Here is a 72,089-nt window from a genome sequence, read left to right as displayed (position 1 = left end):
CCTCCAAAACGAAGTTGACCAAGAGTGGGAAGAGAGGACATTTTTTTGCCTTTTCATAGCCCTTAGTAGTAAACAATTCAGTTTCTCAGAATTAAGCATGCTGAAAGATGTAGAATTTTTTGTTGCCTCTGTTTTATAGAAGCCCTGAATTAAGGTAGTTTCATTCTATTCCTAGTTTGCCAAAGGATTTATTTTATTAATTTTTTAACTGAATATATAAAATATATTTTCCTACTTTGTCCATTTGGTAAGTTATAACATTTACTTTTCTAATATTGAATCAACTTTGAACTCTTGAAATTAAATCCAGTTTGTCATGATGTTTAATCCTTTTTTATACATTGTTGGATTCAGTTTGCTCAGGATTTCTGTGTATATGTTCATTATAATGGATCTGTAATTTTCTTATAAAGTCTTTGTTCAGTTTTAGTGTTAGAGTACTGCTGACCTCAGAAGTGTGTTTGGAAGTGTTCCCTTTTCTGTTTTTTCTGGAAGGATTTTGTATAATTGCTGTTGCTTCTTCCCTAAATATGTGGTAGAATTCATCGGTCAAATCATGTAGGCCCGAAGTTTTGTGGTAAGATTTTTTTTTAAGATTTTATTTATTTATCTTTAGAGGGGAAGGGAAGGAGAGAGGGAGAGAAACATCAATGTATGGTTGCCTTTCATGCGTCCCCTGCTGGGAACCGGCCTGCAAGGAACCAGCCTGCAACCCAGGCATGTGCCCTGACTGGGAATTGAACCGCGATGGTCTGGTTCGCAGGCCCACCCTCAGTCCACTGAGCTACACCAGCCAGGGCTGTGGTAAGATTTTTAACAATGAATTCAACTCCCTAATAGATACAGAACTATTGAGGTTATCTATTTTTGTGCAAATTTTGTTAGTCTGTGTCTTTTAAGAAATGTTTCACTCATCTAAGTGGTTGTGATTACGAGCTTAAACTTGTAAGATTTCGTTATTTTCCTTCAAATGTCTGTGGTGTCCCTCATAATGCCTAATACCCTCTCTTTCCTTCCTAATATTAGCAAATCCTGTTTTCTTTCTTTTTTCTTTGCCAGTCTTCAGATTTACCAATGTTATTAATCTTTCCAACAACTTTGGATAACCTTTGCATTCACTGCCTTCTACTGTTTTGCTGTTTTTGACTATATTGCTTTTTGCTCTAAGCTTTATTACTAGTTTCCTTCTGTCTGGTTTGAGTCATATTTGCAGTTCATGTTCTACTTTCTTAAGTTGGAAAATTAGATTACTGAAGTGAGGTCATTAACATTCCAAATTACATTATACCTCTTTAAGTTTAATCTAGAGACCTGGCAATTACATATCTCTCCAATTGTATGTGATAATGTTGCCATGTGAATGTATTTTGCATATGCTCTTAAGACAAAATACATTATTATTATATTTGTTGTATGGTACCACATAGTTATATTTTAGAACACTTTTAGAGGAAATCCGTTAATTTCTTCCTCCCTCATTTATTCCATGTCTAACCCTTGGCACTCCTTAGGTAGATGCAAGTTTCTTAGTATGTTTCTTCTGCCTGGAAACCTTCAATTACAATAGATTTTCAGATTAGATGTAAAGCAATGCGGGTCTTCAGGTGTTTTTGTTAGTTTCAGAAAGTCTTTATCCTTTTTTGAAGGATATTTTCACTGGGTATATTATTCTGGCTTTTTTTTCAGCACTTCATATGTTACTTTATTATGTTCTTGCTTGCCTTTGTCATGCTTGCTCCTATATAGTAATATGTGTTTTTTTCTCTGACTCCTTTCAAGATTTTTAAATGTGAGTTTATTTTCAACAGTTTGAATATAACTTGATATGCTTGTGTGTGTGTGTTTTAACTGGTCCTCCTTCATATTCCCTGGGATTCAAAGGTCTGTGGTTTGAGTTAATTAATTTTGGAGAGTCTGTGGGTATTACTTCTCTAAAATGTTTCATTTGCCTTGTTTTATCTTCTTCTTGAATTCCAATTATGCATATAAAAAACTCACACCTTCTCACAGTTTCTAGGTACTCTCCTCTGACTCACTTTGCTATTCTGTTTCTTTCCCTTTACGCTCTGCTTTTTCATTGTGTTTTATTTTGGGTGATTTTAGTGACTCTTTCCTTAGCTATGTCAAGTCTATCAATGAACCTACTAAATGTATTATTTCCTCCATTATTTTTTATGTCACTGTGCTTTACATTTCTAGTATTTCCATTTGAATCTTTTATTATGATGTCCATCTTTTGGATGAAATTATCTGTCTAATATTACATATTGTCTCTCATTTTCATTGGACTTTTAAAAATCATCAATTTAAAAATGAATTTCCTAGTTTAAAAAAAAGAGTGTCATAAAAATTTGATTTTTTGTCATTTTTTTCCAGAAGTATTTTTTGGTGGCTTAATTATTGTTTTTTTAAAAACTAACTAATAATATTAAAGTACATGTAAGGAATATTAAACTCTGCTGAAAACTTGAAACTGATGCTTGCAATTATTTGGTTTTAACTACATAAATTTTCTTTTAATTCTTTATAATATGTTTTAATGTACTTATGGGATATACCAACTCTAAATCTCACAGTCATGTGTGATAATTGAACTTGTGCTATCACTAATAATCTACATTTTAATAGTAAACACAATCTATTAATTATAAAACCTTTCTGTATTAGCTATGAAGCAGTTTCTCTACAGTGTAGTGACAGATTTCTTTTATGAAATAAATATAATATAAGACAAGTTTTCATCTCCCAAAAAGCTTCCAAATTACAGTGTGCTACTTCCAAGTAATGGTGGTTTTGAAACAGAAACACAGAAAGCCATAGACTTAGTTTGAATCATGACTTCCAATTTTGATGACAGAGAAGGTAAACACTGTGCTCACCTCCTCCCACCTTCTAATCCAAATTACAACTAAGCTGCAGAAGACACATTATTGAGGACCCCCTGAAGACCAGCTGAACAGAAGTTCTGTAGCTAAGACTATGAAGAAGAAGCCAGGACAAGACTGACAGGAAGGGTGGTGACGTGACACTGGAAGGTTCCATACCAGCTTGAATGAAGAGTCAGGAAGATCTCTCAGACATGAAGGTCCTTCTTAGAGAGTGAAATACCTAGCTAAACACCATGGTCCTAGCCTGGGGCACTTGTGCTGGGAAGAGGAGCTGTCCTAATATCTTGCTGTGAAAAACAGAGGGATTGCAGCTGAGTAAAACAGCATTGCTGGGAGCCCAAGGAGTTTGTCTTGAGGGGCCTGTATGTAGGGGCTCGATGGCTCATGGACTACTCTCTCTGAGTTCTAGCACTGTGGTCTTTCCTAAAAGCAAAGCTCCACAACTCTCAGAGAAGGAGTGGCTGGCCTTGGCATGAACTGAACCTCTTGCTAAGCACCCCCAAGCCTGGCACAAGTAATGACCAGTATGAACTTGCATTTTGACTCTCGTCACGTGACCCTGAGCCTGGCATAAGCTACAGCCAGTGTTTGCTTGAAACATAACTCCAAGTACACAGCCACAAACCCAGCTCAAATAGCAGCTGGCCTTATCTCAAATAGTGGTGTCCACCAAGCCTGGCACTGGTGATCTCAATAAATTTAAGAAGATTAAAGTCATATCAAGCATCTTTTCAACCACAATTGCATGAACCCAGAAATCAGTTACAAAAAGGAAAATTGAAAAACACCCAAACTCATGGAGACTAAATAACATTCTACTAAAGAACAGATGTGCTAACAGTAAGATCGAGGAAGAAATCAAAAGATATCTTGAGATAGCAACCCTGAAAATCTTTGGGACACAGCCAAAGCAGTTCTTTTTTGTTTAAATCAACAATTACCTTTAAAAATGTTTTACCTGGACTAATTCCTTCACCTTCTTTTAAACAGCATCACCTCCATCATCCCCAAAGTAGTTCTAAGAGAGAAATTTGTATCAATAGAGGCCTACCATAACAAACAACAAAAATTAGAAAAAATCTTATATAAACAATCTAAGCTTACACCTACCATAACTAGGAAAATAAGAACTAACAAAGCCCAAAGTAGAGGAAGAAATAACAAAGATCAAAGTGGAAATAAATAAAATTGAATCTAAGTCCAAGAAAAAATAGAAAACTTCAATGAAACCAATAGCTGGCACTTAGAAAAGATAAAATGCATAAATCTTTAGTGAGACTCATAAGAAAAAAAGAAAGCAGACCAAAATAAATAAAATCAGAAATGAAAGAGGAAAAGTGACCACTGACACTATAGATGCACAAGGCAGTATAAGGAAACACTATGTGTATATGTGCCAATACTTTGGATAATCTAGAAGGAATGCATACATTTCTAGAAACATACAATTTTCCAAACTGAATCAAGAAGAAACAGGAATTTTGAATAGAATGATAAATGCTGATGAAATAAAGTTGCTAATCAAAATGTCTACAACAAACAAAAGCCTTGGACCAGATGCCTTCACATGTGAATTTTACAAAACATTGAAAGAATTAGTAGCTATCTTTCTCAAACTATTCTAAAAAATTGAAGAGGAGAGAAGGCTCCAAAGTCACTTACAGTGCAGCATTTCTCTGATGTGAAAACCAATCACTACAAAAAAATTATAGGCCAATATTCCTTATGAACATAGAGGTAATAATCCTAAACAAAATATTAGCACACTAAATTCAGTGATACATTAAAAAATATCAAAGACCATGATCAAGTAGGATTTATTACCAGTGTGCAAGGATGATTCTATATCCACAATTAATTAGTTGATACAACACATAAAATGAAGCATAAAAATCATATGATCATACCAATAGTTGCAGAAAAAGATTGTGACAAAATCCAACGTCCCTTTATGGTAAAACCTCTCAGCAAAGTGGGGATAGAGGGAATATACCTTACCATCTCAACATAATAAAGTTCATATATGACAATGTTGACAAGCTAGAACATTTTCTTTAAAGATCAAGAAAAAAATAAGGATGTCCACTTTCACCACTTTATTCAACATAATATCAAAAGTCCTAGCCACAGCAATCAGACAAGAAAAATAAATATGTAAAATACATCCGCATTAGGAATGTGGTGCATGGAAAATTCTGTTTTGTCATTGATATAATGAAGCTAAAGTGTACTCACCAGTATTTTATAAAGTTAGTGCTAACTTAATATTAGGTAGAATATTTAAGGAAGTTACTACTGTGGTTAGCACTTATTATATTTCCAATCTGTGTTAGTTACCTTTATTTATTTATCTACAATAATATTGTAGAACTGTAAACTGCTTGTTACTTGTAAAAAGCAATTTTGAGTACACTGCTTTAACCATATACTTTCATGAGATACAAATAAAACTTGTTTTATCCATATGTTATGTGGAAGGAAAAAGAAAAAGCTAAACTCCATTATCTGGCTAATTATATGAGTGAAGGCTGATGTAACTCTGGACTAAACCTACTTGGTTCTTTCAACATTGCCTTCACAATATTGCCTTAATAGTCTGCTGAACTTGTATCTTTTATTCATCTTCTGAATCTCATGAATTTCAAAAAACCAAATACCATGAGTGTTTTGTAGCAGTTTTTAAGTGGTAAATTTTCCTCAGCGTTAATTATGTATGATGATTTCCTGCCCTTAGCTCACTCATACCCTCAACCCCAATCCCAAGATAAACTTTTCTGTGGATGCTATGATTTCTGGTGTTCTATGTGAAATTCTAGATAATTAATTCTTGGGAAACATTTTTAAAAACAACTTTTCACTTATGATGATATACAGGTATCAGAATTTAATTTTGTTCTACTCACTTTCATTTCTAGAAGTTGGACATAAAGAGGAAGGGGAAATGAGCTGTTTACATATTTCATTAAGTTAAAAATATATGCAAATATCATACACATACATGTATACATATATATGTACAACAGATTCACATTAGACAGCAGATGTCAGTTCAAATGTTCACACAGTCATCAATGGTTTATACTGTACTATGTATTAGTATGTCTTCTAATCACAGTAGGTAGAAAGCTACCTGGAAATAAAAATGGTGAATATGGGTAACATGGGTAATGACTAATATACATGCTTTTTCTTCTTTGTTTATTTGTTGTTGTTGTTGTTGTTACATTTTGGGGTATCTATGAGGAATTTTATTTTTAATACAGAGATGTTAACTGCCCAACTATTAAAAAAACAGCCATACAAAAAGTATAAGAAAATGCTTTTGTTGATCTGCATGAAATCCACATAAATGTTGCCAAATGAATGCAATACAATTTTTAATACTGCTCAATATTTTACTTTTTAAGATTTTATTTATTTATTATGTATTTATTTATTTTCAACTTAAAAATTTTTTTGTACAGTTGTCTCCATTTACCCACCTTCACTTCCTCCTCCCCACCCACCTGTACTTCCCACCCTCAATTCTTCCCCTATTTGGCTTTGTCCATGGGTCCTTCATGCATGTTCCTTGAAAACCCTTCCCTCTCTTTCCCCTGGTATCACCCGCCCTGCTCCCCTCTGGTTACAGTCAGTTGGTTCTTTATTTCAATGTCTCTGGTTCTATTTTGCTTGCTTGTTTGTTTTGTTGTTTAGGTTCCACTTATAAGTGAGATCATATGGTATTTGTCATTCAATGCCTGGCTTATTTCACTTAGCATCATGCTCTCTGGTTCTATCCATGCTGTTGGGAAGAGTAGGAGCTCCTTCTTTCCCTCTGCTGTGTAATATTCCATTGTTTAAATCTACCATGTTTTTTATCTACTCATTTACTGATAGGTGCTTATGTTGCTTCCAGCACTTGGCTATTGTAAATTGTGCTGCTATGAACATTGGGGTGCATAGATTCTTTTGAATTGGCATTTTAAGATTCTTAGGGTATAATCCCAGAAGTAAAAATGGAGTGCAATACAAGTTTTTAATTAGCTTTTTATTCAAAATAGCTACTTGAAAAGTGGTCTAGATATATATTCTCAAAATTAATCAAACTTCCACACTTCAGGAAATGAAGAACTACATGGCAGGTAAAGAAAAAATAAACCATGGAGCTACCCTCCTTTATATAAAAAAGATATTAGCATTGTAAGTACTTATCAAATCAGAATACTTTAAGTTGGAATATTCTTAAGTGATAATCTACTTTATAATTCAGAGCAGTGAATTCCAGAAAAATTTTGGATTTATACAATGTTACAAACCAGAAATGAAATCGATTTTTTTGAAAACCCTATTTTGCTGATAACTATGATTTGTGTCTGGACTTACAGGACATAAGAAAGACTTTTTCCCTTCTTTTTCCTTCAAGTTACCAAAAGAAATAATGTGGACACTTAATGCATTTTGTTTAAACTGTTACTACATCCCTGGTTGGTGTGGCTCAGTGGATTGAGTGCCAGTTTGCAAACCAAAGGGTCACTGGGTTCCATTCCCAGTCAGGGCACATGCCTGGGTTGTGGGCCCCCAGGTCCCCAGTTGGGGGCAAGAGAGAGGCAACTAGGTGTTGATGTTTCTCTCTCTCTCTTTCTCCCTCCCATTCTCCCTCCCTTTCCCTTTCTCTAAAAATAAATAAGATCTTTAAAAAAATAAACTGTCACCCCAATATGTTCATTTGACTGTTTATATAAAGTTAATCAGGAAGTTAATTTAACTGAACAACTACCTTCACTGCTTCCTATAAGGGCCAGCAAAACTATGCAAAACTTGATGCAAACTTTTGTAAAATTACATAGTCTGTTTTCTTTGGAAAGTGCTTTCTCCACTTCCTACTTTCTATTTTTAATGAATTTAACTTAGAATTTTACATTACTTAACAATATCCTCAAAACTGAATAAAATCAGAGAAAAAGTAAAAGCTTGCAAATGAAAGGAAAATATTTGTAACGTAGCGAGATAGTCTCAAACACAAATCATTACGGACTGTTCATCAGACAAGTCCTTAAAATCCCTCTTTAAACAACACTGATTATAGCCACACCCATGGGCTCAATTTTCAAAAGGAAAATATCATGCTGAGCACTTCTGGAAGGAGCTTCCTAAATTGATTCGTCTACCTAACCTCAAAACAGATCTTGGGAAACAAAATTAGAGGGTGTGAAAAACATTTTTAAACTTTATTCCTTGTACCAAAAATTCCAAAATTTGGTGCTATGCTTGAAAAAAGCACACCAGCTACATTTGATGCCCTGCATATTAAATGAAAAAAAAAGACATATATTGATGATATCTCATTTGTTTATTCTTTTCTTTATGTCCCTTGCTCTAGGGGACATATCAGTAAAAATGTTGCTGCATGAAGTATCTGAGATTTTCCTGCCAATGTTCTCCTCTAGGACTTTAATGGTGTCATGGCTTATATTTAAGTTTTTTATCCACCTTGAATTTATTTTGGTGTATGGTGTAAGTTAGTGCTCAAGTTTCATTTCTTTTTTTGCACGTAGCTGTTCAGTTCTTCCCAACACCATTTGTTGAAGAGGCTATTTTTACTCAAAATAAAAAGCTTCTGCAAGGCTAAAGAAAATGGTATTAAAGTAAAAAAAGAACCAACTCTATGGGAAAACATATTTGCCAATGATACCTCAGACAAGGGTTTGATCTCCAAAATGTACAAAGAATTTACACAACTCCACTCTAAGAAGACAAGGAACCCAATTAAAAAGTGGGCAAAGGACTTGAACAGATGCTTCTCTAAGGAGGATATACAGAGGATCCAGAGACACCAGAAAAAAGCTCAATATTGCTAGCTATCAGAGAGATGCAAATTAAAACCACAGTGAGATACCACTTTACACCAGTCAGAATGGCCATCATAAACAAATCAGCAAACAACAAGTGTTGGAGAGATTGTGGGGAAAAGGGGACCCTAGTTCATTGTTGGTGGGATTGCAGACTGGTGCAACCACTATGGAAAACAGTATGGAATTTTCTAAGAAAACTAAAAATGAATCTGTCTTTTGACCCAGCAATTCCACTGCTGGGATTATATCTTAAGAATCCTAAAACACCAATCCAAAAGAACCTATGCACCCCAATGTTCATAGCAGCACAATTTATAGTAGCCAAGTGTTGGAAGCAACCTAGGGTGCCCATCAGTAAATGAATGGACCCAAAAACTGTGGCACATTTACACAATGGAATACTACACAGCAGAAAGAAAGAAGGAGCTCCTACCCTTTGCAACAGCTTGGATGAAACTGGAAAGCATTATGCTGAGTGAAATAAGCCAGGCAGTGAAAGACAAATACCATATGATCTCACTTTTAACAGGAACCTAAATAACAAAACAAATAAGCAAGCAAAATATAACCAAAGACACTCAAGTGGAGAACAGACTGACAGTGACCAGAGGGGAAAGGGGAGGGAATTTCAGGGGAAAAGGGGAAGGATTTACAGAAACTAATACAAAGGACACATGGACAGAAACTAAGGGGGGTGGAATTGGGAGGGAGGTGGGGAGCACTGCAGGGGGAGGGCTGGGATGGGAGTAAAAGACAGAAAACTGTACTTGAACAACAAATAAATAAATGTTTAAAAATTGGCATAGAAATAAAAACAATTACAGATACTTATAACTTTCCAAACTCCACAGTTTGACCCAATTTTTCTCTTCCTAGTCTAGACTTTCAGAAAATGGCTTAGAAGCTAAGGGATATTATTCAACTAATCCTCACAGAGCAACAAATATTATCATTACCCAATATTTTTCCTAAATAGAGAAAAATTCATCTTTTTCCCTTGTATGAATTGTACAATAACAATTTTTTGCTTCAGTGTGTGATTCTCTAAATAGATATTCATCTTAAGCCATCACTTCCAGTTTGCAAGTCATTAGATAATTTATTTTTATTAATCTATAAATGTTAGGTTACAAATGTTAGACTTTATTTTAGTAAAGGAAGCATTAGAAGGATATCAGATGACAAAGTCTTTCAAATTTTAACTTAAAAATCGTTGTGCCAATGTGATGCATGGCTGGTAGCAAAATGAGATTTAAACAGATAAGTCCAAGATTGAATACACACTTGAACTAAGAGAGTTGCAAAAAAATACAGAGAGACAAAAAGTGGTCTAAAGCTGGGGTTTCTCAAACTTAGTGGGCCTCAAATTCAGAGTCTTTGATGTTGGAATAGGACCTGAGAATTTGGATTTCAAATGTGGTGATATTCATGCTGCAGGTCCAGGGTCACACTCTGAAATAAAGCCTTTCTACTCAATGTGTGGTGTTTGCAGCTGTAGCTGTCAGCCTCTGGAACTTATTAGAAAGCAAGACCTTCTCCTACAAGTTCCTCAGGTGGTTCCTATCAAGGTTAAGGTTTGAGATGCGATACACTGGTTTAACTAAAGAACAAACAGGATGGATAAAATTTGGGAAAAATATGAGAGGGCTTCATATGACTGAAGCTACTGCCTGGAGATTTAGGTAGATAGTGGTGATGGTCTTGTTAAGCTCCTCCTACTCATGGTGAAGAGGGCACTTGCTAGTAATCAATGAAATTTTCAGAAACCCCAAATTCAATATTAATATGTGTATGATGTATGTGTGTATGCATGCTATACACACACACACATACATATCCAAGCTGATATAATACGACCTGTTACATAAGGGTAGCACAAGGATTATATGTAAGTAATGAGGCAGCTGTTCTGAAAAGTAAAAATGAGAACCACTTTTTCTCTACCAAGTCCTTGCTTTGCAACATGGTAAAGTTTTTCAATTCCTTGCTCTGACTCTGGATTTGCATCTAAATATGCTGCTGCTTCCATCAGTTCTGGTAGAGGATCAAGTTTGAAGCTGGAAAGCTAAACTGTTTTCTTTTTTCTTCCAGGTAAGCCAGTTTCTTGTTTGTGTTCACAAAAATGAAAAGTAATTGGACCCATTCTTTTAATGAGAAAATGGTTTATTAAATGAAGCAAAAATGATAAAACAATATAAAGAAGGGCTGCTCCTCTGGTCTATAAATATGTTGTTTTTTCTCTCTTGAAAAAAGATGACATTTCTGCCAACTTACCTGTCTCTGTGGACAGGGCTCAATAAATGATGCCAAGAACCAAGAATTACTGTCAGAAATATTTTAAAAAGATGAGTGGCTATACATATGCTCCACTTACAGGTGCATTATGACTGGTTCTGCGCGAACAGCTGCAGAACCGGTCCAGGTCCCCTGCAAAGTGGCTGTGAGACCTCTGGGAACTCAACTTCACCCCTCTTCTAATCTAAGACTCTTCATATTAATGTTAACAAATGGTTTACTTTACGTGAGAGTTAAATGAGAGAATGGGTAAGAAAACACAAAACCTGAAAGTTAGTAATTTCTCATTATTTTAACATATTTCTTGTCTTATCTTACCTTTCCACCACAATAATGGATAAATATACCATCTTACCTTGGCTAATGCACAAAAGCTAGACTGGATCAGCAGAAGGTCAGTTTGTAAGCATTATGGAAAGACAAGGGTTTTTAACCACTGAGCTGTGTATTGAAATTGTAGGAGCTTTTATTTTAGTGATGCAAAACTGCATTGCAATAAAAAAATATCGAGTTTAAGGCATGTTTATTACAAATGAATCTGCCTGCCTTTAGTAGTGGTGATCACACAACCAAACACTAAAATGAACAGACCATGCAATGTAATAACTGCTATTTATCAGTACAGGACAATTTTGTGGAACAACTACCATAAAATGTATATCAAATGCTTTTTTGCAGTATCAAAACTTGGCTCCATTAATATTCAAGAAAGTCCTGTTAGGAAAGAAAATATTCTCCCCAAACTGTGGCATAGCACAGAACTGTACCCAACAATTATGTTGATATTCACTGTATTCAAACACACTATCAAACAGCTATACCATAATTGTCGTGGACCACTCTGCCTGGTTTCAGGAACTGTAACTCTACCCCCCATGGCTAAGGATGAGTGAGTGACCTTCAGAATGTGAGCTACAAGAGACAAGGCTTGTCTCTGGTAGCGAATGTTGCCTCAGTTTTCTTCCTGCCCCCAAAGCATGGTTGGAAGCCCTTGATGGGTAAGACCCATCAGAGGGGGGCAACCTAGGCCAGACACGATCACTTGGGAGGCCATCATGGAAGAACTCCGGGGGCTGCAACAAAGAGTGAGCAATAGACTCATGCCCCCTGGCTATGTGACATAGCCTGAGTCCCTACATCCTCTGGGAGAAGCACTTCCTGGCTCTAATCCACTTAAGCCTGAAAACCTGAAGGGGAGGGGTGCAGCTCCTTGCCTTGCCAGAGTGAATCTCAGGGGGGAAAATCTGACATCACAAAGAATTCCTCTAAAACCTGTAAAACCTGCTCTGCTAAGAGTGTTTTCATTCATGTTAAGGGTCTGAGCAGGAAACCCTAAAGTTTCTGCAAAACTCCCTTCCTGACAGACACTGACTGAGACTAAGCCCTCAGATTTCTTTGAAGTGTTATCTACTGTTTGATCCTTGCTGCCCTGTAGTCCTGTGTATTACAACCCAATAAAAAGCCCCTGGAGGAAGGGGCTGGAGGCCCTTCCCTTCTGAGGGATTGGCCACCTCTCCTCCCCAGGCAGGTCATGTCTTGGTAGTGTTTACTTTCATCCATGGTGGATGGGGGGGACTTCCAGAGTCACTCCCACACATAATAAATTTTAATTTTTGAATATTTTTGTTGTTATGAATATTTAAATTCTTTCACTGAAAAATCAAGTATCGGAATGTTTTTTAAGTGGAAAAGTAGAAAAAGAGAGAGAAACTGAGGTTTTTATTAAAGTACCTCTTTGTTAAAGAAGAAACAGTGGAAGTGCAAGGAGCAGTTAGAACTGCAGTGAGGCCTGTTACAGACTAATTGACTTGTGGGTGCAGAGACCTCAGCTCTCCTTGTCCCCACCCAGAATGCTGTCTTCCCCTGACTAACTTTGATAAGAGGTTTAATTTTTACATGGTCCCCTAATATTGAGGGGCCTCCTTTCTCAACAAGGTTAGGGAAGGTGGAGAAAATTGGAGAGGCAAGGTTACACCAACATAAATATCAACAAAGAGGACATGTTCTCTGACCCACACAGGGAGTTAAATGAAGTAGCTAAGAAATGCACCATGAAATGATATGGTGGCAAAGGAATATAGTATTCTTCTTTTGCCATTACATTTCTGGGAATGATTTACCTTGATATATTCCCTCAGGTGTGGTTCTCTTACTATGTCAGAGGAAAATGTAGGTACAGGGAGTATACACCAGAATATACGTGCCTATTAGAGACAAGAGATGCAACATTACCTCAGGTTTCTATTTGCCCCATAAGGTACTTACATTTTCTGCATCCCAATTATAATAAATTTCCTCTGTAGACTGTTGAGCCAGACTTTACAATTCTCTCTTGACCCATCAAATTAAAACTTCAGTTAAAAAGCAGAGAAGTACAAGGACTGAAAGTGTAATGAATTCTCTTGTGTGTCTGAATTCTCTCTGGAGCCCATTCATGTGCTCACAAACCTTAATGTCTGTCTCCATGACTAAGGATAGAAAATCCCCTCATCTTGTCTTGGGCTTTTATATTAGTAAAGTCAGTCAGGGTAGCAGGAGTTCAGTAAATTCCACTATATGAAAACTAAAATATGGGTTTAGCAAAAAATTAACTTTAAAAATATCAACTTATGAAGGATAAGAAAGGAACCTGTAGATTTTCATTTCTCTTTCATGGAGATGCAATACTCAAGCAAGTTAGAAAATAAAAGCAGAAAGTTTTAGGAGATTGTCCTTAGAATGCCTAAGCAGAAAAAAAAAATTCAAACCATTTAGGTTATAGGAGGACTTTTCTTTTTTCATTCTAATTTCTGTGCATCACATTTTTTTCCACACTATAATAAGAAAGAGGGACATGTATAATTTTAGATAAAACATGTGTGAAGTCCACTCGTGAACCACAAAATAGATATATCTTTTAAAGGAGTCTTTAATTTCTCAAAATCTTTCATTTTCCTTGTGCCACTATGGTAAGGGAAAAGCCAAATAAATTCTTTTTCGTCCCCTCTGAAGTGAATTTCCACCAGTCAACCACAAGCTGGAAAGTATTACATGTATCTGTAGCTCTTTAAAACCACACAGATTCTTGCCCTTTAAGCGTCAGAGCAGAATGGATGTTTATTGGTTTGCGAGTGTGATTCCCGGGGATTTAGTGTGTACCGTCAACACTCCATCCCTTTGTAGACTGGGAAGATTTCATGTTAGGTAAAGGAAAGTTGCTTAGGTGCATTTCACTTTATTGCTTAAGCAAATGTCTTCTATGTACACTCTTTTAAAAGTTGGCACCATTTTTGTCAAGAAAATATAATTTTAATTTGCACTCTAATTTTTTTAATTCCCTTTAAGCACCTTTCTGCAAATATTTGGTTTCTATGGATGCTTGTCTTCAGTGTTTGCAAGATTTTGCTGCCAAAGATGAATGAATTGGAAATTTGCTGAGTATATTGGCCAAACGGAATGGAGCATTTCGTCCTAATTTTGGCCTGCCAGGACACGTTTATTGCACAAGGCCAAAGCATGGAAGCTTGCCTCACAACAAACTGGGCTCCAGAAAATTCAAGACTGTCTGGTAATATGGAAAAAAATACTTCAATACCAAATTTTGTTTTAAATATGGTTGTATGGAAAATAGGTTCATAAAACCATCACAGGATGTGAATGAGTCTGTTGAAGTGATTGGAAAGCAGAAGATGAATCCTTGGCAATTAGAAAACTATAAAGTGTCTCTGCTTGGATAGAACAGAGGGTGAAAATAAAGACTGGGAGAAATAGCAAAACTACAGAGAGACTTTCAAGAAAAATTCTGTCAATTACAGAAGTTGTTTAATATTTAATTAAAAACTGAAAAGAAATATGTGAACTAGTATAGGAAGTTTAGGGGATAGCTAAAAAATCGTTTTAAAACTTATACACTCTAAATATATGATAAAGAATTAAGAAAATTTTAAATAATTTTTAGGTTAATAAGTGAATTGAGGTGGCCAATATGGGAAGAAAGGTTATAGATATAATGGCTCTCTACCAAGTTTCAGGGTCCCAAGAAAGAAAAATATAATTATAGCACAGAAGAAGGAAATATAAGTTAGAGAATAAAAGTAAAAGAAGTTTTGTATGTAAAACATCAGTAATGCTGTCTTTTCTTATGAGAAGTATCAGATCCTTAATACCAGTCAGTATGCAAAAAAACATACTGCTAACTATATTTAAGTCAGGACTTGTTTTTATAAATGTTTGGAATTCAAGGTAAAAGAATGTACAAACAAAATTGATTCATCAAAAATATTTAATTTTTATAAAAATAAAGTATATCGGTTATAAAAGTGACTAATGCTGAGCGATTATTATTGCTAGGCATTTATTTAAGCTTTAAAGCAACTACATATGGTAGGCACAATTGTAGCCACTCCTTACCATTTGCAAAAAGAACTGAGGCCTGAATTGATTAAGTTACTGATTGAATGATGTCAAAGCCGATTGTCTATTCTTTTAAACCAGTGAGTAGTATCCCCTCTGTCTTAACTACTTGCTGAACTCTGTAGGATTAAGTCATCATTCTCTTAGAAAAAATCTCACCTTTTTTTTCATAAGTCTATAGATATAGATTTAAAAATGAGTATCACAGATATAGACCAAAAGGAAAATCATTGTTTTACTTTGAACAACCTGAAAAAATGTTTTCTTTTTCTTGGCATCATTTATGCATTAAAAAGAATTTGATTATTATTGTTTTTATAGTACTTAATAATATATGTTCAGTTTGGTCTTTTAATATCAGATCTATGAATTTTGTTCTAGAATTGCCTCTATATAAGAATGTTCTTTCTCAACTTGATATAAAATGACAACAGAACTTTGTGCATTTTTCATTAATTATGCCTATGCAGCTAAAGTAATTGAGAGGTAATAAGAAAACAATTTAAGAGGAAAGAAAGGAAATAAAAAATAAATTAATTTCAGGGTCAATTGAAAAGAAAAGCCAATAGTCCCTTAGGCAAATTGGCTATAGAAATATGAGGGTCAATAAGAAGTGATGATGAGAAAAGATGGCATTAACAAACATAGGAGCACATCAGTCATCCAAATCGTGATTTAATTTTACTCCTAAATAACCTACACAACAATCTCATGTTCATGACTACTCTAGAGTACACGGTGCTATTGACAATTTCACCTTTCTAAGTCTTTTTCCCTCAGCTTTTATGGAACCAGCCTTCCTGATTTTTCTCCTTCTCTCTGGCCTGTCTCAGTGTTTTGTTTTCCTTCTTCTGCCATGCTCCATAAATGTCAGTTTCCCCTAGAATTGCAGGCACACACACACACACACACACACACACACACACGGTCCTTCTTAAACTGCCTTTACAATGCCATCCAAGATCTTGGTCTGCCTCTGGTTTATTAATCCAACCTCATCCATTAAAATTTCCCTCTTTCTTTCTTGAACAACCCCTATAATGTGGGCTTCATTCTGTTTTTGTTTTGTTTTGTTTTCAATTATTTGATGTGGTACTCTTCCTTTTTCTACGTATTGACGTATATTGTTGTTTCTACTCTCCTTTCTTTTGAATTAATTGAAATAATAATTCAAGTCCAACCAGGCATTGACACTGCCTCCTTGGTGATGTCTATCTTGAGATTAGTGTTAGTGCCTGTCCCGTGCATGGCTAATACTCCCCTACTTACAATGCCTGTGTAATTTATTTTCCAAATGTGAACATAATCGAGAGTGAAAAGAGGTGCATTATAATTATGTCAGAAAAACAGGTGTAAACTGGGACTATTCTACCTCTAGCAAACTCTGTTTTCTTAATCATAACATTTTAATTTGCTATCCAATTCTTTGTTTCTAACACTAACCACTCCATGAGAATGAATACAGTGACTATTCTTTCGCTTTGATCTTCTAATATTTATCCTAATGAATTACAAACAACACATGAAGAATGTGTGGATTTTGTCATATTACTTACAAGATAAAATATTTTAAATATAATTTTAATAATATTAGATTTTTGTGGTTAACAGACTTGATTTTTTTCAGTTTTTTATTTTTAAAGATTTTATTTATTTATTTTTAGAGAGAGGGGAAGGGAAGGAGAAAGACAGGGAGAGAAACATCAATGTGTGGTTGCCTTCTCAGAGGCCTCCCACTGGGGACCAGGCATGTGCCCTAGACTGGGAATGAAACCAGCAACCCTTTGGTTTGCAGTCCCATGCTCAATCCACTGAGCTACACCAGCCAGGGAAAGACTTGATTTTTAAAAATGAACTACCAAGTGCACCAAAAGTGTTCAAGTTAAACTATAATAATTTGGTGGTAGTTCTTCAAAATTTCTACAAAAAAATCATATCCATGAAAAATAACACTTTTTTCATTTTCTTCAACAATCCTGATGCCTTTTATTTTCTTGATTTGTTGAATGACCTAGGACTTCTAGTGCACTAATTCAAAGCAGTGGTATTTGTAGTTTTGAGCTTAGCAATCATATATGTGTATGTATATTAGCAATCATATGTATGCAAATGTTATCATAAATAATAATTTAATAAATATATACTTAATGTTCTAAAAAAATTCCTGTCAGTTTTTGCTATTTATATATCATTTATAATTTATAAATATTTATATTCTTATTGTTCTTCTTTTATTGTGAGTAGAAAATATAGATAATATGTGAATCACATATGCATGATTATAGAGATAAATGCACAATTCAATAGATAATTAAAATGTAAAATGTATATAACCACTAACATTCTCAATAAATAACACATTAACCATATCCAAAAATTACCTGCAATACTTTGTGTAAATTGTATCCCTGAGTAGGTTTATAGGCTTATCATCATATATGTACACCCAAAATAAGGTATGTGTGTCTTCAAAATGTATAGTTTTATTTTGTGTGTTTTTGAACCACTTAAGTATAAATAAAAGCTTTATTCACTCCTGTATTTTATTTCTTTTTGTGGACATTATGTTCTTGAGTTCAGCTGAGGTTTGTTTACACTGATGGTTGCTAAATAATTTGGATGTTTCCAGTGAAGTTACAAGCATTATTGCTTTGACACTTACTCAGATACACTCTTACAAATGGGTTAAATATTTTCTTTTCTTTATTTTTTAAGATTCTATTTATTTATCTTTAGAGGGGAAGGGAAGGAGAGAGGGAGAGAAATATCAATGTATGGTTGCCTCTTGTGTGTCCCTTGCTGGGAACTAGCCTGCAACCCGGGCATGTGCCCTGAGTGAGAATCGTACCTCAATCCTTTGCTTCGCAGGCCTGTGCTCAATCCACTGAGCTACACCAGCCAGGGAGAATTAAATATTTTCTACTTTAATACTATGACTGGCAATGCTGAGTCATAAAGTATTGATATTCTTGACTTTAATAAATTATGTCAAAGTATTTTCCAAACAGCTTTTCCACCATGGTTATTTTGATTTACATCCCTATCAGCGCTGTGTCAGTTTCTGTTGTTCCACATTAGTTTTTCTTTTAATTTTAATAGCTTTATTGAGGTTTAGTTTACATATCATAAAATTTACTTGTTTCAAGTGTAATAAAAAACAATGGTTTTTAGTAAATTTGTGGAACTGTGCCGTCATCACCACAATACAATAGGAGCATAGTATTTAGAGCACTCCCATCACTAAAGGATATTCCTACGGCCACTGCAATCACTTCCCCTTCTCACTTCCACTCCCAGACAACCACTGATTTACTGTCTGTCTCTACGGATTTACCTTCTCTGGACATTTCACATAAATGGGCTCATACAGATTCGCATTAATAACAGTATTGTCAGACATTAAAATTTTGACGACTGAATAGATGTCTAATTTATTCTATAGTTCTTATGTGCATTCCTCTGATTATTTATGTAGTTACGCATATTTTCTTATATTTATTATACCCTTGGTGTTTCTTGTCCATGAATTGTTTATTCAAAATATTTTTCTTATTGGATTTTCTATTGGTGAGTGCATATATTGGGGTGTAGGCTGTGAGACAGATTTATAGAAATTCTAAAATCTCTTTTGGGTGGAGGTGAGCAAATGCAGGGAAAATAGAGACATCTGTCAAAGTATCAACATTAAAAATAAATAAATAAATAAATAAATAAATAAATAAATAAACAAATATTCTCTTCCTTTGTCCATTACTTATATTCCACATGTCTTATCTCATTCCAAAACTCATATGTTTATTCATATGGCCTTCTTTGTGAATAAACAAGTTTTTAATTTAATATAACCAAAACTATCTATTTTTATAGTGTCTAAGGTTAGCTATCTTTTCTATTATTTTTGCTCAAGAAAACAACTCCCTATATTGACATTGTAAAGATATTTTCACATAATATTTTGTTGGAGCTTTATAGTTTTGCTTTCCATATTGTGTTCTGGAATCCATCTGTAACTGATTTTTTTCTATATTGTTAGAAAAGGGTTATATCATATTTTTTCATAAGTACTTCAATTTTTTCAGCACATCTTTTGAAAAGATCATCTTATTTTCCTAATCATCCATGACATCTCTATCACATATCACTTGCCCATGGAGCATTAATGGCTTTTTTCACTGTAACTACTGTTATAAATGCATCACACGAATGTTAAAATATATTGTTTCATTATTATTTATTCAAAACTCTTTCTATAAGCTATGGTAATTAATGGGTTCCTCAATGTCCAATAATATGAAGGTTTTTCTAAAATGTAGACTATTACTTGCTAGTTTAATTGTACTGCTATGAGAGAATTTGCTCTGCCTGACATAAGTCCATTGGAATTTATACCAATTGAAAATCGTTATATGGTTGGTGGATTGAACTTTTATTTTCAATGATATTACATTCTTTATCTCAAGAAATGCTTTTTGCCTTACCATCTGCTTTAAGTTAATAAAACTACACCGTATTTCTTCTGGTGGGTGTTTGCTTGGTCTATCCTTCCAAGTTTTACTATCAACCTTTCTGTTTCTTAACGTGTAACGCGTGACTGCACTGCACATTGCATATTTTACATTTTTAATCTAAACTTGTATCCTTTTGGTTTTAACTGAAGTATTTAATCTATATTTACTACTGTAATATTTTGACATAATTAGGTTTAAATTTTTATTTTATTTTGTGTTTATTATTGCTCTTGCCTGTTATATTTTCAACTTTTTCTCTTTTGTGTTGAGTATCTAATTCTTTTCTTATTCAACAGTTTGAAAGCATATAGTTATGCACTATTTAACAAGGGGGATATGTTCTGAGAGATGAATTCTTAGGCAAGTTCATCATTATATGAACAATATAGAGTGCATTTAAATCTAGATGGGGTAGCCTACTCCATACCTAGCCTGTGTCGTATAGTCCGTTGCTCTAAGGCTGCCTACCTGTACAGCATGTCACTGTGCTAAACAGTGTAGGCAATTGTAACACACAGTATTTGGTACCTAAACATAACTAAACAAAGAAAAAGAACAGTAAAAATACCACAAACAGTATTTTTATATGACTGACAGCACAGTTTTGCTTCCACCATCATAACCACAAATACATGATTAATGCATTCTGCTATGATTTTATGCCAGCTACATTACTAGGTAATAGAAATTTAATCTTATAATTTCAGCTCCATTATAATATTGTGGGATTACCATAATATATGTGGTCCGTCGTTGACCAAAATCTTATTAAGCAGGGCATCACTGTATTTGTATTATATCCTTTTCTTCATGTAATAAAATATACAACACAGATCATTATCAATCTAAAATTAATTAGTACTTCTATTATACCTTCTCAGAACAAAGACTTTAGAACTTCATTTGACCATTTTCTAAATGATTTGTTTTTATGTTTCATATTTTCAATTCATTCATTTTTCTATAACCTCTCCTAGGTATTATTGCTATTGTTTTGTGTAGTCACTGTTTGTTTATATCTACTTATATAATTATCTCCTTTTTTTGCTCTCTATCACCTCCTGCCTCAAGTATATCCTTTGGAACTTCCTCTAGTCAGCATCTACCAGTCCCAGACTCTCTCATTTTTATGTTCCCCAAATTTTTGTTTCATCTTCATTTGTGGAAGATGTTTTTTTTTCAGCACATTGAAGATATCATACCTCTACTTTCTAATCCCCAAATTTTCTGGTGAGAAGTTAAGTAGTAAGCTTAATTGTACTTCTTATAAGGTAAATATCTCCCTAGATTCTCTAAAAGAATTACTATTTGTTTTGGTTATGGGCAGTTTCACTATTTTCTATCTATGAACAATAAACATATATGCTTAGTATTTAGATTTTTTTTAGATCTGCATTGTCAGTTCAGAGTTTCTGATTCTCTGTGGGGATTTTATCACTTTTATTACATTAAAAGTATTATATACATAGATGTTAGTTACTGGTCTAATTTCAGTATTTGATATTTTTGGCATTAACGTTTTATCTTTTGCTTGGGTTTGGTTATGGTAGTTTTTTGCTTGTGTGCATGTTTTTCTTTGTCTTGTGGTCCACAATGACCTACTCAATGGCTTCTAGGGGACAACTAAGGCCTAAAATGAGGGTACTTCTTTCAGGAAGCGTTACCTGAATTTTGCCAACAGCTTGAGGTACTACCAAATAGAAAACCTTTAAATAAATCCATGCTTGAAGATTCTTTAATCACTCAATCAAGCAAATTCAAACTGAAATTCACGTTATATCTGGCCAGTGCTTTACAATTTCTTGGGGGAAAGATATAGTTCTTTTTTGTTTTTCAAAAATTTTTCCATGCTCAAAGCAGGTAAACAATTTTCCCTGAAAAGACAACTGAAATTCACTCCTGTCCTGAGAAGCACAGCCCAAATTCTCCTGTCTTAGATTATGTGTGGAGATCTAGCAGCCTCTTCACTTTGTCATCAGAGGTTATTGTATTGTATTTACAGACCATTGGCTCTTTGAGCTGTCACAATTACAGCTCAGTTTTTCAATGTATTTAATCATGATTGATGAATATGTTCAGAGCAAAAGCAACCTCTTCAGATTGACTGTTTGTTCTTTAAGTTTTACAATTTTAATATTTTTAGCTTTTAAAAAAATGTTTTGCTTTTCCTGTGTTTATTCAACATGTAAGCTATTTTTGGTGTCAGCATTTGTCTGAAAATGTAGCCTGCTATCAGTATTAGCAGAAATAATGATCCTGTACACCACATTGAAAGTAAGGTCAGAAAGGTCCTGACTGATGTGACTCAGTGGGTTGGGCTTTCCCTGGCAAACTGACTGGTCAGTGGTTCAGTTTCCATCAGGGCACATGTCTGGGTTGCAGGGCAGGTCCCCTGTCGGGGGTGTGCAAGAGGCAACTGATCAATTCTTCTCTTGCACATCAATGCTTCCTTCTCTTTCTTCCTCCCTACCCCTTTCTCTAAAATTAAATAAATAAATATTTAAAAACAAAACAAGACCATTAAGAATGGTGGTATAATTTTAAATATGTTTAGATATATTAGGACACTATAAAGTAAATAGTGAAATGAATTCAACTGGAGTCATGTTTATCCCAAGGATGTACAACTAGGCTAGATTGCTTAAGAGAACTGATGTCATATATTAATGACCATAAAACCCAAGATAGGTAGAAAAGTAACTTGATGATTTAAGAAAAGTGAGGCATTATAAAATGTAATTGGATCAATAAATTCTAGATTTAATTTGGATTGAGAAAATTGGGAGACTAAAAATGTACTTTTAGTGAAAGCAATATTTATTAATAATACCAAAGTCTAAGTTTTGAACATGGAAGTTGTTGGTTGAGGTAGAGCAGAGAATAAGACCATTGGAGAATTAGGACCAGAAAGACAAAATATACATGCAGAATGTAGAGTTGTTTTTATACTGGCAAACTATTAAACTAGATGTAATGCCTATTGCTAAGAAGTAGTGGAGCTGGCCTCTCTGAAGGCTGTTTATGTTATATATTCTACTTCCATTCTTGCTTGAGATCAGTGTCTTTTTTTGCCACAGAAACCCTAACAAGAAAGCTCCTCTTGTTGAGGTGCTAGGAGTGAACCGATAGTCCCCCAATACAATATGGTATGAATTATAAACAGCATTTGACTGAATACCCAAGTTTAACTTTTGACAAATTGATAACAGAATTGGTGATAGAATATATGTCTTAATTAATGACCTACTGAATAAATGGACTCATATTATATAGTATGGCCTTATGTATAACATAACAAATATATCATTATTAATGTAAACATAAAAAAAATTTTAATTTTTCCCTCAAACGTTTCTCCACTTTTAGATTTTGTCTTTCTTTTTTCAAATTAAAAAAAATTTTAATTGTTGTAATTCCAAAACAAGGTAAAGACACAAGAAAGAAAACTATAGGCCAATATTGCTCATGAACATAGATGCTAAAATCCTCAACAAAATATTGGCAAACCATATCCAGCAATACATTAAAAAGATCGTACACCATGATCAAGTGGGGTTCATTCCAAGGATGCAAGGATGAAACAATATTCACAAATCAGTTTTTTCAAATTACTTTATTATTCAATTACAGTTGTCTGCATTTACCCCCACCATTCCCCCCAACCCCAGCCAAGCCTAAAAGTCAGTTTTTGATTTTAACATTTTCTGTCTCTTTTTCTATCATATGCTTGCTACATTTTAAAACATATTAGATTACTTTAAAAATAATTTTTACTCATTTTACTATGGTTTCTATCTTTAGTATTATTGCTTTTTTGGTAATTAACAATTTCACAAGAAGCTAGAACATGTAGATTGTTTACTAAGCTTTATTATAAATATATTACATGGTATTAGTATACATAAACCTTTTACATTGACTTATGAATTACAATTCCTTCCCACTTCTTAATATTTTAATATTTTTTTCAATTACTTATGCAGTTTCTTTCATTTAAAATTATAAATACTTGTAGTTTATATTATTTCATTTTATTTTTTAATTTTCCCTGTGGTGTTCTTATTAAATTTATTAGATAATAAGATTATACAGGTTTTAAGTGTACATTTCTATGATACCTGACATGTATATTACATTGTGTGTTTATTTTAAATAGATATATCAAGGTAACTATAATTCTTAATTAAAATATATTGCTTCTCTTGGAAATAATCACATCTGATCTATTTCAGAAAAGTCTAATGGTCTAGAAAATAACTTCCTTTTTAAAATTATGGGTAATTAAGAGTTTTTCTTGAACTATATATAGGCAAAGCATAAATACAACAATGTTTAACTGCGATAAGATTAAGAATCCTAGAATTTGATATCAAGCTCATCTCTGAAGAAAGAAGAACCACGGCAAATCTCTCAAGCTTTCCAAATACTCCTTTTCTCATTTATAAAGCAGAGAACATATTCTTTTATTGTGTCTCCCAAAGGGCAAGGAAGGAAATAAAACAAGTGCATATGTCAGAACTGTGTAAACTAAAACAGTTACGGACATGAAATGTACTCTTTATATATTGTCAGACATTCACAACTCTATTTATTGGGCTCTATGAAAAGCAGTTTCACAATGACACTGAGGATGATTTTTAAATGAGCACAGCTCTCATGAGTATAAGATATTAGAGTTTACCACATACAGTATGCTCCACTGTTTGAGAGACATGAAAGGTGAACATCTGAGCTCTGTTAATAACCATTGCAAAGCTAAAAATAAAATTATTAAAGATTTAAATTTTTATGGGAGTTTAATAACAAATTTGCTTAAATCAATTTCCATTCTCAATAGCAACTCCTGAAAGAGTATTCAAATATTTTCCTTGCTTGGAAGGAAGAGGTACCATGCTACCACTAAAAGCAATGTGTCAATGGTGGCAAGAGTTATATTTATAATTATGTATACAGACATTGTTATTTTTAATAATCACGTTCCTGTTCTGCACTTTTCAACTTTTCATTTAGATACAACACTGATAACTGAGGTTGGGTTTTACTCAAACTCTCCGAGGAAGAAGTTGGGAGACCCAGTGTGCTGCTCCTTCTTTAGCCAAAGCATTCTGATCTTTTTTTTTTAAAGCAATTTTACATGGATCTTAGAATAGATGTCACATGGAGGCTGCTTCATATCACTGCTAATGATTTTTTGAAATTCTGTCTTTTCTTATTCACTAGTGGCTTATAAAATGGCATGCCTGTATGTATGTAAAAAGAGTGATTTTATGGTTATGGATTATTTTAAATCTAATTGGCATTAGTCCTGTTTCATTTAGAAAATTATTCTACTAAAATATTGAATAATTATACAAACTCTCAGGGAATAAAAGGGATGTCCAGGTTTTATTTCCTTGGTTGCTGTACTTCCCACAAAAAGTATACAGAAAACATGCATCTGAAGGTACCAGTAACTTTGAGAATTTTCCTTTGGATGGTACTTCTATGGCCTACGAAGCACTTTCCTCAACTGCACTCAGTTCATGCCAATGCTAAAACTGTGGATAATTAACTTGGGAGGATAAATTAATGCAGTGTATATGGAGGTAAAAAAAAATCTACTGTCTTGCATTAAGATTACTTACTAAAAGTTTATTTCTATATTTGATTTTGATATATGTATAGACACTTAAAATTTATCATTTGTGCTCTCAAAACTCCACATCTATTTTCCCTTATCCATGAAATTGCCTAATGGTCTATTCTAAACAAAAAATTTACCCTTGACTGTTAATTTAGAGGATATTTGAATATGTGTGATTACTGAGAGGTCCTCAGTAATAGGACCTCATATATTTAGCACCCAAGGATCAGGGAACTTTAATGCTCAACTCTATGATGTGTAGAATAGTGATACCAGGAGGAGTTAGTCATCTTCCCTAAAAGTCCAAAAATAACTTGTAAGAAATAACAATAGAATGTTAGCTGATTTGATTGAGGTCATCATTTTTCCCAGGGATATGTGTATACTATTTTTATAGGTACATACTCATTTAAAAACAAAATGAATAAACTTTTAATGAGAAACTCTAGGTATATTTATTATGTCTTCACTTATATAGTTAACTGGTTAGGCCACTTAAAAGGAAACTCTGTGATACAGGTGAGAACTGATGCTGCTTCCCCTTCACATTTTGCTTTCCAGCTTTCAGTGACATGTAATGAGTAATGCATAGTTCACTCCCTGTAATTTTTCCAGTATTAGCTATTGGTTTGGTTTGGTTTACAATGGAAATTCTTTGTGATATTTGTTTTTCCTTTATCTGTCTACTTTTATGAAAGTATCACACTATTCTAATTTTTGTTATGCTATAATGTTTAGTAGTAAGAGACATACTAATTATTGTTTCTTGAAATAATTTTAGCTACTCTTTCAAATAAGTTTCAGAAAATGCATACTTTTCTCAATTTTTTTCAAATAACTACATATGTAGTAGTAAAGTTTTATAATTTTATTTATATTAAAATAATACATATCTATTTAAGACTGCTAATTTGTATTTTTATACCCATGTAAAATGACTTCTTTTATCATGGTGGATATATATTTTATGTTTGTTTTATTAAAAACTAGTTATCAGGCCTGGCTGATGTGGCTCAGTAGATTAAGCGCCAGCCTGCAAATTGAAAAACTAGTCATTTTGTGAATATAAATCAATTAGCCATTGATTTGTATACATTTCAATTATATGTAGCTACATTTTATACCATTATATAAAATGTAAGAATTATTTTATTTATTTATTTATTGTTCAAGTACAGTCATCTACATAACTCCCTACCACTCCCCCAACCCTAGCCATCCCCACCTCCCACCCTTGATCCTGCCCCCCTTTGGCTTTGTCTATGTGTCCTTTATACATGTTCCTTGACAAGCCTTCCCCCTTTTACCCAGGTATCCCCTCCCACCTCCTCTCTGGTTACTGTCAGTTTGTCCTTTATTTCAATGTCTCTGGTTCTATTTTGCTAACTTGTTTGTTTTGTTGATTAGATCCTACTTATAGGTGAGATCATATGGTATTTGTCTTTCACTGCCTGGTTTATTTCACTTAGCACAATGCCCTCCAGTTCCGTTAATGCTGTTGTGAAGGGTAGGAGCTTCTTTCTTTCTATTGCATAGAATTCTATTGTGTAATGTACTGCAGTTTTTTGATCCACTCATTTACTGATGAGCACTTAGGTTGCTTCCGGGACTTGGCTATTAAAAATTGTGGTGTTATGAACATTGGAGTGAATATGTTCTTTTGAATTGGTGTTTCAGGATTCTTAGGGTGTAATCCCAGCAGTGGAATTGCTGGGTTGAAAGGCAGTTCCATTTTTAATTTTTTGAGGAAATTTCAAACTGTTTTCCACATTGGCTGCACCAGTCTGCATTCCCACCAACAGTGCAAAAAGGGTTCCCCTTTCTCCACACCCTCTCCAACATTTGTTGTTTGTTGCTTTGTTTATGATGACCATTCTGACTGATGTGAGATGGTATCTCATTGTGGTTTTAATTTGCATCTCCCTGATGGCTAGTGATGCTGAGCATTCTTTTGTATGTCTCTGAGCCATCTGTATGTCCTCCCTGGAGAAGGGTCTGTTCAGGTCCTTTGTGCATTTTTAATTGGGGTGTTTGTCTTTCTGGTATATCTTCCATTATTAATGTAACATGCAATGAACTAAAAAACATTGATATTACCTACCCATTTTTCTCTTAGGGCATTTACATCTGCATTTATATCTTATATGCTAGTAAAAATATTTCAGAACCATAATATATAAGGGATAAGTAAAATTTTTTCTAGCTGATTCTAATTTAGTGAAAATGCCTAGAAATGTACTTCTTATATTAAAAAAATAAAAACGCATGTTAGTGTGGCAGAAGAGAAAGTTCTCCTTTTCAGGGGAATGCTAACCAAAATGTAGAAACAATGATAGAGTTGGCAAGTCACTATTTCATAACCATGACAGCAATTACTGATTCAGGCAACAGTCATCAGTAGATTATATGACAAGTGATCTTATGTTTGATGAGGAAAAAGTATATTTTTAATATCCAAGTATCTCATCATAAACCTTTTAATTTTAAAAGAAAAATAGTAAATTTACTTTAAAATAACATGATGGATTCCATTTTAATCATGTAATTAAAATTAATCTAACCAACAATAGTACAAATTTATAATATATAATATTATAAATATAATGTACTAGGAAGGATACAAAAATCACTATTATTGTTTTACTGAAAATATACAACATGAACCTGATCATAAAATATCATAAGCCTTAACTAAGGGAACATTTTACAGATGTAATGTCCTGTGTTTACTCACATTCATGAGATGAAAGAAATCTAATGAACTCTTCTAGATTAAAAAAGAGGAAAGAGACATTCCTACTAAAGGCAGTGCACAATCATTGACTCATTTCATACTGAGGGGAAAATAGCCATGCCATGTAAACTTTAGACAATGAGTTAAACTTGAATATGGAGTATAAAGAAGATAGATTATGTATCAAAATTAAGTTACCTGATTATGGTAATTTACTATTTATAAAAGGAGGATATCCTTGTTCCTTGGAAATAGATGCTAAAGTATTTAAAGGTAGGAAATATGATTCCTATTGCTTTCAAATGGTTTAAAAAACTATAGATTACTAGATTGAAAACATATTGCAAAATGGTAACATATTACAGAATAGGTAAAGAGTATACTAAAGTTCTTTATGCTATATTTGAAACTTTCTTGAAGGTTTGGGATTATATATATGCAACTTAAAAAATTAAATACAATTTTTTTCTTTATTGGATATCTTAGGCCATGTGATAAAGTTTTCCTTTTAATATGTTTGTAATATTTTAAATTAGCTCTATCAGCCTAACCCAGGATTTAAATTACCATTTTAAAACTTAAAATATGTTAATGCACAATATTATTTTAGTTAGCTCTAGTGTTCCCTACAGTCACCCTGTAAGTGCATACAGCCCGGAGAAGAAATCGAGTGGTGTCAGGATTCCATGCTTCTTCAAACCTCAGTTCAGTGACTCACTGAGCTCTGTTATTGCATCAGTGTAACTAAGACCTTTGTCAGTCTGAATATGTCTCTAAGGAGATGATAGTTCAGGCACGAAGTCTGTTTGGTTATGCTTTTCCTGATATTTGCCTTTTTTCTTCTCTCTGTCTCTATCTTGTCAATTGGGGAGAGATAGGAGGCAGGCAACCCATCAAGGTTATGATGATGGATATTCATTGTATATCATCCTATGTCTTAGCTATAGAGAAATAACAGCAGGGCGTGATTTAGATACACAGGCACCTGAGATTCGGATTTAAATATCTAATCAAAGGTCTGTGCTGGTCTTCATAGCAACATAGTTGTTGATATGATATATGGGTATCTTTTCATTAATGTCAGCTTTTAAAAAAATATTTTATTTATTTTTAGAGAGAGGGGAAGGGAAGGAGAGAGAAACATGATTGTGTGGTTGTCTCTCCCACACTCCCTACTGGGGACCTGGCCTGCAACCCAGGCATATGCCGAGACTGGGAATCGAACCAGTGACCCTTTGGTTCATAGGCCATTGCTCAATCCACTGAGCTACACCAGACAGGGCTAATGTCAGCTTTTTGATAAAATAATTATTTGTACTCTTAGAAATAACATTACAAAGGCTGGTTAGTTTAACCTCTCATTTAAATTATAGGCAGATCATTTTAGGTAGATTCAGAGCCTTTCAAAAATGATGATTATACAGTCCAGAACACAGCATAAAATGTAGTTTTAAGTATATAAAACCCTGGAAGTATATTGATTTCATCCAGTTTATAATCTCCCATGGGAGTTCCCAAGAGTCAAAAGCTTTGGCAAAACTTGAATGCTTTAATGAAATGTGAATAATCCAGAAAGCTCAAGTATTTGAATATTATAATGCATTTAAAAAATGAGGACTGAAATTATGTATGTATGTAATTACTTCATCTATACTTGTAGGTGATAGTAATGAAATTTTGGCACAATAAGAATAGCTTTATAATTGATTTTTACTTTTCTTGGGTTGTTAGTGGAAAAGACCTGTTCTGTGTGTATAGTTTTGGAGTGAGTAGAATAGGGATTTGGCATATGATATTCATAAGGAACAGGAAATGATACATGTCTTCGGGTGAACTCATATGTGTCAACACACTTTATTATGTAGTTTTATCCAATATAGCTTGAGGAAAAGACATATGCATATAAAGTTCAATGAATTAGAAAAAAATCCTTAAGAAATTTTAAATTCCTTTGTTTTAGGGAAAACACACATTATAACTCTTAATGTATTTTTAAATGCAATCTAAACCACAGAAATTAGGCACTTTGGGGTAAAAGAAATCAAATAGTACACAAGTGTGACTTTTCTTTTAGTGGCTATTCCTCCTGTTAAAATTAAAATTTTGATAGGAAGTTTTTATTTTTTAAAAAAGGCAAGACTTGTCAGTTACTAAGACAATTTGTATATTCATTTAAGAATTCACCTACATTATCATAGCCAATAACTTAATCTCAAAATCAAGGTTTTCCCATATTGACCTTAATTTGTTATTTATATTTTAAAACAAATACAAAAATTACACATTAATAACCAGAATTTATGAGCTTCCAGCCAAGATGGCTGAGTAGGTAAACACTTTGTTTTTTTCCCATGACCACATTAAAATTACAACTAAATTACAGAACAAAGCTCATTAGGAACCACCTGAAATCTAGCTGAACAGAAGTCTTATAACTAAGGATATACAGAAGAAGCTACTTTAAGACTAGTAGGATGAGAGGTAAAATGATTAGTGGTTAAAAATTAAAAGAGATATCTTTTCGGTGGCGGGCCCCCTTGAGGAGTGAGTAGGCCCAGGCCCACATCAGACACCCCTAGTCCAGGGTTCCAGTGCTGAGAAGAGAAGCCCCCATAGCTTCTGGCTGAGGAAATCAGTGGGGATTATAGTTGAGTGAGATGGAGGGCTGCTGGAGTCCCAGGCTTTCCTCCTAAATGACTTACTCACTGACAGACTCACTCACTCTGAGCTCCAGAGCTGGGGTAGTAACTCAAAAAGCAACAGGACCACATGGGGATGAGCTGAATTTTCTGGCTTCAGGAAAAGAGTTTGAGAGGCACATATGAGCCCTACCTAACACATTGGAAACACACACAAGAAAGTAGCCCAAATGAGGAGATAAGAAAATATGTCCTAAATGAAAAAAAAAAAAAAAAGAAAGATAGAATGGAACACTAAAAAAAGAACTAAACAAAATGAAAATAAGAAATCTATAAGATGAAGAGTTCAAAACACCAGTTATAAGAATGCTTGATGATCTCAGTAAGAACTTTAATAAAGAGACAGGATATACAAAGATGAAGATAGAAAACATAAAAAAGAATTAGTCTGAAGTTAATTACATAATAACTGAAGTGAGGAATACATTAAAAGGAATTGACAGACTAGATAAATCAGAGGATCAAATCAGTGATCTAGAAGATAAGAAAGCAGAAATATGGGTCAACTCAAGGAACAAGTATAAAGGACCCATGGACAAGGACAATGTAGGGGAAGGATTGAATGTGGGAGGGGTGGGCAGGGCAGGGAAGAGCAATGGAGAAGAAATGAGGACAACTGTAACCGAACAACAACAAAAAAAGAAAGATCCAAAACAATAAGGATAGTTTAAGGGACCTCTGGGACAACTTCAAGCATACCAACATTAACATCATATGGGTATCAGAAGAGAGGGAGCAAGAAATTGAAAACATATTTGAAGAAATAATAACAGAAAACTTCCATGACCTGGAAAAGGAAATACACATACAAGTCCAGAAAGCATGGAGACTCCCGAACAAGATGAACCCAAGGAGGCCCACACTAAGACATATCATAATTAAAATGCAAAAACTTAAAGACAAAGAAAGAATCTAAAAAGAAGAAAGAAAAAGCAGTTAGTTACCTACAAAGAAGCTTCCATAAGACTGTCAGCTGCTTTCTCAACAAAAATATTCCAGACCAGAAATGACCGGCATGAAATATTCAAGCTAATAAAGAGCAACCACCTACAACCAAGATTACTCTATGCAACAAGTCTATCATTTAGAATTGAAGGATGAATAAAGGGCTTCCCAGACAAGAAAAACCTAATAACAAACATCACCACCAAACCAGTATTACAAGAACTAATAGACTTATTTAAAAAGAATAAGAAAAAAATAAAAATATGAATAAAGTGGCAGTAACTATATATCTATTAATAATTACTTTAAATGTAAATACATTAAATGCTCCAATCAAAAGACATAGAATGGCTGAGTGGATAAGAAAACAAAACATTTATATATAATGCCTACCAAAAAAATGCACTTTAGATAAAAAGACATACAGACTGAAAGTAAAGGTATGAAAAAAAGTTTCATAAAAATAAAAAATGAAATAAAACAAAAGCTGGGGTAACAATACTTCTACTACACAAAATAGAGTTTAAAAAAAGACTATAACAAGAGACAAAGCATTTCCACTTCTGGGTATATTTCCAAAGAGACTCAAAACAGTAATTTTAAAAGACATAAACACCCATATGCACATTGTAGCATTATTTACAATAGCCAAAATATAGAAGTGACATGTGTCCATCAATAGATAAATTGGGTAAAAAAAATCAGCAGCACATAATGCAATGGAATCAGCCATAAAAAAAATTGAAATTGAAATATTGCCATGTGCAACAGCATCAATGGACTTAGTATTATACTGAGTGAAACAAGTCAGACAGAGAGAGACATATGCCATATTATTTCACTTACATGTGGAATCTAAAAAATAAATAACAAAACAAACTTATAGCTACAGAAAATATTTTGATGGTTGCCAGATGGGAGTGGGGTTGGGGAGATTGGTGAAAGGGGTAAAGGATTAAGAAATACAAATTGGGATGATGTCAGCACATGCAGACACACTGGAAGGAAGGAATGTGGCAGGTGCAAAATCTGGAAAGAAAAGGGCTGTGATCCCTTCCACCAAGAACATACTTTCTTTTGAGGAACCATGGTTGTGTGGATGCAGGTAGACTTTTTACACTGGGACAAGTTATTCCAGAATTTTTACCTACACATTCTGAGACAGTCGGACACATCGATCCTTTCAGCAGAACCTGCCTTAGGCACTTAACCTTTTGTGGCTCAGGTGTGCTAAGACAAAAAAAAAAAATGGCCCAAATGAAAGAACAGATCAAAGCTCCAGAAAAAAATACAACTGAGTGACGAATAGATAGCCATCCTATCAGATGCACAGTTCAAAGCGCTGGTGATCAGAATGCTCATAAATTGGTTGAACTTGGAAGAAAAAATGAAGGCTGCACTAAGTGAAATAAAGGAAAATGTACAGGAATCCAACAGTGATGGGAAAAAAACTTGGACTTAAGTCAATGGTATGGACCAGAAGGAAGAAATATCCAACCAGAAAAGAATGAAGAAACAATTAAAAAAAATGAGGAGAGGCTTAGGAACCTCCAGGACATCTTTAAATTTTCCAGCATCTGAATTATAGGGCTACCAGAAGGAGAATAGGAAGAGCAACAAGTGGAAATGTTATTTGAACAAATAATAAAGGAGAACTTACCCAATCTGGCAAAGGAAATAGACTTCTAAGAAGTCCAAGAAGCTCAGAGTCCCAAAGAAGTTGGACCCAAAGAGGAACACACCAAGAGACATCATAATTGCATTACCCAAGATTAAAATGAAGGAGAGAATCCTAGAAGCAGCAAGAGATAAGGGGACAGTCACCTACAAAGGAGTCCCCATCAGACTGTTAGTGGATTTCTCAAAAGAGACCTTACAGGCAAGAAGGGGCTGGAAAGAAGTATTCCAAGTCATGAAAGGCCAGAACCTACATCCAATATTGCTCTATCTATCAAAGCTTTCACCTAGAATGAAAGGGCAGATAAAGTGCTTCCCGGATAAGGTCAAATTCAAGGAGTTCATCATCACTAAGCCCTTATTATAAGAAATCTTGAAGAGACTTATCTAAGAAAAAGAAGATAACAAACATGTATAGTAAAATGACAGCAAACTCACAATCATTAAAAATCACACCTAAAACAAAAACAAATGAAGCAAACAACTAAAACAGAAACAGAATGACAGAAATGAAAATTACATGCAGAGTTATCAGCAAGGGAGTGGGAGGGAGAGAGAGGGGGAAAAGGTATAGAGAATAAATAGCATAAATGGTAGGTAGAAAATAGACAGGGGGAGGTTAAGAATAGTATAGGAAATATAGAAGCCAAAGAATTTATATGTATGACCCATGGACATGAACTAAAGGGGGTGGATGTGGGTGGGACGGGGTGTGCAGGGAGGAGGGAAATAAAGAGGGGAAAATGGGACAACTGTAATAGCATAACCAATAAAATATATTATTAAAAAAGGAGTACAAATTGGTAGTAACAAAATAATCATGGGGATGTAAAGTATATAACATAGGGAATATAGTTGATAATATTGTAATAACTATGTATGGTATCAGATGGGTATTAGATTTATTGGGACAATCACTTTACATGAATGTTTAATCAATTCTAATCAATATGCTATATATCTGAAACTAATATACTATTATATGTCAACTCTAGTTAAGACAAATTTAAAAACTATTTAAAAATGAATTTTATATTTCTTACCAAAATTTTTTATCTCTCTTAAAAACAAAAACAAAGACATTTGTTCTGGCCTCACACTCTTCAATATTTTCTCCTGTTTTCTCTTGATCTATCTCTAGAGATAGAGATCTATCTCTATCTTGTTTTTACAAGAACACCAACCCTTTTCCTAGTAAATTCAATGGTTAGTTTTCAGTTCTCAACTACCTTGACTTTACCTCATGTACTTGCAAAGGTTTTCACCTTCTGTCCCTTGAAGTAGCTCTTTGCTTCCAGGCAAGCATATCTCCTGGGTCTCCCCCATTTCACTTATTACTCTACCCAGTCTCTGGTTGTTTCCTCCTCCTCTCCCTAACTTCTGAATATTATTACAGTTACCCAGGGTCAGCCCTCTAAGCCCTCACTTTTCTACTTACCCTCTCTTCCTTTGTGATGACTTAACTATCATGAGTGAGACTCAAGAAATATAGGCACGCTTCTCTCCCCATAAGGCACATGGCAGAAACAAGCAAATTCCAAGGCTCTTGCTGCTGCGAAAATATCTCTTTAGCTTAGCTCTTTCATCAGTTACACCAGGGGCCTTTATACATTTCTTTTTATTAAAAGTACAACTCCTCAGAGTTTAAAACTATTATTTTAATTTAAATTCGTTTTATTTTTTTGTGGTTCAAGTATAGTTGTCTCCATTTCTCCTCACCACTCCCCCATCCCATCTATCCCTATCTCCTACTCTCTGTCCTACCCCCTTTGGCTTTGTCCCAGTGTCCTTTATACAGGTTCCTTGATAACTATTCTCCTTCCCCCCTCCCCCATTATCCCCCCCCACCTATCCTCTGGTTACTTTCAGTTTGTCCTTTATTTCAATGTCTCTGGTTGTATTTTGCTTGCTTGTTTGTTTTGTTGATTAGGTCCTACTTATAGGTGAGATCATATGATATTTGTCTTTCACCACTTGGCTTATTTTACTTAGCATAATGCTCTCCAGATCCATCCATGCTGTTGAGAAGCATGGGAGCTCCTTCTTTTTTTCTGCTGTGTAGTATTCCATTGGGTAAATGTATCATAATTTTTTGATCCACTCATTTAGTGAAGAGCACTGAAGTCTCTTCCAACACTTGGCTATTGTAAATTGCCACATTTACAATGTCCCTGCTAGGTGCATATGTTCTTTTGAATTGGTGTTTGGGGATTTGTAGGATATTATCCTAGCAGTGGAATTGCCAAGTCAAACCACAGTTTCATTTCTAGTTTTTTTGAGGAAATTTTATAATGTTTTCCACACTGGCTACACCAGTCTGCATTACCACCAACAGTGCACTAGGGTTCCCTTTTATCCACAGTCTCACCAGCATTTGTTGTTTGTTGATTTATGATGGTCATTCTGACTGGTGTGAAGTGATATCTCATTGTGGTTTTAATTTGCATCTCTCTGATTGCTAGTAATGCTGAGGATCCTTTCATATGTCTCTGGGCCCTCTGTATGCCCTCCTTGGAGAAGTGCCTGTTCAGGTCCTTTGCCCATTTTTTAATTGGGTTCTTTGTCTTCCTGTAGTGGAGTTGTTTGAGTTCCTTACATATTTTGGAGATCAAACCCTTGTCCAAGGTATCATTGTCAAATATATTTTCCCATATAGTTGGCTGCATTTTCTTTTTGCTGATTTTTTTTAGCTGTGCAGAAGCTTTTTATTTTAATGAAGTCTCATTTGTTTATTCTTTTTATTATATCCTTTGCTCTAGTGGACATATTGGTGAAAATATTGCTGTGTGAAATATGTGAGATTTTCCTGCTTATGTTCTCATCTAGGATTTTTATGGTTTCATGACTTATATTTAAGTCTTTTATTTACCTTGAGTTTATTTTTGTATATGGTGTGAGTTGGTGGTTGAGGTTTATTTATTTGCATGTAGCTGTCCAGATCTCCCAACATCATTTGTTGAAGAGGTTACTTTTACTCCATTTTATGTTTCTGACCCCTTTGTCAAATATTAATTGACCACAGAGACAGGGGTTAATTTGTGGACTCCCTACTCTGTTCCATTGATCTGCACAAATCTTTTCTTATGCTAGTAGCAGACTATTTTGATTACCATGGCCTCGTAATATAATTTTATATCAAGTATTATGATCCCTCCTGCTTTATTCTTCTTTCTCAAAATTGCTGCAGCTATTCAGGCTCATTTATGGTTCCATATATATTTTTGAAATGTTTGTTCTATATCTGTGAAATATGTCAGTGGTACTTTAACAGGGATTGCATTGAATCTATAAATTGCTTTGGGTAGTATGAATGTTTTGATGATGTTAATTCTTGCAATCCATGAACACAGTATATGCTTCCATTGCTTTGTGTCTTCCTTAATTTCTTCAGTATGTGTAGCTTTCTGAGTATAGGTCTTTTACCTCCTTGGTTAGGTTTATTCCTAGATACTTTATTATTCTTGTTGCTGTATCAAATGAAATTTTTTTAGTAATTTCTGTTTCTGATGTTTCATTGTTGGTATACAAATATGCCTTTGATTTCTGAGCATTTACTTTGTAAGGGGCTGTTTTACCAAGTTCATTTATTAAGTCAAGTAGTTTTTTTGGTGTACACTATCATGTCATCTGCAAACAGTGACAGTTTTGTTTCTTCATTTCCAATTTGGATGCCTTTTATTTCTTTTTCTTGTCTGATTACTGTGGCTAGGACTTTCAATACCATGTTGAATAGAAGTGAAAGTGGACCTCAGAAAAAAAGGCCTACATAGACTGAAAATGAAGAATTAGAAAAAAATATTCCAAACAAATGGGCAGGGGAAAAAGCTGGTGTAGCAATACTTATCTCAAGCAAAATGGACTTCAAAACAAAGGCTATAAGACGAAACACAGAGGGACACTTCATAATAGTCAAGTGGAGAATTTATCAAGAAGACAGAAACATCAGCCCTGGCTGGTGTAGCTCAGTGGATTGAGCACAGGCCTGCAAGCCAAAGGATTGGGATTTGATTCCCAGTCAGGGCATATGCCTGGGTTGCAAGCCAGTTCTCAGCAGAGGCCAGTTCCCAGCAGGGGACACATGAGAAGCAACCATACATTGATATTTCTCTCCCTCTCTCTTTCTCTTTCCCTTCCTTTCTAAAGATGAATAAAATCTAAAAAATAAATAAATAAAATTATTTTTTAAAAAATAAGAAGACAGAAACATTACAAACACATATATACCCAACATAGGAGTACCCAAATATATGAAGATAGAGACAGCAACACACTTATACTAGAGGTTTTTAACACTCCACTGTCAAAAATAAATATATCTTCCAAACAAAATATCAACAGGGATACTTCAATATTGAAAAATGCATTAGATCAAATGGACTTAACTGATTTATTTAAAATCTTTCAGTCCAAAGAAGCAAAATACACATTTTTTTCAAATGAGCATAGAACATTTTCAAAGATAGACCACATAATAGGATACAAAACAAGCTTCAACAAATTCAAGAAAATTGAAATCATATCAAGCATTTTCTTGGATCACAAGGGCCTGAAACTAGAAACCAACCTCAAGGATAAAAACTCAAAAACACTCAAATTCATGGAGATTGAATAGCATGCTATTAAATGATGAATGGATTAATAATGAAATCAAGGAAGAAATCAAAAAGTTCCTATGAACAAATGAAAATGAACACACAGCATTCCTTTAAACATCTTTAAAACTCTTTGCTTTGCCATAGCAGTACTTTTTGTGTTTGTTTGTGCTCAACTTTATAGATTACTTTTGTAACTAAAGTATACACATTTTCATGTTCAGTAAATTATTCAGGGTTAATTTATTGAGGTAAGCTTGTTTTTATTACTTTGCTCTTCTAGTATTATTTTACTCAATTTACATTGCAATGTAAATCATTAATAGTTCTTAGTTCAAAACAATAGGCATATGACTACTAGTCACATATGGCTATCCACATGTATTCTTAGGAACACATGAAATTAGCTGATCAAATCTCTAAGTATTTGAATTGTTACAAATGGAATTTATATTGAAAATCCCTTTTTGTTTTTATTATTTTTTTTATTTTAATTATTGTTTAAGTACAGTTTTCTGCTTTTTACCCCCATCCCAGTCTACCCCCCCAGCCCTCCTCACCTCCCTCCTGTTTCCACCCGCCCTTGTTTTTGTCCATGTGTCCTTTATACTTGTTCCTGTAAACCCTTCCCCTTTTCCCTAAAATTCCCTCCCCTCTCCCCTCTGGTCACTGTCAGCCAGATCAACAAAACAAACAAGCAAAAATATAACCAAAGACACTGAAATGGAGAACAGGCTAACAATGTTTGTTTTTTTAAAATGATTTTTTTCTTTGTGGTATATAAGATACAAGACAAAGGATAGGAAGCTAAAGGAAACCTGAATCTTTTGCTCAAATAATTTATTTCCTATGAATACATATGAAATATGCACATAAAATACTATAATATGAAATCATCATATGAGAAATATAGACAATGCTATAACATTTTGGAAGAGGAAAGATCAACTCTTATTGCAGAATATTAGGAACATCTCCATAAAGATGGCATTTAAAAGTTATTACCATGAAAAAGTTATTACCATTTGGGGAGTCTCATGGCAATTCTGTAGTCATTCTAGTCTCTCTTTCTACTTACCAATACTACTAACATTCACATTTAGGAACACAGAGGTTTTTACATATTGTCTTCAATATTTTATTTATGTCTCTTTTCTTTAACACTGAGAATCCAAGTCCTCTGGGGACATATGAAATACTAAAATTTGTACATTCTATAAACATTGTTTAATTTATTCCACATTATGCATACAACATTCCCAGGAAAATTATAATACTTTTATCACATATATAATTAAAGAGAACAGTTTAACTTTCTGCACAGGCATCCCCAATTTCCCCCACTTTTAATAGTTGCATTATATCTATGATGTCTGGGCATGTATTAATTGCATACTTTTCTCCTTCATACTTAAGCCTTCTTTAATTTTAATTCTGTGAGTAACTACATATTTAGTGCTCACGACCCTCCTACAGTCAGTGCCCTCAGCCATTTGGTTGTCTCAGGACTGTCCCCTAGTTCATTACTCTGGAAGGCTCAAGGGAACAAAGTTCCCTGAGTTCTTCCATGTCGATAGAATTCTGTTCATGCCTTTATACTAGAAAGTCAGTTTAGCCAGGTTTTATGTTGACTCACATTTATTTTTTCAACAAAAACAATTCTTGTTGAAAGTTTAATGATAATATCATTTTCTAATTCATGTACATTGTTTTGAAATCCAAGTAAACTTGTTTTTCTAAAAAAAAACACCTTTTCTCTTTATTATAATAATTTTCATAAAACATGTCTTGCAGTTGGTCATTCTGGAATAAAGTTCTTAGATAACCAATGCGCTTTCACAGTATGAATTTTCATAATTTTAAGACCATGAATATTTCTTGTTACAGATTCTTTGTTGTTGTATTTGTTATTTTCCCCTGATTTGGTTTCTTCTTGAAAGTTGTATCATGTACATTTTAATTTATTTATTTAGTTTTTAGTGTTGGCACCATTACATATATCTTCCATTCCCCACCCACTTACCTTCCTCGCCCCACCCGAAGTCCACCTCTGCCCCCAGCCTTCCTCACAGTGGTGTCTGTGTCCATGGACTATGCATATGGGCATGTTTATTCTTTGGCTAATGTCTTCCAGTCTCCCCACACCACAGCCCTTTCATCTATCAGCCTGTTCCATGGATCCGTGCCTCTGGTTTTATTTTGTCTGTCAGTTTATTTTGATAATTAGATTATAGATATGAGTGAGATCATGTATATTTTTAATCCTTTTTGCTTATCTTCAATGACTACCATTTTTAATACTTTTATTTTATTTTTAAATTTTTTTAATCTTCTAAAATTAAACGGTAGTTTCTACTGTATTTATTCACTCTGTTTCCTGCAACTACATTACCACTTAGTTTTTTTTAATTTATAATACTTTCATGACTTATATCATCTCTTTTCTGTTTCATCATAATTCTCATTTATGTTGCTCTTTTATATCTTGCATCATTTTCAAATGACTTAAAACTTATTAAAATTTTATTTTCTATAAGTATGTTATTCTGCATCTTAGTTTTTTCTTATAATAAATAATCATGGAAGTTGATCTTGATAATTATGTTGCTATTTAAAATTTATTTACAAAGTAGTTTTATGAAATTTTAAAGGGAAGCATGGTTCAGAGACTTTTCTAACTTAGTTCTCCATTTTCCATTATTTTGTAGGAGTGTAAAAAAAAAGTTACTAGCATGCTTTCTGAGACTTTCTGGGCTGTTAACCCTACCCCATTTGTACTGCATCTGGACATTTTCTTTCCTTTCTGTCCACCCATATCTTGCTTAATTTTTATTCCACTCAGCAGTTTCTCCTCTGTGTAAAGCTTTGTCCTGTCAGCGGGCTCTGGCTTGTCAATTTGGGGAGTTCTCAGAGGGCCAGCTAAGATCACTTAGCCCTTTAGTGCTTCACGGGGAACCGACATGCCAACTGACTATCTCACTGGGCAAACTGTTCTCAGACTGGCCCGCAACAATTCTGCTGCTCTCAGGGGCATCACGTGCCTTATGGCTTCCCTTTGCTTTCTGCCTCACATATGTGGACTTCATGCAGGTTCTGTGGGGTATTCTGTTTTTGTGTTTTTTTTTAATTTAACCAATTTTTTTGGAATCCAAGAAGATAACTTGCTACCTACTTTTGTTCTAAAAGTCGTTCATGAATTTTTGTTTTTGATAAATAATTTTACTGTCTTTTCATGTGGGAATTGCAAAAGATTAAACCATTGTCATCATTGTCATTTGTTGTTAAGAATCCTCCGTAATTAATATTTGCTCAATACATCAGTGTATTCTTTATTGGGAAAAGTTCAATGTTAAATCTGTCATTTTGCTATGAAACTCCTCTTATAGAAATTTAAACTTCCTTCAATTATTAAAATATTTTTCCTATTACTTTGTTTCTAATATTTCAAGTATCTCATTCTTGCCTTTTTCTATTTTTATACTTGTTTTGACACCTATTTAGTTAATTTTTTCAAATTTCTACCTACTAGTTTGAAATTATAATTCTCATGTTTCTTAAAGAAATAATCTTGAGCATCTATGGGAATTTTTTCTATAATTTCTCTTTAATCGCATGGCTGAGCCTGTGAGTAAAGGAAGAAAAACCTCAAAGGCTCAGGTAGGTAGCAAACTGCAAACTCACCGTCCCTGCACGGCCACACATACATACCCATAATTCATAAACTTTTTGTAATTTTGGTTTTTGACTTTTTTTATTTTAAAACTGTAACTCACTGAATAGGCATTTATATAAGTTAGTGAGGAAACTGTTAAAAAAGGAATGCCCAAAGTTATAATTCTAAAACATGACAGACCAGTCATAAAAATTCAAAATGAATATTCCAAGTTGTCTGACACTTCTCTTCATCCCCAGAATGTTCTGAGAGTATGTTCAGAATGCCCTGGTGATCACCTTTAATTAGGGAGTTGGGAGAAGAGGTGGTGGGCAAAGTCCTAATTCTTCTAAATCACCTTGGGTCACATTTTATTCTTGAGAACGAGTCACGTGGCCAGAGGAAGATATAAGGGAATATCTGGTTCCCTTCCACTCAGCTACTCTCTAGTATACTACCATAGACCTGGGTACAGTCTTGAATCTCTATCAGGTGTCATAGATGTCTCTCAAAACACTCATGACCATTTTAATAAGTGTGATTAAATTGGTCATTACCAAAGATGAAAACACATTAAGCAAAAATACCCCTCATTTATTCTCACTCTAATCAGTACCTCAGGGTCTCTTAAGAGCCTTTTTCTTTTTTTTTATCTTAAAAAATAACCTACTCAAAGAAACATATGTATTTGCCAAAAGAGTTAAGTGACTCCAGCCCAGTTAGACTATCACTGATGTGAAACTAGCAGGATGCCTGGCTTCACCATTTGTTAACTTTGTCTCCCTGGACAAGTTATTTAATCTTTCTTCATTCACTGTCTTTAGCTACAAAACAAATATATGAAAAGTACCTGACTCACAGAGTAATAGCAAGAATTAAATAGGTCATTATTTATAAAGAGAATAGAGACTGGCACAAAGAAAGTGCATTAATTATTCTTATTTTATTATTTTTATTATTGTTGCAGATGATCTAATTACTCACAGAATTGTATGGTAGGAATTACATAAAGTGGCATTTACAATATATTTTCAAAATAATAAATTCCCATGCAAATGCATACTGTTCTTTTCACAAAACAGTGCCATTTACCTTTGGCAAACAGACCCTCCATTTCCTATTCAATCATTCTTTTGACTCGGATTACCTTGAGTTGGTAGCTAGTGGGTCCCTTGTCCTAATAAATTAATGTCAGGCAATGCTCTGTCCCCTCTAGACATAAGATAGTGTGAGCCTGTTTCTTCTTCCAGATCTCACTGAACACATGGATCCGCTTAAGTCTCAGGGTGAAACAGTGAGGGAAAGCACTGATATAAAACCTGCATATTTCTTCTGTGGACAATATATTGCAAGAATGATATTAGCCACCCTTTGAAACAGTCCATGTGGTGCATAATAACCTCGTTGTATCTCAGAATAGGATTTCTTTAGTCATTTACATGATAATTTCAAAGACCATATATCTTGTGAAGCCAAAACACAATTGTGAGTCTTCAAAGATAACCACAACTTAGGAGGAGGCACAGCTAAGAGAATTTAACCAAAATAATGAAACGGCTCTGAAGGAATAGATCCATACACACTCTGGCATAATTTACACCCCATCTTAGAAAACTATTTAAAAAAATCAAAGGCGATATAATAAAATAGCTGCCAAACGTAATAGTCCGTGTGCTTCATTCCACTAGTGTGGTATATGCTTTACAGATTTAGTATCTGTGAAACAAAGAATCCTTTTATATCCCACCTCCCCCCCCCCCCGGGGAAATTTAAGCTGTCAGATGTTCCATTATTGTCTCCAATTATATCATGAAAAAAAATGTTTCCAGGAATTGGAGATATGGAGGGCCTGAATTTCCATATATCACAAGAAGCCTTATAAACTTCTAAAATATAGTGCTCAGTAAAAAGTATTATCTCCAGAATTCCATTAATATCATATGCTTATTTTCAGTGCTTTCTGAATGTAAGAGATCCCTCGAGTTGGCTGTGTTTAAGTGCATGTTCTCTCATTGTCTTTTTCTTATCAGAGAATTTAGGACTTAGTAGATAGCACTCTTCTAGACCAGACCAACTCTTTTCCTCACTCTATACTGAGGAAGAATCTGAGGTTGAGAGAGGCCAATCACCAAGTGTCTAAAATAATGTCCTAACATGTTGGGCTCAAAAGCTATCTGTGTTGAATGCGTTAGTGAATTTATGTCACACAATCAATGGAAAAACTGACACAGGACACTCCCTTCGTTAAAGACTTAATGCTCAGGCTCCGGCCTTTTGTCATGATGTAATATGTTTTAAATAGAGATGTAAAGTGTTCTAAGTGAACAATGCTTTGTGTATCTTGGCTTGTGATGTTAGTGTGAACTATGGAGATAGAGCTTTAGTGCTATGAGTTTTCTATATTTTTTGTGTCCCCCTGTGGTAAGCAGTGATGCTTACATTTGCTATTCAATTGAACTTCGAGAGAACTTTGTGAGAAATGGAAAGGACAGCTACTATTATGAAATTATACCAAAATGAGAATTTGGGTGTTGCAAAACCTGTTAGGAATTAGAGACTGTATTTTCATATAGTCTCAAATAGTTTATCTTTCTCTTTTTTTCTAGAAAGTCAGACCAATATTTCTTGTATAAATGTAAGTATAATACACTTACATGTGTACACATATGGTATAAACAGTGAGGGCATGTGACTCCCTCTTTTATCACAATCTGCCACTAAGATTCCATATGTCTGGACATTTTTATAGGCCTCTTTCAGTGGCTTATTTATAGACAATCCAGAAAGCCTACCAGGATATATCATAATACAAGAGAATGAAGATACACTATTGATAATGAAAACATTAAAAAGAAGACTCACTGTATTAATAGAATGAAGACAAAATAGATTTGGCCAGCTGATCTCCGGTGACTTGTGTCTCAGTGTTTTGGAAAAAATTCACTGGAAACAATTTTTAAAACAACTATTTTTCTTGCCAAGAAAAAAAAGTCTGGGACCAGTGGCTTCCCTGGAAAATAAGAATTAATATCTTCTCAATCTGTTCCAACAAGGAGAAGGGGAAGGAATACTACCAAACTCATTCTGTGAGGCCAGAATTGCCTTGGTATCAAAACTAGGCTAAGAGAGCACTAGATAAGACAATCACCAGTCTACATTCATGAACATAGATGCAAAAATCCTCCAAGATATATTAGCGAGCCTAATTCAACGTTGTACAATGAGGATCGTAAACCATGATCCAGTGGGGTTTACTCCAGGAATGCAAACATGGGTCAACATCTACAAATCAGTTAATATAATGAAATGAAAAATAAAAGTTAGACAATCATCTCAATAGATGCAGTAAGAACATTTGAAATAACTCAATATCCACATATGGTTTTTAAAAAGTATCAACCTCTGTTGGCATAGAGGGGTATAGCGTTTGTAATACTTTAACCTAGTAAAGGCCATATATGACAAACCGATAGCTAACATCATAGTCACAGTGAAAAGCTGAAAGCTTTTTCCTCTAAGTTGGGGACGAAGACCAGAATGCTCAGTCTCACTACTTTCATTCAACACAGTAGTGTAAGTCTTAGGCAAGGCTAAGAAATAAAACACACTAAAATTAGAATAAAAAAAGAGGTAAAACTGTCAGAATTTTCTGATGACATGATATTATGTATGGAAACCTTAAGACTCTTCCTTCCACTAAAAAAATTGTTAGAACTAATAAATCAATTCAGTAAAGTTGTATGTAAGAGACAAAATAAATATACAAAATCAATCGTTTTTTATACACTAAAAAGCTATCAGAAAAATAAATTATGAAAACAATCCCATTTACAACTGAACTAAAAAATATAAAATAAAATACCTAGAATTAAATTTAACCAAGGAGGTAAAAAGCCTACAAACTGAAAAATAAAGACAACAATAAAACAATTTTTAAAAAAACATAAGTAAATAGAAAGATATCTTGAGCTTATGAATTTAAAGAACTAATATTGTAAAAGTCCATGCTACTTAAAGCAATTTAGAGATTCAATACAATCCCTATCAAACATTTCTTGGCATTTTTCAAATAAATTAAACCAGCGACCCTAAAATTTGAATGGAGCCACAGAAGACTCTGCAAATCTGAACCAAACTTGAGAATCTTGGCAATAATTTTCTGAATTTGAAATTAAATACAAAAACATCAAAATAAAAAAAAGTGGAACTATATTAAAAGTTTTCTGTACAGCAATGGGAGCCTTCTCAAGTGACTATTTATGGAATGAAAAGGCAACCTACCAAATGAGAGAAAGGAGTTTGCAAATCATATATCTGACAAGGAGTTTACATTCAAAATATATTTAAAACTCATAAAACACAATAGTAAAAATATCCGATTAAAAATGGCAGGGGATCTGAAAAGACATTTTTAAAGAGGATGTACAGAAGGCCAATGGATACATAAAAAAGTGCTTAACATCACTAATTACCATGGAAATACGAATGAAAACCACAATGAGGTATCACCTCAAACCAGTCAGAATGGCTATTATTAAAAAAGACAAGAACTAACACATGTTGGAGAGAAAGTGAAGGGAAGGGAACCCTTGGGCACTGTTGTTAAGAATATAAGTTAGCACAGTCACTATGGAAAACAGTATGGAAGTTCCTCAGATATTAAATACAGGTTAACCATATGATCCAACAATTCCACTTCTGGGTGTTTACCCAATAGAAATCAAAAGCTTTAATTTGAAATGATAGCTGCACCCCAAGTTCATTTTTGCATTATTTAAGTTGAGACAGAAAAAATTAAATGTTTATCAATAAATGAATAAAGACAAGGTGGTATACATACATAAAATAAAATACTACTCAGCCACAAGAAATCCTGCCATTCATCATGATGTGGGTGTATTTTGAAAGCATTATGCTAACTGAAATAACTCAACAGAGAAAGGCAAATACCTTATGATCTCACTTGCATGTAGAATCTAAAAAAGAAAAGCAAACAAAAAAACTCAGTTATAAAATAACAAGTCCTGGGTATATAATATACAGTAGGATGAATATAGTTTATAATGCTGTAGTGTATAATTGAAAGTTGCTTAGAGAGTGGACCTTAAATGTTGACACATAAAGAAAGGCAATTTTTAAGCATGTGTGGTAATATTGTGGTGATTGCTGTGTAAATACATATGTTGAAATGTTATAACAGATTAGCTCCAGATATACACATTAAGTATATGTCAATAAAATAATTGAAGGAACAAAAATTAATAAAACAACATAATTCCTTCCTTCTCAAAAGTCTTTTGAGAATTTGTGTAGAAACAATTATCTCCCTTTCAGCAGATACCAACAATAGTAGCAGCAGGGGACATGATAGCAGCAGAAACTATCCCAGCAATGCTATCAGGCAGGAGCAGCTGGGGGCAGGAGGCAGGGGTTACAAGTAAACTAGTTGGCAGTACTGGGGTAGCAAAACAGCAGTCTAGAGGTGTTTTGGTAGAGTATATAGATAGAGCTCTTTTCTCAACTTTGGGATCAGGAGAGGGCTTGCTGATATATAGAATCCTGAAGTTCAGAGAGTTTGAGAAATTTGTCCGCAGTGGACAGGAAACATCTATAAGTGACAATATTTTTAACAATTAATGAGTTTTATTTTTAAATATATTTTATTGATTACACTATGACAGTTGTCCCAATTTTTCTTCCTTTGCCCTTCTCTGCTCAGTAGCCCCATTCCTTCCAGCATTTCCCCCACTGAGTTCATGTTCATGGGTTGTGCATATAATGTCTTTGGCTTCTCCATTTCCTATTCTATTCCTAACATCTCCCTGTCTATTTTGTACCTACTAATTATGGTTCTTAATCCCTGCACTTTTTCCCCTTCCTCCTCCTTTCCCCTCCCAGCTGATAGCCCTCCAAATGATCTCTATGTCTATGATTCTGTTCATGTTTTTGTTGTTTGCTTAGTTTATTTTTTATAGATTCAGTTGTTGATAGTTGTGAATTTGTTGCCGTTTTAATGCTGATAGTTTTGATCTTTTTCTTAAATAAGTTTCTTTAACATTTCATGTAATAATGTCTTGGTGATGATAAACTTTAGCTTTACTTTGTTTGGGGAGCATTTTATCAGCCCTTCCATTCTAAATGACAGCTCTGCTGGGTACAATAATCTTGACTGTAGATCCTTGCTTATTATTACTTTAAATACTTCTTGCCAGTCTCTTGCCTGCAAAGTTTGTTTTGGGAAATCAGCTGATAGTCTTATGGGAACTCCTTTGTAGGTTACCTTCTGCTTTTCTTCTGCTGCTTTTGCTCTCTCTTTATCTTTAATCTTTGGCATTTTAATTATAATGTGTCTTGGTGTGATCCTCTTTGGGTCCAACATGTTTGAAGCTCTCTGTGTTTTCTAGGCTTGTATGGCTATTTCCTTCAACAAATTAGTAAAGGTTTCTTTCATTATTTTTTCAAATAAGTTTTCAATTTCTTGCTCTTCCTGTTTTCCTTCTGGCATCACTATGATTCAAATGTTAGTATTTTTGGAGATGTCCCAGAGGCTTCTTATACTATCCTCCTTATTTTTTAATTCTCATTTCTTCTTGCTGTTCTGGTTGAATGCTTATTTCTTCCTTATGTTCCAAATCGTTGATTTGAATTCCACCTTCCTCACCTTCATTGTTGGTTCCCTGTGGATTTTTCTTTACTTTACTTAGTGTAAACTTCATTTCTTCCTTTATGTTGTTGATGTACTCAGTGAGTTCTTTGAGCATCCTGATCACCTGTGTTTTGAACTCTGCATCTAATAGGTTGGTTACGTGTTTTGTTTAGTTCTTTTTCTAGGGTTTTGTTTTCTTCTTTCATTTGGGCCATATTTCTTTGTCTCCTCATTTTGGCAACCTTCCCGTGTTTGTTTCCATGTATTACGTGGAGATGCTTTGGCTTTCTGTCTTAGTAGCATGGCCTATTGCAGAAAAGGCAACTATATATGGTGTGGGGAGAGCCTTAGGTAATTGCCAGAGTGGAGCAACTTGCTTCGCTGTTTTGTGGTCCTGAGTGGGGAGAGGCCTATGAGAGGGCACAGTGCTGCTGCTTGGCTTCTGAATGTTTGCCTGGCACTCACACCATTTCCAGTCACTTCACTCACTCACCATATGCAACTGACACCCTTCCAGTTGTTGCTCTGGTGCTGAATCCCAGAGTGGATGGGTTTGAATACATTCTAAGACCATGTGGGCCCCTTAAGCACAATTTCTTAAATATCTGGCCGTTTCTTTGTCCACCCCAACCCACACTGGTTTTTATAGCCAGAAGTTATGGGGATTTATTTTCCTGGAGCTGGAAACTTGGGCTGTTTTGTCTGGCTGGGGCTGGGATTTCTCTCTCCTAAAGTATTCCTCCTGATTTTTATCCAGCACACATGAATGTGGGACCCCCCCTGTTCCACCACTGCAGCCATCTCTCCGTGCCACGCCTCGTCCTCTTGCCTCTTTACTCCTCTCTTTGTCTCCACCCCTCCTACCTATCGGGATGAGTTTTGACTTCTTTAAATCCTTGGTTGCCAGACTTCATACAGTTCAATTTTCTGGCAGTTCTTGATACTATTTATTTCTTGGCTTATTTGTAACTCTCTCTGTGGTTTCATGAGGAGGTCAAGTGTGTCTACATATATCTCCATCTTGACAGAAAGTAGGTAAAATTTTAAAGACAGATTTAATTTTACTCTAGAAGGTAGAGGGTAGAACCAGAAAACTCATGGAGTTATTGATATAAATTTAGTGATGTTTTTAGTTCCTAGACACAACAGCCTAAAGAATTGAGCTCAATTAAGAATAGCTATACAGATAGAACAAACTGATTTTCTATGCTTTCCTCCATTTAATCCTATAAAGACAATATTCAGAAAAATTATCTTAATTAATTTTAACCAGAAAAGAAACTGAGCATCAGAGAGAACAAGTGAGGTAATTGACATGACCATTGTAAATGATAAAGCATAGATTTATGCTTTAATAAATCTTTGCATAGATTTATGCAAACAGAATCCTTATTTCCTGATTCTTAATTTAATATTTCACCATTTCGCAAACTGTACTCTATTAGAAATTGTGAGCTTAGCTTTAGCAATTTAACATTTTAAAACAAAATCATGTATTTTTTATACAATGCAGTTATAAAAAGAGTAAGGTAATTGAGCATATTTATCGTAGAAGAATTTAATTTTTGAAATTCATAGAAATGACACTTTTCTTTTTATTCTAAAATAATATATGCTTATATAAAAACTCCAAATCATTTAGAAAATTATAGAGAGTTAACATTCCAAGCACAACAAATTTCTAAAAATTTCTTTGTTAATTGATGGTGTGGATTTGTCCAAAGATATTTTATGCACAATTGTATTTTTGATATGTCAATCAAATAGACATACTCTTTTGGATATTTTCATATAGCATAATAGATTGTCTTAAGATATATTTCCAATAAAATATGTGAATTAACATATCTGCATGTATATATATTTGTACTACAAAGAATTCTGTCTTCAAAATTATTTTCTATGACTTAATGTGGAAGTATAATTATAGAATTATAATCTCCTCAAGGTAGAATTGTTAGGTCAAAGGGTATGTATGCTTTTAATTTTGATAGTATTGGCAAAGCACACTCTAAATACATTTACATTTCTCCATAGTATTTGTGACTATTCCTTCTTTAGACCATGTCATTTTATATATATATATATATATATAATATTTCATTGATTTAATATGAATTTAATTGTATGTCAGGTTAGCTAAGTTGACCACCTTTTTTTAAAAAAATATTTTACTTATTTATTTTCAAAGAGAGGGGAAGGGAAGGAGAAAGGGAGAGAAATATCAATGTGTGGTTGCTTCTCATGTGTCCCCCACTGGGAACTGGCCTGCCATGTGCCCTAACTGGGAATCGAACCCCGATCCTTTACTTCACAGGCTCACACTCAATCCACAGCTACACCAGCCAGGGGTGACCACCTTTTTTTAATTTCTGCAATCTCCACTTGCATTTTTTATTGTTGTTCAAGTACAATTGTCTTCATTTTTGCCCAACACTCCCCCCAGCCCAACCATTCCTAATTCCTTCCATTGATTCTACCCCCCTTTCCATGTTGACCATCTTTTCCTATAGTTTTGGTCATTTGTTCTTTTTTCCCTCATATATAAAGGACATGTTTCCAGTCTTTGAACACACCTGTCTCATCCTGTTTATTTTAAATGATCATCTTTGTAGTTCATATTGATTAGTAAGTTTTCTATAATGCATAAAATGAGTTTTACTTGTATATTACTTGTTACAACTACATACCTTGATTTTCTTTAAGCACTGGAAAAATGAAATAATTTAGTTTGTTTTATTTATTCATATGTTTAAAAATAATAATAGTCTACTTTAAAATGTTTATTCAGTACCTTAAGTTAGAGATAATCTTACACCCTTAAAGTGTTACTAAAGTAGAATATATTCTTCTGGTAATTTTATGACTTGTGCTTAAATCTCTGTTCAATCTGTGCCTGCTTCTGCCACTTTTGTTAAATATAGTAGTGGAAGTTCTAGACAGTGTTAGACAAAAAAATTAAAAAATCATTCAAAATCAAAATAAAGTAACTCTCACCATTTGCAGATAATATAATACTATATAGAAAACCCTGAAAACTCCACCAAAAAGAAAAACCCTTTTAGAACTATTCAATGAATTCAGTAAACTTTCAGAATACAAAATAATATACAGAAATGTATTGCATTTCTATACACTAATTACGAGCTATCAGAAAGAGAAATGAAGAAAATTATCTTATTTATAGTTACATCAAAAAGAATAAAATGCCTAGAAACAATTTTGACCTAAAGTTAACCTAGAGTACAGGTGAAAGACCTGTACTCTGAAAACTTTAAGACATTGGTGAAAAAAATTGCAGATGACACAAACACGTGCAAAGGTATACCGTGCTCACAGATTAGAAGATTTACTATTGTTAAAATTTCCATACTATCTAAAGCAATAAACAAACCCAATGTAATTCCTTCAAAATACCAATCAGAAATAAGACAAAGAATTTTAAAATTTGCATGGAATCACAAGAGGACTAGAGTAGCTAAAGCAATCTTAAGAAAGAAGAACAAAGCTGGAAGCATCATGCTTCTTGATTTCAAACTATACTTCAAAGCTATAATAATCAAAACAGTACTTTACTAATATAAAAACAGACACACATGATGGGGGACACAAAATAACCCTGGAATTTACTTACAAAAATAGTGTATTTATTCTTACATGTTTAAACTTCAGGCACTTTCAAGTACTCTCTGTTTGATGCAATACACCTATCAAGATGTATTTCCATTGTTCAAAATAGTTTTTGAACTTACTGATTTTTTAAAAGATTTTATTTATTTATTTTTGGAGAGAAGGGAAGGGAGAGAGAGAAACATCAATGTGTGGTTGCCTCTCACATGGCCCCTGGTGGGGACCTGGCCTGCAACCCAGGCAGGTGCCCTGACTGGGAATTGAACTGGTGACCCTTTGGTTTACAGCCTACGCTCAACCCACTGAGCTACACCAGCCATGGATGAACTCATTGATTTTGATGCCTTTTACTGTTTCTGCCATTTTTTGTTTCACCTTTTCCACATCAGCAAAACATATCCCTTGAGAACTTTTTTTCATGAGGGGACACCAAAAAAATGTCACTTGGGGCAAGATCGAGTGAATAGGAAGGGTGTGACTTGCGTGTCATGTCATTCTTGCTCAAAAACTGCTGAACACTCAGTGCATTGTGGGCTGGTGCACTCATAAGTCACCCATCATGAAGTGGGTAAATGTGTTGAAAGGGTTACAAAAAAATATTCACTGAAGCTAAATGCATTCTCTCACAACGATGCTGGCTGGTACACTGATACAGTTGGGTTCCTAGAACACTCACCTAGCAAGGGAAGCCTGTACTATAAGGGGCCCTCCCTTCAAGACATAATTCTGGTTTTTGAGGGATTACCCCTCATAGACCAATGGAATAGAATAGAGAACCCAGAAATAAACCCGTGCTTACATGGCCGATGAATCTATGACAGAGGAGACAAGAATATACAATGGGGAAAAGAGAGTCTCTTCAATAAATGGTGCTGGGAAAATGCATAAATACATGCAAAAAGGTGAAATGGGACCAAGTCTTATACCATATAAAAATAAATTCAAACTAAATCAAAGATTTGAATAGAGTAGTTTTAGGGTAAGACCTAAAACTATAAAATTTCTAGAAGAAAACATAGGCAGTAAGCTCTTTTATATTAGTTGTGGCAATATGTTTTGGACACCCCACCACCAAACACAAAATGGAGTATTACTCAGCCATAAACAAGAAATAAAACCTTACCATTTGTGGTAACATTGATGGACCTAGAGGGTATCATGCTAAGCTAAATAAGTCAGTCAGAGAAAGACAATACCATGTGATTTTTACCTATTGACATGCATAATCTAGAACACAAAACAAATTCATACTCAGATATAGAAAACAAGCTGGTATTTACTACAGGGAATGGATAGGCGGATGAGTGGAATAGATGAGGGGGATTAAGACATACAAAATTCAAGTGATAAAACAAATGTGATAGGGTTTAATATATAGCATTGGGAATATAGTCAATAATATTATAATATTTTTATGGTGACAGAAGGTAGCTGAATTTATCATGTGGATCACTTCAAAATGTAAATATATAAATGTCAGATTATTTTAATATGCACCTAAAACTAATAAAATATTTTTTGTAAATTATATGTCAATAAAAATAAATAATAATACCAAGGGTGGGAAAATCAGGGCAGGGAGGTGGTGATGGCTGGGTTGGGGGGAGCGGTGGGGGATAACACAGACAGCTGTACTTGAACAATAAAATAAAAATAGATAAATATGTGGTTACCATGATAGATGTAAGGGTGAGGTTCAGTTTGTGAAGTGTAGTATACCTAGTCTTTGTTGAACTCCAATGTAAAGTTTCTTCTACCTGAGTGCCCCTCCTGCCTCCCTGTAACTAATATCACCTCCTCCCCTAAAACTATAGATTTCCAGCCCTATAAATTAGCTCTATTTGGACTGTTAGACACATATAGAATTATTATAAGAGATCTGGTTTTTGTATTTGACTTCTCTTGTACATTTTGTGGGTAAGATTCATTTATGTTGTATTTATAACAGTTTAATTTATTACTGGATACTATTCTATTGTATGAATATTTCACAGTTCTTTTATGCAATTCTACTGTTCATGGGTATTGGCTTATTGTCAGTCAAGGTGAGTACAAACAATGCTGCTATATATTTTCTTGTATACAATTTGTGGTAATCAAATGTACACATTTCTTTTGAGTCTATATTAGAAATCTAGGTCATGGTAATTATGTTCATTCAAGCTTTTTAGACATTACTGAACGGTCTTTCAACATGGATGCAAAATTCACTTCCACCAGTGCTGTGGGAGGGTTCTAGTTTCTCCCCATCATTGCCAATACTGAGTATTTCATTCTTTTAGCCATTCCAATACTGTGCAGTAAAATGTGATTCTTTTTTAAAAAATTTGTATTGTTGTTTCTTTGTTTATTTCATTTTCCAGGAAGGAGAACACTTTTATTGCTTGCCTAGATGAATGACCAGAATAGGTGGGGCAGGCGGGGTTGGGCCTGTTTTTAAAAGAACCCCTCGCGGGTGGCCCCACCACAGCTGCTCGGATGTTTAATTGAGGGGTGGTGGTAGGTAAAGTGAAGTCCATGTGGTCAGTAGAGCAGGTCGGTAGAGCAAGGGAGGCCATGTGGAGGTCATATAAATGCAGGAAGTACCTCAACCAATAGGTGGGAGTGTGGAAGATGCAGCCAGGACAGCCCCAAAGCCCATTGGATGTGTCTGCTGAGCCACTTGGACTGCCCTGGGCTGGCTCGCTAAGCCTGTCTGCAGCCGTCCGACTGCAGTGTAATGCGTTTTAATTTCAACTTATATAACCAATGAAGGTAAACTTCTTTTTCTTACATTTATTGACCATTAGTCAATACACTTTTTGAAATGACTATTCAAGGTGATTTGTCTTTTGGACTTTTTTTGTTTTGTTTTTTAGACTTAAATCAGTTTTAAAATATAATCTTTGTCAGAGTCCTCTTTGGTCATATCAGTTGCAAATATTTGTCTCCTCCTCATGTCTTACCTTTTCACTTTTCACTAATGATGTCTTTGGTGAATTAAAATTCTGAGTTTTTAATGTACTCTCATTTATTTTTTATAGCTAATTTGTATATCCCATTTAAGAAATCATTACTTATTCTTGGAGTCATAGCATCACTTTTCTATGTTCTCGTCAATTAATGTTATGCTTTTCTAATGAATTATTTTTTAAGAAAGAAACAGCTCTGTAATAATAAAAGGATTACTAATGAGATTTGATACAATTAACCAATTATATTTTCTGCATGAATATAATAATTTACTTGATATTAATACACATTTTAGTAATAAAGGATTGATAACAGAAAAATAGAATATAAAAACAAATATATATGATGAGCCGATGTATAAAAAGGTGGCATTTTTTAAATCAATGGTCATAAAACAAATTAAATAAATTATTTAATAAAGTATGGTTCTATATGGAGAGAGCATTAGGGGAAAATAGTTGTACCCCTTACATTATTTCTTTTACTGATGAAAAATAATCATCTAGTTGGAAGTGCCAAATCTCACAATTTCATTATAAAATTCATTCAGAGAAAATTAATCTAACTTTATATTTTTTGTTATGCAAAAAATGGAAATTGAGCTATTTCTTTATAAGCTTCTTCCCTGAAAAAAATTAGCACAATTTTAATACCCATTCTTTATTCCCTAATTGGTATTATAAAATGTGGTCTCAGTGATCTTCCTTATTTTTTCCTTTCCCTGCTGAGTTATTTTTTTTATCTGCTTCATCTCTTGCAAAGCTCCTCACCTTCACAATAATGGAGAGTATACACATTTAAATGAACTAAGGTGTTGGGACTAGACACAAATGCTGGTATAGGCATATACACACATAAGCAGTTAGTATTTCAGCATGATTCATATGACTTTTTAGGTGTGGCAGGCTGGCAGAAAGATGAACTTGACATTTGTGTGACTATAGGCCTGTCTGGAATAGTCCTATCACCTGGAAATGTCTGGCAGGAATTCAAGCTGAAGGTCCAGGTGATTTAACTTAATTCAGACCCCTTTCTCCACTCATCATTGTAATATGATAACATACTAGGCTTTCAGGAGGACTTCCTTTGGGGAGATAGAGAGGTCATAAATTATAAGAATGCCTCTGTCATTTCCTTTAAGAGTCTTTTCCCCATCCCAGAGAACAGAGTACCTTCTTGTCCTTTTCACAAATCTAATAAATGTGTGCTGCCAGGAGGGCTGTAAAGAACAGACCCTTAGAACGCTCGGACTCATTTAGAAACTGCTCACACAGGAAGTTTAAAAGCAGGAACCGCAGCCCAGCCTGTGGTCTACCTATCCTCTATAAAAACACAAGCTGTAGTGCCTGTTTCAAAGCTGGGCAACTGTGGCTGACCTTGGAATACTTTTTAGTACAATGAGGTGGTTTCTTTTTACATCCAAGACTGGTGGAAAGAGCATTTGTTACGGCCAGATAAGAAGTAATCCTTTGGCTGTAATTCAGATGGATTGGAAAAGTATGATTACCTTGGAAGAAAAATGAATCCTTTGACTGTTTTCTCCTGCCGCCACAACAGCCTTAACAGTAATTACCACAGCCTGTTGCCTAATTTTCCATCTGCATATTTTACCCTGAAAAGGCTAAAACTTTTGGTAATGTAATATGCAAATGAGTGAAGGCAGAATTCATTCGGGGCTTTCCTTCCTCCCCACACACAGTCAGGTTTTTCTTCTTTCTAATGTGTAGATAGAATCTGTTTGCTTGGTGTATAAACTGTGTTTCCATGTGAGCTCCAGTGTGCATTTCAGAGTTCAGGCTGCTGAGGAAACTTTGAGGGATATATTATAGGTAAAACATCAGGAGACGGCATTTAGGGGAGATAAGTGAAGGGCAGCTTATTAACTATTGTGTCAGAACAGTCAAAGACTCTTACTTTTTAGACAAGTGACTGAGGAAAAATTCTCTGCTTCTGTCAATTTAGGTTACAGTACAAGGAGAAGATAATTGTCTTAGTCATTTTCATCCCCTCAAGAACTTGGAGGGGATGGAGGGAGAGAAAAGAGAGTGAGATTCTTGCCCCAATATCTCAGTCTTCAACCAGATCTATTGCTCTCTTCTCTATATTATATATTAAAAACATAACTGTCATGTAAGAAATGGTTCTCTTTTTTTTAATCTAAAAACATCACTGAAATTGCAACTAAATTGTGGTACAAACAAAAAGGTGGTATCAACAAGTATCAGGCTTTTTAAAGAAATACTGACCTCAGAATGTGAGCACAAACTGTGTGCCAGGCACCACCCACCCCCCTGCTCATTAAGTTAATGACATTGATGGAGGGGAAATAGCCATCAGCATAATATAATCCATAAGTTTGGATGGGGATACAGTATGATCCATTTGAGACTCACTCTTGAAAGTGGCAATTTACCTGATATGACAATTCTTGAAGAAGAGAAAAAAAGTTGAACTCTAGTCATGTCTTTATATCTTGTAGTTTTTGAGAAAAATAATATAATTGGCAGTTTGGATGATAATCAGTGATACATACTTGATAAATTATTTTCTTATAAATGACCATTCTAAAGTCTGCTAGTAATATTACTAAATCATATAGGAAAGAAATAAATTGGATATTACATATTTGGAAAATAGAATTCCATTGAGTAGGAAGATACTGGTAACCTAACTGTGCTTCACTCCCTTCATCTGCATCAAATTTCAGGATTATTTTTATTTTAGTTCTGGATACAGATTGTTATAATCAGACAAACCATGTGCCAAATGTTCTGCTGCCTGTTTGAAGACTACACTTATGAGAGAACACTTTGGGTCACTGGAAATGGGACATAGAATTTCACTCTTTCTGCAAAGTTGTCAGTAATTGACATGCAGTGTTGCATACGTGTGCTGTTACATGACCTGACTTAGTATGCAGTACTGTGGCTAGAGGTTTAATTATTGAAAGAAAAACTAGATTTATTGTCACAATCTCACATTTATTGTTTTTAATTTTGAGAAAGGTGCGTTTGACTTGAGAAGTAACTGGAGATTAGAAAGCACTGGCATTAACCATATTACAGCAGAGACGTTGTCAGTTTATTAGCTCAACTTACTCAGACACTGCTGATTTTCTTTATCTTTTTCCTAAGAAGGAGCCCAGTAGATTTTTTTCTTAAGAATCCAGTTAGTTCTGCAACTCTGTGAAAGCAGTCTGAGTTTATTTACTACATTATTGAAACAGAAAAATAATACCTCCTTGCCCAGGCTTCCTAGTCCAGTCCTTCTTTTATCCTTTTGCAGATGTGCCAAGTCACTGGGGATACATGGTGGTCTCTAAGGAGCCAGGAGTATGTCATGGGATGTAATTAATGGTTAGTTCTAGGATATGTGAGTCCTGGCTCATCTGTCTGATGCATCAATCTGTGAGAGCTTTTTCTTGTTCTTGGCTTTAGAGAACAGGAAAAAAAATCTAAGTGGCTTCCCTGGTTCAGATCTTCGTGTATTAACTTTAAAACAGCTGATACTATAGCCAAAAGATAACACCAACATCAGTGATCTTACAATTTCACATTTTAAATATAACATGTTCTATATTTTTGAGCCTTTTTCTAATGAAATTATAATGAAGTATTATTTAATCAAAGAGTTCAACTGGAACTTGGCTGAAAGAAATAATTTTCTATTATGAATATAACAATCTTATGAGATAGTCTCTTATTTAGAGGTTCTTTGCCTAGAGTACAAAGATGAAATTTAGTGAGCTCACAAAACATCTAAAATTTACAGGGGACTGAACAAAAGAGAGAGAGAGAGGGAAAGAGAGAGGACTCATGAACACAGACACCAGTGTGGTGAGTGCAGGAGGGTGTGGAGGTGGAAGAGAGTAGAAGGAGAATAAATGGTGATGGAAAAAATAACATAAAATAACTGAAAATTACACTCACCAAAAAGACTTTAGGCATATAGGCATATATTTTAATTTTTTTCTAAAGAAATCATATGTTTTATCAGAATTTTACTCCAAAATAGTTAACAACCACTGATTTTGTAACCGTTTTTTTTTATTTTGATTAGTAGTAATGGTAGTATTAAAGTAACAATTTGCTGATGACTCAATACTGAATCTTATAAAACAAATTAATTGAGAAATAACTACAGGTATTTTTGAGATTATGACAGTCTATTTAAAAAAAAAAACTTCCAACATGTTATCTCCTGTCTGACTCATATCAGCATTACATCTTGGATTCCAAAATATTTTAAAAGTCACTCCTAAGTATTCCCCAAGGTTTTGTGCTCTTTTCTTTAAAAAAAAAAGTCTGTGTGTGTGGGGGGTGCAAATGAGTGCAACATGTCTATTAAAGAAAATAAGTTCAGATGTGAATAATAAGAATCAGTTATATACTGATTCCTAGCTTCCCGACACCATACTGGATGTCCTACACATCTTATCGATTAGAAACTATAATGGGGATTGGGTACAACAGTTTTCATCTCAGCTTTATAGATGAATAAACCAACAGAGAACGTTGTGCACTATACCCACAGTCAAAAAGTAAGTAGCCTGGCCATACAGTTTGTAACTTAACCACCGTAGCTATGCTGCCTTGAGAATCGAGGATAATGTAGTATAACAAAGAAGAGCACACAATTCAAGGTTCATGTCTTAGACAGGAGGAAGAGCAGAACCCTTAAACATTCCCCTGTCAACAATACCAACATCCCCCTAACTTCTGTTTCTGTAGACCTCAATTCCTCAGCCAAATGAACAACTTTAGTCATCTGGAATAAATTTTGGTGTCTTTGATTAGCTTTTGTTTTCTTCAACTTTCGAGGAAAAAAATGATTTTATAGTCCATCCTATAAATTAGAATGATCACTGAGTGTACCCACATCCCCTCACCTTTGTATCCTCTGTGCTATGGCATGAATGGATATAGTACCTGGCTTTTATAGTTCAAGCCGGCACAAACATGCCTATAAAGATGCACCTTTGTGGATAACTCAGTGCATAGTTCATTCATTAATGGTCAGAAAATACTAAATTTGGAGTAGCTATATTGTTTAGTGATGTCATATATGGTACCATGGAATCCCCAGTAATGTTTACCAGGAAATGGGGAATAGGAGTCCAGCTTGACCACATCAAAGAGTAGCAATTTTCACTAAAGAAAGTGAAAGGTTTTATTCTTCATAGAGGCAACATATCAAAGAATAGAGATTAACTACAAAATAGTCAAATGAGAAATGAGCTAACACACATTTCTCTACTAACAAAGTAAAATTAGGCATCCAGGAATTGACAAGTCAGAACCTCTATAAAACTCAAACACAGAGGCTTTCCCTTGTAGTAATGTCTTTCCAATTCCTGGATAAAAAATATATACACACAACATATAGTAGTTGTTTTATTGGAGGTTGAGGACTACATGAAAGTATGAAAGAGTCCCATGGGACAAGGAATGAGATTTTCCAGCACATCTGGTACCAAGAAAAAGTTTATTATACATAGAAGTGAAGAAAGATGGGGAGTTGGTTTAAGAACATATTACTTTATTTCAGTGTGTGTTATATATTTAAGTTTTGTTATGTACTTTGTGCATCACCAAATTACTGTACAGTCATTTAAACTCAAAATACCTTTGATTGCATACAATCTTAAGAAAAGATCTTGCATAAAACCAAGCTCTTCTAAATTATAAAATCAAAGATTTATTGGTTGTTAAATAAAAATAAATATTTGTTATATTGAAAATGGTTAAACTATCTGCTTTTGATAATTCAGATAGTTCGGTTTATATCAATAGAGAAAGTGATCAATAACAATATTTGCAATGGTTACTATATAAAACACTTATCTCAATGTGAGTTCTTGTTATTACGAAGACATGTTTGAAGATACTAATGGTGTATGCCATTGGTACAATAGTATTGAAAACTTTTGCCACAGGATCTTATATACATAAGCACTTAAATGTATGAATAATTATATTAAGAATAGCTTCACATGATTTTAAATTCAGTCCCTCCCAAAAGACATATACAATATGAATCAGAGTCTCTATAACAGTTTCAGAAATTCTGAAGGAAGCTCAGTACATCAAGCAAACTTAGAAGAAATAAGGAGTAAGGGGCATGTGAAGTGTGCCAGTTATCGTTTTTTGTTTGTAACTAATGCCTCATTATTTTACAAAAAACTTATGACTTCTACAAATTTTGAGTTATAGCGAAATATTGAGCTTTAGAAAAAATGCTACAGACTTACGGCCAAGATGGAGACACAGGCAGACATGCTCTGCCTCCTCACACAACCATAGAAAGGATAACAACCAATCTAAAAACAAAGAATAACCAGAACTGCCAGGAAACTGAACTGTATGGAAGCCTGACAACCGAGGAGTTAAAGAGGAAGCTTTCATCCACATGGGTAGGAGGGGTAGAGATGGGCAGCCAGGGTGGAGAAGAAGGGAAATTGGTGGCAGCCAGCAGAATGGATGATTCCACCTTCACATGAAGCAGATAAAAATCAGAAGTGACAACTGGAAACAAGCACTTCCAGCCCCAGACCAGACCATGCAGCCCGGGGTTCCAGTTCTGGGAAATAAAGCCTCATAAACTCTGCCTATAAAAACCAGGGTGGGGGGATTGCAGCAGCAGAAGAAACTGCCAGTCTCTCAGGAGAGTCCATTTAAAGGGCCCACAGTGACCTAGAACATACACAAACCCACCTACTCATGGAATCAGCATCAGAGCAGCAGCTAAAAGGGCGCCAGTTGCTTATGGGAAGGTGAGGAAGTGATGGAAAATTGGGTGAGAGAAAAGCAAGTGACATTCTTCCCTCTGTGATCCCTCCTCCACATACAGTGCCACAAAGAGGCAAAGGTTGCCCTGCCCTCAAGGATACCTAAGGCTCCCCCCATTACAACATAATTGTACTGACATGGAGAGTCAAAGCAGCTCTACCTCATACACAGAAATATAGGGAGTCTGGTGAATTGAGGAAACAGAGGAACATGGCCCAAATGAAAAAACAAATCAAAACTTCCAAAAAAAGAACTAAGTGACATGGAGATATCTAACCTATCAGACACAAAGTTCAAAACATTGGTAATCAGGATACTCTCAGAAATGGTTGAGTTTGGTCATAAAATGGAGGAAAAAGTGAAGGCTGTACAAACTAAAATAAAGAAAAATATACAGAAAATTAATAGTAAAGGGAAGGAAGCCAGGTTTCAAATCAAGAATTTGGAAGAAAAGGAAGAAATAAACATTTACCCAAAACAGAAAGAAGAAACAAGAATTCAGAAAAATGAGGAGAGGGTTAGGAATCTCTGGGACAACTTTAAATGCACCAACATCTGAATCATAGGGGTGCTGGAGGGAGAAGTTCAGAAGAGCAAGAAATTAAAAACTTATTTGAAAAAATAATGAAAGAAAAATCTCTAATTTTGCAAAGGAAATAGATATATAAGTCCAGAAAGCACAGAGAATCCCAAACAAATTTGACCCAAAGAGGAGCACACCAAGACACATCATAATTAATATGTCAAAAGTTAAATATAAGGAGAGTGTCTTAGAAGCAACAGAAGAAAAGCAGAGAGTCACCTACAAAGGAGTTCCCATAAGACTACCTGTTGATTTTTCAAAATAAAAATCAACAGGTAGTCTTATGCAGTCTTCTTTGAAGGCAAGAAGGGGCTGACAAGAAATGTTCACAGGAATAGAAATCAAGGACCTACAACAAAGATTAATCTGTCCAGCAAAACTATCATTTAAAATGGATATTAAAGGGACTTATCTTAAAAAAATCAAAACGATGAACAATAAAATGACAACAAACAACTATCAACAACTGAATCTAAAAAACAAAAACAAATGAAGCAAACAGCTAAGACAGGAACAGAATCATAGAAATGGAAATCAGATGGAGGGTTATCAATGAGAAGTAGAAAGTAAGAGAAGGGGGGAAGATAGGAAATAAGAAGCATAATTGGTAGGTACAAAATAGACAGGGGGAGGTCAGGAATAGTATGAGGGGATTGCTGGAGGGTATGGGGGTCCCACATAGATAGGGCAAAGGGGAAAATAAATGGGACAATTGTAATAGCATAATCAATAAAATATACCTAATTAAAAATTTAAAAAATAATTCACGGAGGAAAAAATAAATGAATAGTGAGAAGGTGGACAAGAAAAGTATAAACAGGTAACATAGTTAGAGCATAGCCACAGGTATATAAAGTACAGTATGAGAAAGGGAATAGCCAAAACATTTACAGGCGTGACTTGTGGACAGGAAGGGTGTGGGGACTGCCTGAGGGAGTGGAGGGTACAGGGTGGAGGGGTTCAAAAGGGGTAAAATTAGGACAACTGTAATAGCATAATCAATGCAATATATTTTTTAAATTTCTACAATTTTGCTGTGCCTTTGATGCAGCATTGAATTATATATTTTTTGATTTTTGTTTTGTTTTTAAGGGCAGGATTCTCTGCCTATTTTTTAAAGGATTCCATGACTGCATATCTAACCTAATTTTTGACTCTTATTTTCAAAACTAGTTAATAGAAATAATAATGCAATTACCATCTATTTAAACACTGATAATATTATCAAATCTAGTAGTTTACTGCCCATATATATGTAACCACTTCATATATAATACAGCTTTATTTCATGGCTATAATTGTAGCACAAACTTTTATTCATATGATTAGATTATCTCAATATAAAAGAATGTAAGAAATGATATGCATATGTGTATATCATGTACTTAAGTCTGATGTAATAATATATTATTTAGCCAATAATTTAGTCATTTTGAAAAATAGTCAAAAATTTAGAAAAAACATATATCATTTTATTTTTACATTCCAGCTAAATATTTTGACACAGATCCATCTGGATAAAATCCTTTGAAACTTGTTTCTGATGACTTATAATTTTGATATTTGGATAACAATTTTGCTATAGTTACATTAGTCCTTAGGTTGGCGCACTGAGTTTCAAGTAGAGATGGAAGGTCATAGTTTTATAGCTGGTGGTCTCACTGCATATATGTAAAATGAGTTTAATAGTGTATGAAAATGAGCCAGTGGAATGACGAAGTAAAAATGGTAAATCATTTTAAGGCTTTATGACAAAGATAGAAAGCTCAAGTCAGCAAAAGAAGCACTCTGGTAGAAAAAGAAAACTAACAGACTGGATCTATAACATAAAATGTTAGCTAATAATAAAAACTACTATTTAGAAATGTATGTAAGACAGTGTTGAAATAAGTATGAACAGTTATATCTATACCAAGCATACAATTACATACTTGATTGCTACTAGAACTTATGCTGATCTTAACATGAGAGCTATATATAAATCAATGATTGGGGATATAATGATAAGTCCTAGGATAAAGCAAACAATCTCAACCAAGCCAATCATAAGTATCACATTTTCTGAGTAAATAATTTATTGCCTTCATACGCATGCACACACCAAAATTCTCTCCATGTAGATTCTCTTGTAAGTAGATTTATTTTAAATGCAATAAAATTAATCCCTAAAACCCATTTTATTTTAAGTTAGAGAACTACTGAAGAGATTTTCTTTAGCAAGTACATGAGTACATAATACATAATACATTTCAATGGGACACACATGCCTTTTAAGGAGAAACCAAATTTCAGAATGATGTGTCACTATATAGATTAAATTGCTTAAAATTCAGAAAGTATACTAAATCCCACAAGTAAAACCCAAACTCTAGATTATCCTACCAAGGAAGAACTGGATAGTCAAAACAATAGTAAATATACATACCATATGAATACCTACTTGATATTCAAGAGAAGATAACACAAGGAGATAAAATGATGTGGGCCAACTAAAAACACCCCAGCAATCATTCAAAAATGTCTGTGGTGATGTGAGATGTCTCATTTTCAGAACTATCTTAATCCAGGCTTAGCATTTGACTTTGCCTTAGCCACCAAAAGTCTGCTTAGGTTATCACTGCACTCAGTATAGACCTGCTCAGTTATGATAAGAGCTAGTTTCCTTATTAGTGTTAATTGACTATTGGCTGGGGTTGTAGCCTAGATCCCACAAGAAGTGATCTAGTAGGAAGGAACACTGGATTTGTAGCATTAAAAGACTCTTTTTCCTGATTTTGCAAGTGCACACACATACATACACTCATAACAGATCGCTTGCTAAAACACTCTAAAATAATGCCCCTAATTAAAGCAAGCCACTTTTACCATTTGAGGAACATGCTGTTCTTTTAACAAGGTCTATCACAAAAAGATTATGTATTGGATATCAAGGCAGACTTTTTTCTACCTCATAGAGTATTTCTACATTCAATTTTGGCATCATAGATAGTATGGAATGTGTGTGACCAATTCTTTTGCATCTTGGGATCTGTGGATAATTATAATCATCCATATTGTTAACACAGCAGAAAATAATGTAAAAATCTAGCTGAAAGAATGGCTTTGGGACTATGTTAATTTGGTTTTCCATTAATTCTTTGTAACTGCAGTCTAATTTTCATGCCTGATTCAATTTTGAATTTAAATCCTTTGAAATCTTAAGTTGCATTTTTAGGTAATATGTTATAAAGTGGTGGTATGTTTTTCATATCAAATGGGCATCAAAAATGACTCACTGCTGCTCCAACTTGGATTCTTACAGAAACTTTTTTTCATACATAATTTGTATATTAAACAATAGAAGCTTTTAACAAATGATTCAGATTCAAATCATGTTATTATGTTCTGGTTCTAGCACCATAGGCCCTCTATTAAGTCTGCATTTAATATTAAATCATCTTTACAACATTTGTCTTAAAGGAAAGGTTGACTTTGATCCCAAGTCTATGTTTTATCCTAGGAAGAAGTCAAAACATGTTTTAAAAAATATTATTACTAAATGAAAGGCAAAGATTGTAGTCTGTTATTTGTAATTAATTCTTATGCTTGATGACAGATAACTAAAAATATATATTTTCAATTAAATATTCCAAACAGATATCTAAAACCTAAACCAAGAAATAGTTGCTGACCAGACTCTATAAAAACTCTGGACAATGACATTGGAAAGATATGGTCTAAGGAAGGTATTTCTCAAACTTTATCTGCTTTGATTTTGTTCATATGTATAAATTGCATCTGAACAGGCCAGTTCTCATTATTTTTAAAAATGGTCAGTAATGTGAAAGTGTGAAGTACAATAGTTTTCCTTTAAATGAACATAAAAATATCAAAGCAAAAGTCACCGCTATTCCCTGGTAGGATATGGTGGTATAAATTATCAGGATGCCTTTATTTACCTGACCTTGAAAATGTCAGCAGGAATGTCAAAGTTGTGATTAACAAAAACTATGGGTCTAAACTATATTATATTAGCCAGGCATTATTTTTTAATATTAATAATATTTAACACTTAATAACATTATCAACAGTGTTCTGGTTCTGGGTGAGATAAAACAAGCCTACTTCCATGCTATAGATCCACTCAGGGAAGCTACAAATCCTACACAGAATGCAGCGCAGATACATAAACTCCAAAGAGTAAATAGTAGCAGGAGGTCTTTGGGAAAAGACCAGAATCAGACACAACGTCAAACCAAAGATGAGGTCACCTACGCATTTTTTTCTCCAGGATCTTTTGGCCTGAATCAGTGGGTCCCTCCCTACCTGGAAGAGGGCGCTAGCACATGGAGACAGCACTCCAGGAGCTGCTCTCCAGTTCAAACCTGCTGGTAGAGAAAGAGGTTTCCTGGCAGCAACGTAAGGGCTGCAAGGACCCATGGCCCTTCTCCAACTCTGGAGGAAGTGAACCATCCTCTCTCATTTGGAGAAGCTATAAGCCTTTGTGTGGGGGAAAAATCTCTGTTGGTCTGTTCTCTGGCTGTTCAACTGACGTTTGGCTCTGGATACAGGTATAAGGGCAGAAAATGTGCAGTAGTGCAGGGGGAATAAAGTGTCAGCATTCTTGCTGGGGAACTAAAAAGGTACTTTCAGGGAATTGGGTGGTAACACAGAGATGGCAGAAAGGGAATAATTTGAGAAATAAAGAAACCTGTAAACATGTTTACCAATGCCTGAGATTAGTGCTCCTATACACACAGCATGCACACAAGACATGCATTCATGACTCTGTCCTTCAAAGTAAGCAAAAGACCTCAAGAACTAAACTAAGAGACAACCATCCAGTGTCTCAGCTGTTCCAGTGAGTAGCATATTCTGCAAGTAGAAAGCAAAAATAATATTGGAAACAAAATCCAGAGATGGCTGGGTGGGACTTGTATAGATCAAGAATTTATCTGCTAAAACAAAATATAAATATTATCTACAGGTTTTAGAAGCTGAAAGAGTCTCATAACTCAAAGCTTAAGATGTCCAAGAAGCATTTAATAGGACTCCATGCCCCCAAAACACAAGGAAATGATCAATAGAAATATGATACAAAAATTGGTGTATGCCAATGACACCGACATTGGGACTATTCAACAAAAACTAGGAAGCAGCTAATAAAAATTGTTAGAATAATTTAAAGTGATTATTCAAAATGAATGGAAAGCTAGACAAGCTCAGACAACTAACAGAATATATAAAGACTGAAATGGAAATTTTATAACTTAAAAATAACAACTCCCAAATAAAACTTCTCATGTGCCTAATAGCAAAATAGGTATGGCAGAGGAGAAAGTAAATTAAAGATAGATGGACAGGAATTATCTAATATAAATATCATACACAAAACACATTTTAAAGATGCACAGAAACTAAAGAGTATATTGAACAATACAGAATTGTCCTAGAAAGAGAGGAGAAACAGTTTATTGCAGGAGAAACATTTGAATAAATATTGGCTGACCACATCACCAATTTTATGAAAGACATAAACTAGACTCAAGAAACTCATTAACCCCAAACACAATAAATCCAAAGAAAACTGTATTCACATCAGTCATAATAAAAGTGCTGGAAATTAGAGACAAAGAAAAAACTTGAAAGCAGCCAAAAATAATATTGCATTGATTGTTGGAAAATAATAATTTGAAGGTTGATGAATTTTACTTCAGAAATGGTGAAGGCAGAATTACTGAAAAAAACCCACACTGTTGTCCATGTTCATAACTTTTTCTCTCTCATTTTTCCTCAATCCCTCCACCTCTCGGCCCCCAACCCCGGCCCCCAGCTGCGAGTTGTCAGCCTGCTCCCTGTCTATGGGTCTGCCTCTATCATTTTGTTCATTAGGTTTCACATAAGAGTGAGATCATATGGTACTTGTCTTTCTCTGACTGGCTTATTTCACTTAGTATAACGCTCTCCAGGTCCATCCATGCTGTGGAGACAGTGGTTGGAGCCAGGTGGGGAAGGGTATGGGGGCATAAATGGTGAGGGAAGGAGACTTGACTGGGGGCACTGTACACAATACAGTGCACAGATGATGTGTTGTGGAATTGTGCACCTAAAACCTGTATAATATTGTTTACCAGTGTCACCTCAATAAATTCAATAAAAAGGAAAAAAAATTAAAATTCTGGATGAAAAATAAGACTTTTAGCTTAGAATTCTATATCTAGTGAAAACATCCTTTAAGAAGGAAGGAAAAATAAACATACCTTGAGATAAAATGAAACTAAGAGAAGTGTTGCAACTGACTTCATCAACAAAAGGTTTTCAGCAGGAAGTAAATTTCTATCCTTAGGAATGAAGGAAAAGCAATAGCAGAAATGGTAAGTACCTGGGCAGGTATTATAGGCTACTCATGTGCATTTGAGTTCTTTAAAATGGATTTGATGGTTGAATGAAAAATGACATTACCCGACGGAATTTCAGCGTCTGCAGGGGTACTCTGTGGCAACAAGTACAGCACAAGGGGAGGTGAAGGAATGAGTATTGTGCGAAAGTGTTTACCTCTGCTGGATGTAGTAAAATGCTGCTTCTAAGTAGGATGTGAAAATACAAGCATCTAATCATAATTCTTTTCAGAAATCACTGAAAGAACTATGCAAAGAGGTCAAGAAAAGTGATGAGATAAATTTAGATGAAATAATATTCACATAATTCAGAAGGAGACAAAAAGAAAAAAAATGAGGTAATGAGACAACAAATGCTAGACCTATATTCAAAGATATTGAAAATTGTGTTGAATTAACTGTCTAAACACTGGTGAAAAGATATGCAGTGTTGAGCAGCCTCTGCCCTAACCACCCTAGCACCAGCTCACCCTCAGGGCAAAGTTTCCATGACCATGAGAGGCAAACTGAGATCAAGGGCTACTGTTGCAACCAAAGCCCCATTTGTGGAGCAGGGTGTCACTTTAGGAAAGATGGTTGCTGACAACCAGTGGCACAAGCATTCTGCCTGGGACAGAGGCCCTAAGAACTCTGTAGCTCTCACTGAGGAAACTGCCTCTATGACCAGATGATAAGTAAGATGCAGGAAGAAATAAAGAAAATTAGAAATTAGAAGTAAAAAGTGTAATTAGCAAAGTTTATCTACTTTTTCTCTTTTTTCCTCTCAGCTTCTGTGAAAAAAACATAAATTTATATGAAATGATAATTATAACAATTTATTGCTGGGTTTGTAAGGTATATGAATATAATACATAGGATGAAAAGCACTAAAATCAGAGGAAGGAATAGCGCCACATAGAAATAGCATTTTCTATACCCAGAATTAAATTAGTATAATTCTGAGGTGGATTCTGATAGTGAAGATGCACACAGTAAGCCTTAGAGCAATCAATAATAAAAGTCAGAAATATAAAATGAAAATTCTTAATTGAATTACAATGTCACCCTAGAAAATATAAAATTAATACCATAGCAGAAAAAGAAGTGCTGAGGAACAAAAAAAACTACATCTTTACAAATAGCAGACATGTATCCAACCATATAAATAATGGCACTTAATGTGAATTAATTAAACAGTTTAGTAAAAGGCGGTGACTCTTCCCTATGTCTTTTAAAAATATGTTCCAAGGCAAAGCATAAGTGTTGCATATCAAACAAAATTACATTACTAAGTATTTTATTTTAAATGTATAATTAAGTCCATCCGGAGTTAAAGGAAATAACAAAACAACAATAATAAAATAAAGTAAGCAGATTAAAAATATATATATGCTTTTTTGTTTCAGTTTATAAAATCACAAATGTAATTCAGTACAAATATGGTTTTTATCTTTTTCTTCTGCTGGGATTTAATTAATACCTTTTATATATAATAGATCTTTAACCTAGCAGTGTTCATACTCTTACTCTCTAGGAGCTTGGAAGTGTGGCTAGATTGTGACAATGACCATAAGTCTTACAAACTTCTTTCTCATTCTTCCTAATGTATTAATTTACTATCTTAATAATTTGTATTTAGTTAATTATAATAATTATAAAATGGAGGTAAAAATTGACTTGGCTGACATCTTTTCATTTGTGTTCACTAGAAAAAAAGAACATTATTAGCTTAAAATTATATTTTCTTAGAAGTTTTTTAAGTTTTAGTAAGGTTGATTAAATTTTATTGACATGTCATTAAAGGTTTATTTTATTTTATAAGATTATTGTGTATGCTACAGTATATGGAAATAAATGTAACACATCAGTGTTGAAGCAATTGTATTCCATACATCCATTTTTGTTCTCTTAGGAAAAGCAAATATGCAGTACCTCTGCCTGAGCCAGGTTTGCTAGAAGAACCCTGTAGACAAGGCATGAGGCAAGCATATATCTTTTTTCCCCAAGTATTCTTTAGCTCAGGAAATTTTTGACAAGTTATATGCATAAAAAAGAAAATTCATACATTTTAAGATATCCTGGGCATACTATAACAAGAGGTGCCCTGGAATTTTGTCATCAAAGAATAGCATCCACCTTGAGAAGGAAACTTTGGATACTTTTAATTATTAGTGCTACAGGCAGGGGGCCAGCCCCAAATCTCTAAGTGGCAGGTAGCAAAAGAAAAGCCATCAAATGTTAAGTCTGATCCAAATTATTGAGAAAGTACCCTGTTACTCTTCCATAATAAATATGTTTATAATGTGATTCTTTAAAAAATGAAACATGCATTTCTGAAATGTGCTTTTTTAAAATGATTTTAAATTTTTTACCATTATGAACTTTGCATGCACTAATTACCTATACATAATAACGAAAGGTCACTCTATATACTATGAACCACAGTAAAGCCTTTGTGTGCATATGAAAAGCTATGGGTTGTTCTCAAGGAAAGGATGTTCCTTAGCCCTTGATCATTCTGACACATAACCTGTAATGTGGACAGCAAGCCACTGTCAGGACAGAATATGGACAGAATGGTTTCCCATAGGCAAAGGTGTCAGACAAGGTGTGTTTTATTTCCCCACTTGTTTAAGCTGGATGTATAACATATCACATGAAAACCTGGGCTAGATTTATAGAATAAATAGAGAAAATTGATGGAAGATCAATAATTTAAGATATGCAGATAATACCATCTTACTGGCAGAATGCAGCAACAATTTGAAATGAATTCTGATGAAAGTGAAAGAAGAAAGTGCCAAAGCAGGACTGCATTTGAGTAAGAAAACAAAAGTAATGAGTACAGAACAAATAGACAACTTTAACAAACACAATTTCAAAATTGTTAAAGGCTTTTCTTACCTTGGTTTAATCACAAAATCAAAAAGAGACTGCAGTCAAGAAATCGGAGGAGGATGTGATTTGGAAGGGAAGCAATGGAAGAATTGGTAAAGACCACTCAGAGCAAGAATGTATCATTAAGAGGCCAAGGTTAAGATCATCTACACTCTCAGATTCTAAATTACTAAATACAGACGTGAAAGTTGGACAATGAGGAGGGTACTGGAGGAGACCTCTACATATATCCTTGATGGCCGGAAAGAAGAACAAATAGATCCTAGAGAAAATTAAGCCCGAAACACTGCTGGAAGCAAAAATGAGAAAATTGAAGTTTTATTACTTCAGGGACATCATATGAGAAAGCAAGATTCTTTAGAAAATATAATAATGCTTGAAAAAATAGAAGGCAGCA

Source organism: Artibeus jamaicensis, unplaced genomic scaffold, assembly GCF_021234435.1.
Source record: "Artibeus jamaicensis isolate MK-2021 breed Jamaican fruit bat unplaced genomic scaffold, CSHL_Jam_final contig_787, whole genome shotgun sequence".
In the NCBI taxonomy this organism is placed as follows: Eukaryota; Metazoa; Chordata; class Mammalia; order Chiroptera; family Phyllostomidae; genus Artibeus; species Artibeus jamaicensis.
Note: the sequence above shows the minus strand (reverse complement) of the source record.